Below are 71,647 nucleotides of genomic sequence, written 5' to 3' on the forward strand. Positions count from 1 at the left end.
GCGGGAGACAATGTGTTAAAGACTATGCAGGGCCAAATAGGTGGCCTAAATAGGAAGTTGGACAATTGGAGGAAAGCCAATGGGCCATTGAGAGCCCATTCCATTGCTCTAGGAGCTCAATGTTAGAGCATGACACTTTAGAAGGCATGCCTCTATTTGGGGAGGAAGTGAAAGAGAAGAAGCTCAAAGTAACTTCTGTGAAACATATAGGACTGGCAGAGGCAATGTTTGTTGCCAAGGTGAAATTTAGGTTGGATGAAAAGGAAGAAGCATCAAGGACAACAAAATTAGAGTATGAAAGTAAGAGAGACGCTCCACTTCGACTGGAAGGTGCTTCCAGCACAGCTACATTATTTGTGTTAGAGCTAAAAAGGTTGAAAAAATAGATGGCTGTAATACAAGCAACCCCAAGGGCTGACCTAGTGGAGTTTGGAAAGCTAAAAATGCAAATCCAATGTGTGAGAAGGGTCTTAGCTTTTGCCGGTTTGACCCACAGAGCTTCTCACCAATGAAAGAAAATCTGAAGTCATTTAGAGGTAACAACACTAGGACTTTAGTAATTTACTGCATAATCTTATTATTAAAAGTATTTTATAACTACTTTAAAATATTCTTTTAAGAATTGGAAAGCACTCCAAAGTGTTGGAAAGCACTCTTAGTGCTAAAAAGAACTTGAAAGAGCACTGAGGCACTTGAAAGTGCTTCCAAGAAAATGTATGGGATTCAAGCACTTCAAAGTTCTTTCAAGCACCTGAAAGTGCTTTCTAGTAGTTGAAAGTGCTTTCTAGTAGTTGAAAGTGCTTTAATATGTTTTCTAGCACGTTAAAGAACTTGAAAGGGCATTGAGGCACTTGAAAGTGCTTCCAAGAAAATGTATGGGATTCAAGCACTTCAAAGTTCTTTCAAGCACCTGAAAGTGCTTTCTAGTAGTTGAAAGTACTTTAATATGTTTTCTAGCACGTTAAAGTGCTTTATTGTTCTTTCTAGCATGTTAAAGTGCTGTAATGTTCTTTCTAGCATGTTAAAGTGCTTTAATGTGCTTTCTAGCAGCCAAAAGTGCTTTCTAGCATATTAAAGTGCTTCAAAATAAATTTCCAATAGGGAAACCTATTGTTTTTAGGTACCTCACGCAGTTTTGGCAGTGGTACACGTAGCTCAATGAATCCAACACTTTGTTGTTGGATGACTCTCTGTGTACCTACCAGTGCAACTGAAACATATATGATAGTACCAATGATAGAGGATCGGTTTGAAACATGGTTCATGATGAAAGAGCTTGGGCCATGGTTGTGGTTGTTATTAGTTGAACATGTGGAATGGGTGTTAGTGGACTCCTTTAATATGCGGGATAGGCCATCCTTGCGGGTTGAAGAAGAGTTTGTATAGGACTCTCTTCTCAATGGAGGAATGATTATGCCTTATAAGAATTGTGCAGCATGAAACAAGCTAGGCAGAGAAGAAAGAGAAGGAGGTGAAGAGAAATTTATGTACCCCTACTTATACCTTATGTACATATGTTCCCTTGACCATGTGAACACTTATAATGTAATTTGTTATAGTTTGCTGGTATCAATACAAGAAGTTGTTGGCATTAATGTAATTTCATGTGTAATTTCTTGGTGTCAATGGTTTTTTATTATGCGTAATGATGCTCCAAATTTGAGCTTTCATGATGTAGAAATATCTTAGATTTGAGGTTTCATGATGTAGACATTATCCAAGAAGGTATGGTGAAGCACTATGTGCGGAAGGATATAGAGTTGTTTTTGGCTATAACGAATATGTACACACCAATATATTTATCTGGAGCACTGGAATGCTTTGCAATGTAGAATGTAAGTTGAGAAAATGCTTTCCAGGAGAGCTATATGCTTGTTGTCTAGTTGGATGGGGCAAGAAACTTTCTTGGCTGTAAATTTTAAATTTCCAATAGGGAAACCTGTTGTTTTTAAGTACCTCACGCAGTTTTGGCAGTGGTACACGTAGATCAATGAGTCCAACACTTTTTGTTGGTGGATGACTCTCTGTGTACCAGTGCAGCCGAAACATATATGATAGTACCAGTGCAGCCGAAACATATATGATAGTACCAATGATAGAGGATCGGTCTGAAGCATGGGCCATGGTTGTGGTTGTTATTAGTTGATCATGTGGAATGGGTGTCAGTGGACTCCTTTAATATGCGGGATAGGCCATCCTTGCGGGTTGAAGAAGAGTTTGTATAGGACTCTCTTCTCAATGGAGGAATGATTATGCCTTGTAAATAATTGTGCAGCATGAAACAAGCTAGGAAGAGAAGAAAGAGAAGGAGGTGAAGAGAAATTTATGTACCCCTACTTATACCTTATGTACATATGTTCCCTTGACCATGTGAACACTTATAATGTAATTTGTTATAGTTTGTTGGTATCAATACAAGAAGTTGTTGGCATTTATGTACTTTCATGTGTAATTTCTTGGTGTCAATGGTTTTTTATGTGTAATTTGCTGTTATCAATATAAGTAATGCAAAGTACTTCACAATACCTTATATGTCATACTGTAAAGTACTGAAAAATACTTGAAAGTATGAAGAAACTATAAGTACTTCAAAAATACTTTACAGTACTATAAAAAAATTCTTGAAGTACTTTAAACCACTTTACAAAGCTTATAAAGTACTTTATAGTACTATAAAGTACTTTACAGATATAAAGAATACTTTACAAGTACTTCATAGAACTTCACAGTACTATACAAGTTCTTTACAAGTACTATGAAGCTTATAATGTACTTTACATAACTAAACTTATAAGTACTATAAAGTACTTATGAATTACTTACAAGTACTATAAAGAACTTTAATGTATTTTTCAGTACTATGTATAAGGCATAAAGTGGTTTAAAGTACTACAGAGTAATGTAAAGTGGTTTAAAGTACTTTAAAGTTTTGTAAAGTGGTTTAAAGTACTTATCCATTGGTATCCCAAAATCATACATTTTTCTAGACAACTTGTCAAAATATTTCAAAGCTTCACATGCTCAGACTAGTTGGACATTCATTCTTCCCAACGTCAAAGACACATCGTACTATAGCTATAAGTGTGGAACTTCTAATCTATGATGTTGCAAAATTGAAGAGGTTTTGTCTTGCTACAAGACACCTGCACAAATTTGCACTTAGCTAGTTGATGAAAGGTGTGCTGTTATATATATTTTCTTCAACCTTAGGTGATAACTTGAATATATTTTCCTCTCCCAGTATGGGCTCCATACGAAAGTTTATGGACTGTGATAGGTGTGAGTGCATGAGAACAGGAGGTTCATTGATAAGCAGTTCCCACACATCATCGTGGACTCTCTCATAGTAGTATCTCATAACTACTAGTGATGTGGCAGCAATAATGTTACCCAAATTATTTGGCATCACCCTAGGTATTCCTTCCTTTTCCACAGAACACTTAATAATGTAAAATTCTTCACCTTGCATTCCATTGCATGATGCATTAATAGTAATGTTATCTCCCACACACAATGCGTCACTCAGGTCATCTGGATGACTACCATACGTGGGGGTATCAGCACCCTCTTCATCACTCACTGGAGTTGTCATCTGATCCTTCACCATCACCCACCACCAGAGGGAAAATAGTACGATACTCCCAACTATCTATGTATGGCTTATTCTTATATCTTCTCCATTTTCCTTGTATACATGGATCACAAAAGTAAGAGAGCCTGAATATCCATTAACGGAATGCATAGAGAATCAACCTCCCACACGCTTGTATTCCCACTTATTATCTCTCTTCACTTCATCCTCTTTGATTTCCCAAAAAACTCTGTTCTCATCACACTGCCACAAAATCTGGCCCCTTAGAAAATTAACGACATCAGTCGCACACTTCAAAGTCCATCCATTTGGTTTTAGTTGTTCATGTGTAAGCTCTCTCTTAATGACAGCTTTAGCCCCATTGTGTTCTCCTTTCCCATGGCCTAAAGCAAGAAAGTTCCATAACATTTCTATATCAGTTAGGCTAAAGTACCTAGTAATGAAGTAGAAAGAGTGCTTGGCTTTGAATTGGGCTACACATTCGTCGAACCACACCCAATGATGTTTTAGTGCAAGACCTTGATGTTTAAGCCATTGACCATGTAAGAGAAAGCAATTATGCACAAAGTGGGTATCATGTGTCTTGTCATTTGAAATAAAGAAATGGAGAGTTTTCCTGACATCACCTGAATCAGTGTACACATGTTATGTGCACTAAGATGGTAGCCTAATTACAGTACCAGTGCACACATATGTTATGTGCACTAAGATGGTAACCTGATTATAGTACTAGTGCATGGACTGTATTTCATTCTACTCTTTAAAGGAATAATTCTTAGCAAAGTCAATCACTGAGACCACACATCATTTTGAGCTTCTCAATATAATGTCTGTATTGTTGAGCTTGCCACCTGCAAATGAAGTTGTGCTAAATGAAACTCTTGATCTACTGTGTAAACAAGGATAAAAAATCCTTGCATTTCATCTGTTGCACCACAAGATCCTTTCTCTTTTTCTTTCCACCACCTTTATCAAGTTTGTCTATCAATATCTTGAAAGACCGTCACACAGGTAGGAGCAAGTTATTATCTATTATCTCATTAGGACATAATACCATTCTTCTTGTGCCGCATTCACCACACAGTCCCATTATGCATTTATAACTATGGAACATTAAGTCTACCGGCTTTGGGCATAGTAAGGATTCCCCAATAGTTGTGACATTGTTGTAACCAAACTACGCAGCTTCATACATAAAATTACTCATGCTTGCAACACAAAAATAGTAAGCACATGTGCATGTTGTCCCCCATGAAGGGTTCTTCCACATGAAATTGAATGATTCCTTTAAAAACATCATTTGCACGTGTAAAATACAGTAGCAAGTGTATCGATCCTTCAACTTGCGCATGAAAAAGGGCTTGAGGCCCTCAAAACATCTTTGATAAATCTTGAGCTGCGAATAGCAGACCTTAAATCTTTTAAAGAACTCCACCTATAACAAAACAAGGTCTCTGTTAATGCACAAGTTGTTTTTAAGTCTTAAATACTTCTGCATTAATAGTACTTCCAAACCACTTAACAATACTTCTGGACCATTTAGTAGTACTTTAGGAGCACGTTTAGGAGCACGTAGTAGAATTTCAGGACCACTAAATAGTATTTCAAGACCACTTTAAAGTAGTTTAGGACCGGGAAAAAGTCCTTTAGGACCACCTAAAAATACTTTAGAGCTCTTAAAAGTACTTCGTGGCCTTTGTAAAAAACTTTAGGAATTTAAAGGTATTAAAATTACTTTAAGACCTTTGTAAAGTACTCTAGGATCATGTATAAGTTCTATAGGACCACTTGGAAGAAGTACTTTAGGATCACTTTAAAGTACTTATAAGTTCTTTTTGATATTAAAAACACTTTAGGACCACCTAAAAGTGCTTAAGAGCTATTAAAAGTACTTCATAGACTTTGCAAACTACTTTAGGATCTTGTATAAGTACTTATACATGGTCCTAAACTAATTTACACTGGCCCTAAAGTACTTTAGGACCATGTGTAAGTACTTATACATGGTCCTAAAGTAATTTACACTGGCCCTAAAGTACTTTTAATAGCTTTGAAACACGTTTAGGTGGTCCTATAGAAATTTAAATAGCACAAAAGAACTTATAAGGATTTTAAAGTGATACTAAAAGATTTCCAAGCATAACAGAACTTGTTAGTACCACTTGGAACTACTTAGTATCACTTTAAAATACTTGTAAGTATTTTTGTGCCATTGAAAGTTTTGTAGGACCACCTAAAAGTGCTTCAGAGCTATTAAAAGTACTTTAGGACTAGTGTAAAGTACTTTAGGACCACTTGGAAGTGTTTCAGTATCACTTTAAAATACTTACAAGTCCTTTTGTGCTATTGAAAGTTCTGTAGGACCACCTAAAAGTGCTTCAGATTTGTTAAAAGTGTTTTAGCGCTAGTGTAAAGTACTTTAACACTACTTTATACAAGCTTGCGAGTGTCTTAAGGTGCTATTTGGCTTTGATAAAAGTAGAGTACAAACCTAAGGCTCATTAGGTAAATGTATGGGATGCAACACATCTCCCTATCCTCTTGCTACATACATCTTTTTTGTTGGGGGAGACTCATTTGACATCCAAAATTCAAAAACAAGATCTTTAACCTCACGTGTGATGATGTTCCTTTGAGGTTGCTATCTTTGGCATGTTTACAGGGTAAAGACTCCATCCTCTTCTAATTGTAGGTAAGCATTAGCTACACAGAGGTTTCTCTTATGGATACCTAGAACCTTTGCTGCTTTGCTAAGTCGATAGATTTTCTGTTGCCACCATGTTCATTGAAACCATCACCATTAAGTACCATCATTAGAAGATGAAGTCTTCAAGAAAAGCTCATCTTTTGATCGGGGCACTTTGACTTGCGTCAAAGTATTGTGAATTTTGGCTAGCAGAGCTCTTTTTTAACCCATCTCTTCAGGTTGAACATCCCTAAAATTGGGATGGAGGAGTTCTTTAAGTAGCTTTGTCAAGGCCCTTTGTTTGCTTGTACCAAGAGCTAGCTACAACTCTACAAATCTTCTTTCTTTCCTTCTCATCGGCCTATTCTCTTCAACCCTTTTCTTCTCCTTGGCTTTTTGTTTGATGCTCCCTTTTCTTTACAGCCTAATACTACCTGATTTTCTCAGTGCCTTCCTAACTAAGAATAACCCTCCCTCCATTTTCTTGCACCTCTACATTGTGCAGAAACTAATCTTGTCCCATTGCATGCCCATGAATATTCATCCTGAAATGAGGTGAAAGTTCTATTGGACTATTTTGACCCTGACCAACCATACTTTATAAGTTTCTTTGACCTTAAAACATTGTTCAAAAAATAGGTATTCAGGTTCAATGGGTTTGGCAATGTGTTTTAGAGAGGGAAAAAGAAAGAGAGATATTTAGTGGTAGTGTGATTGAGAGAGAGAGAGAGAGAGAGAGAGAGAGAGAGAGAGAGAGAGAGAGAGAGAGAGTTTATTTTCAAGGCCTACTTGCCTTTGCGTATGTAAATGTGATACATTTTCCAATCATGAACTAGCTTGCTTCTCTCATGTAAGGCCTTTCGAGGATCATGGTGTATGACCCTCTTCTCATCCATCACTAGGAATGTGTGATGGAACTTAGTCCGAAGGCCTTCATATTTTGCATCTTGCAAGAAGCATAAGGTTTTTCTTATGTTTCCATCTTCAAGATTGATGATGAGGCTTGCCTATGAGTGGTCGGCATCCCCAAGCCTCCTGGCAATCCTTGGTAATTATATTAACACCAATAACACCAATAATTATGGAGTTGTCGCGTTGCTTTATACACAGCAGCAGGTAACACAACATTTATTTTGTCACCTTCAAAGTATTACCCCAGCTTATTCTGGGGTGATACTTTTGGCTATCCTTTGGTTATGGTTATGGACGGAGGATTTTCAATAGCAACACGACTCATCCTTCTCCTCTTCAGGTTATAGTTCAGCTGGTTGTGTGGAATCTTAAGTTTCTATTCATCTAAATGGATGTCTCTACAAAGTTATGAATTTCCTTTCAAAAGAGAATTTTTTGAGGCTCGGACTTCTGAGAATAATAAGGTTGTGAGGCCTGCTATGTCCTATAGGTGATATTCGCACTCGCTTGGTTCATGCTCACTCTAAGGTTGTGAGGCATGCTATGTCCTATAGGTGATATTCGCACTCGCTTGGTTCATGCTCACTCTAAGGTGGGCTAGGACCTGCCAATGTGTAAGGAGACAAAATGAAGTCATTGTTTCCAATCATCTCGACAAAAAATGTTACATTAATTATGATGACCCATGGAAGGCCAACTTCTACCTCCCACTAAGTCCTCCTTCATTACATCTAGCAATGTGGGGTATATGGGTAAATTGGTTCCAGAGGTAGGAGCTCCAAAACAGGCTCTTTTTGGAGCCTCTTAATAATGGTTATGGGTTTGCTTAAGGCCTTTAAAATGCTTTAAGTTTGCCTCCTAGTTTCTATGATTGGCTCTAGTATAAGTTTTGGATACACTCAATCAGTGTTAGTGGTTCATACTCTACATAATCCATGTACATAATTGCTTAAGGCTAGTAATAGAGATTAGATGATTTTAATGTTGGCTCTAGTATAAGTTTTGGATACACTCAATCAGTGTTAGTGGTTCATACTCTACATAATCCATGTACATAATTGCTTAAGGCTAGTAATAGAGATTAGATGATTTTAATGTTGGCTAGCCTAGTAGTGTGAAAATAAGTCATCTATATGTAAGACATTTTTGGCAATAAGCAATGGACAATAATTCCCTTACAATAGTTTACTTATGAGATCCCCTTCTTCCCTCTTCTTTCTTGCTTGCATGCTATTAGATTTTTACATGCTTAATGGATGCTTGTTTGAATAGGTTTGATTGTAGGCTTTTCTCTTCCATTAGCTTCTTTTTCCCTGCCTTTTGTGAGAGAGAACCATCTCAAGATAATCGTTGCTACCTCCATCTAGGCATAGAAAGCTCTCCCTTCACCCCTTTAGCAAAGGAGCATTCCGGTGTGACTGGAGTGAGGACACGATGGATGAGCTAGCATTCTGGTGTGTGACTGGAGTGAGGACACAATGGATGAGCTAGCACACCCACATAGGGAAGTTGTTATTTATGGCTCTAAGGCAAAGACCCAATGATACATACTTTGGCAAGGCTAAGATCTTGACTTGAACAATGGTACGGGCTTTATCAGAGTGGCTTTGGTAATCTTTTGCCATATAGACTTTATAATTCAAATGTTCATGTACCCAGCCTCTAGAAGATTTTGTTTGGTCATGCCCATCTCATTATCAACTTCCCTGGGTGTGGCCCCTGGGTGTGGCCCCATCTTGGAATTGAATAGCAACGCTACATCCCCTTCCTCAAAATATTTTAAATTTTGGGTTCTTGTCCACCTAAATCTTCCTTCATGTACCCTAGGTGTGGCCCCATCTTGGAATTGAATAGCAACGCTACATCCCCTTCCTCAAAATATTTTAAATTTTGGGTTCTTGTCCACCTAAATCTTCCTTCTCTTTTGAACCACTTTAGTTGTCCATGCACTAAATAGCCTCTTTCATCCATCTAATACTATATGCTATGCTTCTCAAATTCTTCTAGAGACAACCTTTCTCCTATAGCTAATGTGAGACTTACCACTAGGAACTCCATGGACACAACCACCTTCAACAACCCATACACCATACTAAAGGATATGTTAGTCTTTCTCCTATAGCTACTATGAGACATGACACTAGGAACTCCATGGACACGACCATCTCCAAGCCATACACGATACTAAAGGATATGTTAGCCTACTTGGCACTAGGAACTCCATTGGACACAACCACCTCCAACCCATACACTATACTAAAGGATATGTTAGTCCTCCGTGCTATTCTCGTAAGCTATTCTAAATGCCCATAGTGTAGAATGTAGCTTCTTGTCCCAATATGTTGAGCTCTCATTTGTAGTCTTGACTATTATTCCCTTCAAGATCCAATTTGTAGATTCTTCTTGATCATGTTATCTCTCCAAAAAGTGTCATCTCCACTGACTCCTAATGTGACTCTGAACACATTTGGCTGCTCATGCTCTAGGATGCACCTTCAGAGTATTTAATCAATGCTCATCTTGTAGAGTTGCCCAATCATTACCATGAATGACTTACTCCTATAAGGGTCAGCTTCTTTCTTTGGTCTCTTGACATATATACGTCAAAATTGTATAATTTCTTCGTACAAATTTAGTTTTTCACTATTCACTATGAGCATCTAGAAAGTCCCATCTTCAAACCTTGTTGGAGCTTCTCTAGACTCCCACCTAGACAAGAAATTAGCTACTACTGCATGTTGATGATTACCTGGGGTGTGCTTGATGATGCTGATTACCTGAGGTGTGCTTGATGGTCAAGTTGAACTCTCTTGAAGTAGCAACATCCATCATGCCAACTTTCTTGCAAGATCGGGTTTGTTCTCACCAAAAACAGATGTGTTTTATGATGCACATGGAACTCAAAAATATTGTTGCCATATATATAAGCAGTGATGTGTGTGAACACACTTAGGACCGTCGGGGCACTTTTTCCCTCTTTAGGAGGTTTTTTCCCCCGGCTTGTATATACGCCCATCATTCTAGGGCTAACTTATCTTTTGTACATTGACACAATCTAATACATTGTGTGTTGTGTGCATTCTTGCTTCTTCTTCTCCAAGCTTTGTGTGCTTTCCTGCAACCCTAATTCCAACAATTGGTATCAGAGCAGGCATCGGCTCCCAGGGCTACGCCACCGGCACCCTCCGACTCACGTTTTTCGATTGAGGTGAGCTTTCACGAGTGCTTGCAGGAGCTTTCACGAGTGCTTGCAGGTTCCTATACTCTGCAAATAAGCTCGTAGGCCTTTGCGTTCTCAGAAATCGAATCTGAGGTCGTTTCGGGCTCCGTTTTTGCATTGCAAGTTCTGCACAGGTGTTTTCGTGATTTTTTGCAAAAATTTCGACAGTGCAGTTTTCTGCAAAACAGGCATACGTATTCTATTGTGGACCGTGCTACATAGCACGAGTTGTTCTCTGTTCAGTCTTTGCTTCATTACAGGTAGCTTTTGCATCAGTTTGAGTCAGTGGCCATGGCTGATAACAGCAATGATATATTTCGCATGTTGTCTGCTGATGACAAATTGGATGGAGACAGCAACTACCCACTTTGGGCATACATGATGCAGCATGTTTTGGTTGCAAAAGGAGTGTGGAACATTGTGCAGGGTATGGATGTACGTCCAGGTCCTGTGGATGTAGGATCTGTGTTGAGGATGTTGCAGGTTCTAGCAGCTCTACTGTTGCTGCTGTTTTACCCACTGCTGAACAAGCTCGTTGGGATGGTAAAGATGCGCAGGCTCATGCCTTGATTGCACTTTCTGTCAAACGTAACATCACCCCACAAAAACAACAAAACAAGCTTGGGATATTCTAGCTGGTTTGTATGCAGGTCGTAACGAGGCAAAAATCTCTTACTTGCGTAAAGAGCTAGAATCGAAGATTATGCAGGAAGATGATGACATGAATGTTTTTCTTGCTGCTGTTGAGATTAAAGATCTTAAGGAACAGTTGATTTCTGCAGGTGAGATTATTCCTAATCATTCTCTTGTGCAGACTGTTCTTGATGCTTTACCTGAGTCATATCAGACTTTTGCTTCCACGTGGAGACTTGTTACTGAGGATAGACCTGATGTTGTCAAGTATGATACTTTAGTCAACAAGCTCTTGTAAGAAGCGCAGTCCAGGCAAAACAGGGCTAGGCAGCGTGCAATTGATCATGCATTTGTTGTTGCCCAGCAAAGAAGAAGTGGTAAGACAGTCCCTTCCACTGTTTCTTCTCCTATTAGTAGGTCTGCAACTTCTTCTCCTTCCACAGGTGTAGCAACAATAGGTCTCAGAAGGCTCTTGATAAAGGCAAGAAAAAAATGAGGTGCAACTATTGTAAGGCAACTGATCATGTCATTAAGAATTGCCCTAAGTTAAAGGCTAAAGAGGCAAAGAAGAAAGAGTCAAATGTAACCACAATAGTGGATGCTTCTACAAATGCAGATTCTGCAAATGTTGTGCAGGATACAGAATGGGCGTTTAGCGTGTATTGCTAGTATGACCCATCTGTACATGATGCATGTTTGGCAGTTTCTGTTGACTCTGATGTTTGGTATTTTGACAGTGGTGCTACAAAGCACATGACCTCGCATCGTGATATGTTTACTTGTCTTGAGGCTGTCCCTAATGGGAATACTGTCACATGTGCCAATAATGCTTCTTACCCAGTGAAGGGCATTGGTAAAATTATGCTTTTACTGCTGCAAATGGCAACGCTTTCACACTTTTAGATGCTTTGTATGTGCCAGGGATAAAGAAGAATCTATTGTCTGTCTCTGCGCTTGCTAGACTTGGACTTGTAGTCAAATTTGTGGATGACAGATGTACTGTTCATGATTTGACTTCTGGTGATACGATTATTGTATCTGGAACCTTGTTTCGTGGGCTGTATAGGCTTAATTCTTATGAAAAGTGTGTGGAAGATTCAACAAATGTAGTTTCTCATGAAAAGGTAGTTTCAGATGTAAAACTATGGCATGCTCGTTTTGGTCATCTGAACTTTGCTAGTTTGCTGCGTTTGCAGAAATTCGATATGGTTGCTTCATTGCCACCTCTTGAGGCACCATTGAAACATGTTTGTGAAGGCTGTATTTTGGGCAAAATGCAGCGTTCTGCGTTTCCAAAGGATGGTTCTGTGCGGGCCACTCGCAAATTGCAACTTGTACATAGTGATGTATGTGGGCCTATGCAAACTCCGTCATTTGGTAACACCGTAGTGTTGACCGATTTTGACCAAAGGCGTTCAAGCAGCTCTGTTGCAAAGAGCATGGAGCATGCCATATCCATGACGGTTCGGTTTTTACACTCGACCACTCCATTTTGTGAGGGGGAGTTGGTGGATGTGAGTTGGTATTGAATGCCCTGTTCTTGCAAGAACTCGGTAAATTGATGGGAGAGAAACTCACCACCATTGTCACTGCGAGCAATCCCAATTGAGATGCCCATTTGGTTAGTGACTAACCAAACCCACGTGGAAAAGTATTGGAAGGCATCTGATTTATGCTTCACGAAATACACCCACATGTACCTCGAATAGTCATCTAGAATCAGCATGTAGTAGAGAGACCCATTCAAGGAGGGGATTGGAAATTGCCCACTCAAGTCGAAGTGAATCAACTTGAGGATACCCTAAGCACGATGAGTAGCATGATGTGGGAACGGTGAACGATGTTGCTTACCCATTTGACATGGTTGACAGACATCCTTTGTCAGTTTGAGTCGAGGTATGCCTTCAGCCAACTGGTCTCTAGACAACTCATAGACTGTGTCATAGGGCAAGTGATCATAGTGATAGTACCATAGTCGTTCAGTGTCCGAAGGATGCATGGGTATATCCATTGAAGGCAAAGTCCGAAGTGTTTTTGTGCTTCAAACAGTTTATGCTTATGGTTGAAAATGTATCCAATTGTACTGTGGGCACCCTCCATTCTGATTGAGGGGGGGAGTACATGTCTAAAGAGTTTGATGCATTTCTGGCTAGTCGTGGGATAAAACACCAATGTACAGTGCCGTATACCCCTCAGCAAAATGGTGTTGCTGAGAGGAAAAACAGGTCACTTATGGAGATGGAACGATGTATGGTCAAGAGCCAAGCTTTGCCACATGCGTTTTGGCTTGAGGCTGTCATGTGTGCTGCATATGTACTCAACAGGTGTCCCACTAAGGCCTTGCAGTCTATTACTCCATACGAAGCTTGGCATGGCAGGAAGCCTTCTATTGGTCACGTGCGTGTCTTTGGTTGCTTGGCCTATGCTTTAGTGCTTGTGCAACAACGTAGAAAATTGGATGATAAGGCTGTCAAATGCATTTTTGTTGGTTACAGTGCTGAGAGCAAGGGTTACAGATTGTATCATCCGCAGTCAAAGCGTATCTTGATTAGTCGAGATGTTGTTTTTGTGGAAGACGTTGTGCAGCCTTTATTATCATGTACCAAAGAGACAGGTGTGAGCTCACGGGATGTATTTGATACGTTGTTGCCTCTATTTACAGGTGGGAATTTAAATGTAAGTCCTAATGAGGCAAATACTCAACCTATGTAGATTTCAAATGACATCATAGATCAGCCTATTTCTGATGCAGATTTACAGGATGTAATTCATGAGGATAGGGCTGAAAATCAGCAGGCTAGAGGTATGCCTAAATGGCTGGTGCAAACCTTGCATGATAGTAAAATTGATACACCTATATCTAGTCGTACTCGTTCAGGTTTTCAGCATGCATCAGATTGTTATGCTTTGGCTGTGTCTAGTATGTGTGAAGAGGAAGAACCTCTTTCATTTGATGAGGCACAAAAATCAGAAAATTGGTTAGCTACAATGCAAAGTGAATATGATGCTATAATGAAGAATGGTACATGGTCTTTGTGTGATTTGCCTATTGGTAAAAAGGCCATTGGATGTAAGTGGGTTTTTAAGTTGAAACGAAAGCCAGATGGCAGTGTTGATCGCTATAAAGCTAGACTTGTTGCAAAGGGTTATGCTCAAGAAAAGGGCATTGATTTTGATGAGACCTTTGCTCCCACTTGTCGTATGACTACCATTCTTAGCATTGGCAGCTCATAATGGTTGGAATGTACATCAGTAGGACATAAAGACTGCGTTCTTGAATGGAGATTTGCATGAGGAGGTGTATGTATCGCAGCCTTGTGGTTTTGTTCAAAGAGGGCAAGAAAACAAAGTGTGCAGGTTGAAAAAGGCTTTATATGGTTTAAAGCAAGCTCCACGAGCTTGGTATGAAAAGATACATGCATATTTGATTGCACATGGTTTTCAGAATAGTCCAACAGAAAGCACTTTTGTATGCTAAACGTGTGGATGATGTACATCTAATCATTGCTCTCTATGTCGATGACATGCTGCTCACAGGACCAAATGAGTCATATTGCTGATTTTAAGGCTGATTTGAATGCCTCTTTTGAGATGCATCTTTGAACCTTGTTGGAGCTTCTCTGGACTCAAACCTGGTACTGCATGTTACCTAGGATGTTCTTGATGATGCTGTGATTACCTGAGGTGTGCTTGATGGTCAAGTTGAACTCTCCTGAAGTAGTAACATCCATCATGCCAACTTTCTTGCAAAATCAGGTTCGTTCTCACCAAAAACAGATGTGTCTTATGATCCACATGGAACTAAAAAATATTCCTCAATAGCTGCATGAACTTTTTGATGGAATAGATTATCCCCAATGATTCCTTTTTTTGTGGTGGAATTTTTCCTCTCTACTTTAGATAGCCTTCTTCTAGCGTAGTACACAGGTCGGAACCATGGTCGGAACCATCCTTCTTATGCTTCTTGTAATCAGGGCACTTTTTATGGCCATATCTAAGGCATCCACAAAGACATGGAATGTGAGAAGGTCATAGTTAGGATGTTGAAGTGTGGGTGTGCAAGCCAACATTTTCTTAAAGTTCCTGAATGCCTCCTTACATCCTCTGGTGGTCCAGACATACTACTCTACATCCTTTCCTATCAAGGAATGCAGAGGTATAGCCGCATTAGCTACTAGAAACCTCTATGCCATTTGATCTTACCTACGAATCTAACTAATTTCTTTGAATTTCTTGGTGCTTGCAGCTTTATAATGACTTTGATCTTGGCTGGATCCACTGCTAATCTATATGTTGACACTATGTGTCCTATAGCAGGAATCCACTGGTATTTGCAAATGTATATTTTGTTAGGTTTTTAATCTGAGCCTTGTCTCTTTGCATTTTTCAATGCTTAGTGTGTAAGGCGATGTAGGTGATCTGCCTTTTTCCCAAAGACACTAAAATCATCCACAAAGACTCTCATAAAGGTGGTTAAGTACTCATAGAAGATCCATAATGCCCATAGCCAGTATTGAATGCTGTCTTTGGGATGTCCTCCTCCTTGATTTTGATCTGGTAGTACCCAGATTTGAGGTCCATCTTTGTGAACATTTGGGTCCCACTTAACCGATCCAGAAGTTCATCAATCCTAGGAATACTCACTTAGCCTTGGATCTTCATTAACATCTGCATACTCACTTAACCACTCTGGTTCTTTAGCCTTGCATTTTACGTCTACTAAGAAAAAATAATACTCATGTCGAGAAAACAACAAAACAGTAATTTTTGCCTGAATTGCCTCTTCTTCTTCTTACTTTTTTCATGCATACAATAGAGGCGACATGCCTTTTAATCAAAAAGTCACACGACGGTGGTCATGCCTTTTCATATCATAAAAGACCCTAAGGTTCAAAAACACTTTATACGAACATAATGACTAACCTAGGTTATGCATTTAACACTGACACACCCGGTGGATATTGTTTTTTGCCAAAAATAGTTGACTTGAATCCACAAAATCCTTGATTGACATTAGAACACTAGTTAGAATAAGATCCAAGTTTCAAGAACTAAACACAGTGCAGAGTGAAGTGGCTGGAATTTAATCCAACTTACACAAATACACTACATAAAGCCAATTAACTATACCCTATTCCATAAAAATCCTAACAAACATCATTCGGCTAAGAGGGTATGTGTGTGGACTATCGTGCACTTGATAGGATCACGGTTAAGAATAGGTTTCCAGTGCCACGTATTGATCATTTGTTTGATAAGCTACAAGGTTCTACTTATTTTAGTAGAATAGACCTTAAAAGTGGCTATCATCAAATCAGAATTGTGAATGAAGATGAAAGTTACTGGTGCATTTTTTAACTTGAATGTCATCACATTGGAAGCAAATGCTCCCCATTATGTCATGAAGGTTGCTTTTCCTTTGTCTTTGGGGGCATCTAGACCTGATTATACCCACTGAATCCATCTGAAAATGAGTATATTTCATGTCCTGCTAAACTACATCCACTAAGAAATCTATGGAAGGGATAGGGAATGGGTTAACAATTGTGGTGGCTGCACGGAGCTTCTTATAATCTATGCAGACCCTCATCTTTCCATTCTTCTTTGGGATGATGACTACTAGTGATAGCCATTTTGCTTTATGCATGGGATAGATGAATCCAACCTTCAATAACTTATCTATTTCCTCCTTGACTTGAGTTGAATTTCATACCTAGAGAGGATTAAGTTGTAGAAATGGATTAGCATCAACATCTTGACATAATAAGAATGCAAGAAGATAATAATTAAGACTAATGCTAAAACTAGAGCATAATGATAAATAAGAGATTTAATAAAAAGCTCATATGCTATTCCATTAGATAGAGGGCCTTTATATAGGCTTGAGTACATCTCCATTAGCTACTAATTGTGATTCCTAAGCTTGATTAGATAGAGATTTAGTAAAAAGCTCATATGCTATTCCATTAGATAGAGGGCCTTTATATAGGCTTGAGTACATCTCCATTAGCTACTAATTGTGATTCCTAAGCTTGATTAAGCCACGATCCTCAAAAATGGCACTTGGTATATTAGAAAATTTACCTTATAGGGTAAAAAGGCCATTCGTAGTACGGATTGGGTTTATAAGCTTAAGCAAAAAGGTAGAGTTGATGATAATCACAAGGAAAGTCTTGGTACAAAGGTTTATGCTTGGGAGGAGAAGGATCGAGGAGAAGGACATATATTATGATGAGACCTTTACCCCCATGTCTTGAATGACTACAATTGAGTGTATGATTACATTGGTATCACACCATGGATGAGTGTACATAAAGTGGATATCAAGTCTCCCTTCTTGAATGGTGATTTGGATAAGAAGGTTTATGTATCCTAGCCTCGTGGTCTTGTTCACAGGTGGAGTGTAGCAATATAGCTCTACATAATAGAGTGAAAACTTGAGGAAAATATAAGCAATTACATTTTACATACACATGAAAACCTTGAACTCAGGATGTGAGAATTGGGAGAAACTCAATGATGCACAATTGAAGCAATCTTCTTTTGGGATCTTTGAACAACTTGATTATAGATCCAGATTCCTTTGATCAATGTTACAAAGAAGCAATCTAGACACACACAACAGATTGGGTTCACAAGTGGAAGGGACTGTACTCGATTGATCTCATCCCCTTCAAATAAAGGGGTTTTTAATATAAAATTTTAAGGTAAATTTACAAAAGGGGGTTTTTAGTTGATTTTGAAAAAAACCCATAAGTCCATAAAGAAAATAGGTAAGGGGTTTTTCAAATACCCCTTGAACGCACGTGATACATAGGGTTTCTTAGATGTGCGTCCCTCGAGTATGTGTGATCGTCTACATTTCAGAGATCTTTAGGCCTTGCCTCCATAGTTTAAATGAGGAATATTTAATTTCATGATTATCCTCCATCCTATTGAGGGTTTGCATAGAATTGTTGTCTAAACCAAAGAGGAGGTGAACATGGCCCAAGCGAGTCATTTACAACCATTTCCATAGAGACCTCCAAGGTAATGGGAAAACATGATGGATCTATGATGCTGGTTGATTCACACAATTTTTGAGCAAGATGTGAAACCTTTGGAAACCCAAATTGTCCCACCAAGGTGCATGCATTGAACCTATGCTTAGTGGGAAAGGCCAGTTGATGGTTCATCACTTTGATAGCCGTGTGTAAGGAAAATTTCAAAACTCTAGAGACAACCTTCATCCATGGATTCTCTAAGCAAGGCCCTGCATGGAGTGTAGCAATATAAAGTTCTACACAATAGAATGAAAACCTGAGGAAACTATAAGTGATTTGAACACACGATGTGAGGATTGGGAGAAACTGAATGATGCATAATTGAAGCAATTTCCTCCTTGGATTGAAGAGAAACACTTTGCTTTACTTGATTATAGTCTTAAATCCATATTCTTTTGATTAATGTTACAAAGAAGCAATCCGTTTAGAGGACAACATGATGGAGGATAAATAAAGTTTGGGCATCTAGGGGTTGCAAGGGTTGTTGTTGAGTGTTGAGTCCCAACATCTGTAAGAGATTGAGACTTGTTGTGGCAAAGGACTAGTCATTGGGAGAATATGAGCCACCAGGGTGTAAACCCTGGTGGCAAACTTGGAAACATAAGATAGGTGATTGGGAGTTGTACGTGAGGCATGGACCTTAAGGGTTGGTAGATTTTGGCTGTTAGATTCAGTTCCATCAAGGGCATGTTTAATCCCCCTAGGTTGGTCGTGCCTTGCATTATGCTGAATACTCCTTTGATGAACTGGTGCACAATTCTTAAGTAGACACTATTTATATTTTCTAATTTGATTCAATTGTTAAAATTTAATAATTTATTTGGATATTTTTTGGTTTTGTAATTTGTTTAGATTTTTTAAGGTTCTAGATGTTTTTGTTTTTGTTTTTGTTTTTGTTCCTTTTTTCTTTTTTTTGGGCGTTCATATACCAGGAGGATAAGAGAGGCTGCAAAATAACCTCTAAAATGGAGTGTAAATGTTAAGCCAATCCAATTTAAGTCTTGAAGATGCCCAAAAGGAAGCACGTGCATAAGAAGGCACATAGTTTGAATTTGAGATAATTGTGTCTCTCTTTTGATTCTACATATGTATGCACTCAAAGAGGGATCTTGAGCTACTCTAAGAATTAAAAATAACTAAATAAACAGATTCACAATATACGACTAAATAAACAGATTCATAACAAATATAAGGCAAAAAAATAGAGAAAATAAAAAAACATATTTCTTTCTTTTTCTGTTCTTCTTTTTCACTCACCTTTCCAACCGTATACAGGAATTGAACACATCAGTCACCACACTGGGCTATAGAATGCTTTAGAGAATAAATAAAGAAGCAAGACTATAAAAGCACAATGGAGATCCCTCGGTAGTGGCACCAAAAATGTTATAGCCCGCTGCTGTGACTCTCCCACTAAAACTCTCTCTGTCTCTGTCTCATACATAGAGAAAACAAGAGGACAAGACACAACATGTCATGGGGAACTTACCAACGTGCCACAATGGATGAAACCCTCTCGTCTTTCAGAGAACTCTAGGTCGTCATACTCCTCCCCGATCCATTGTCATAGCGGCCTAGTTATTATTCACTAGGTAGTAGCCACACACTTAAACTGTGGAGATTGGGCACCCAAGGCTCATAAGTGGCCTATTTCTCATATAATGTTTAATCTCATAATACATATGTGAGGTACATTCACATGGGATTCATCCTAGCTTGCTAACACACACTTAAATTATGGTCGATCGGGTGCCCTAGGCTCATAAGTGGCCTATTTCTTATTCAATACTTTATCTCATAATAAATATGTGAAGTACATTCACATGTGATACATCCTAGCTTGCTACCACACTCTCTTGGAGCGGGCATCACGCTATACGTATTCCGTAGGACCATTATGAGCACCCATCCAAATTGTAGATTCGGACACTATTGCTTTATAGCTTGGTCATACATCCTTTTAGTGTGTCCATCTTTGGTCTTTGATGTAGACTATTAGTGGCAACATCTATTAATCCCAAAATGGGTTAACAAAGTCTATTATTAGCAATATCTGTTAATCCTAGAATGGGTTAGCAAGGTCACACATATGATGTGTTACATCTAGATACTCCATTCCTTTTTTTTTTCCATACAAGATGATAGTGAACTTAAGCGACCAAGCTTCATTTGGTTAGTGGGGTATGGGTGGGTTTTTTTTTCTTTTTTTTTTGGGGGGGGGGGGATGGAAGCAAGTATATATCTCAAACCCTAGACTTATAGATAAACTTTCTAAGTTTCAACCAAAAAATCAATCTCATAGATATATGTAGAAGCAATTATGTATACACAAAGCGTACATGAAGCACACTTATGTGCATGCACGTGTGCACCATACACATTCATTCATACTCACATGAGAGAGAGAGAGAGAGAGAGAGAGAGAGAGAGAGAGAGAGAGAGAGAGAGATTAATTTTATTTGTCCCAGAAAAGAATTGATTACTTTTACTGTGTATAATAACTATGTTTAAACACATGACCTCTAGAGTAACCTTTGAAATGACATAGAGTAGTCATGAAGATTTGCTACAACAAAAGGGAATCGACAATGCATGAGACCTTAATGCACAATGCTAACTACTTTGATAAGGGTTGAGACCTTCCCCTTAGATAGGGTAGTCGCAATGGCCTCCTCATGACAATAGAAGAGACACTGGTAGGTGTTATTGGCCTCACCACCAAAGAATGTCGTTTCATCTTGATGCTTGTATTAAACTTTGGTTTTTGCATAACCTAGTGACAAGAGAAATCATGTCATTTAAGTTATAGACTTTCAAAACTATAAGACTAGCAAGTGCCTACCTACACAAAAATGAAAAATTTATAAATGCACATATATAAGGAAGATCAAATTTTGAAGACCTTTACACATAAACCTCCACACGTTGGCTAGGACAAGAAATAGGCATTATATGCACCAACCTGGTCCCATCTATCTAATCCCTTTGCCACCATAGGTGGGCTTTGCAAAATAGCACCACCTCCTAGTAATCTTGAGGCACTCCTTGTGGGTGGTTGTTTTGGAATTGCCAAAACACTTGGAAATATTGATTCCTGTACATTATTAGTACAATTAAGAAACAATTCTAAGACAAAAAAATTAAGGAGCATATGAAATTAAGAAGTGTGATATGAACTTCAAAATGTGATTGTGGCTTATGTCTATGTAGCATACTCATTCTGACATTTGTTATGCTTCCGAAAGGAAAGCATGTTTTGTCATGGTTGCAAAAGGAAAACATCTTGTTCTATTAAGTTTTAGTATGCAATACTGGAAATTCCCATGTTATGCATGCAGTATGCCTAACCAACTCTATTCAAATATAATGATTGAAGTTTTTGAACATTTATATTTAATAAGAACAAATCGTAAACGAATCTTCAAGATGGACAGAGGATCAAATCTGTAGTGTTAATTTACACTTGTATTATATTAGTAAGTGTATCTACGATCAAATCTATGGTCTACTTCTACACTTGTATCTTTTTTTATTTTTAATCTTTAAATGCGAGAGTGGGTACATAATTTAGATGCCACTAGGGTAGATTCAAACCTATGGTCTACTTTTACACTTGTATATCTTTTTTTATTTTTAATCTTTAAACGCGAGAGTGGGTACAAAACGAAGATGCCACTAGGGTGGATTCAAACCGACTGGGTACAGAAGTTAGATGCCAGTGAGGTAGATAGATTCATACCCATTAAGTCCACGTCGAGAGACACACGTTGGGAGGCATGGGTGCTACCATTGGGCTAAGGCATTTTACCCCTTTTTTATTATTATTATTTTGAGGAGGTATATATTATCTTTTGGAATAGAGTTTTAAGTTTAGTTTCACTTAAGCGATAAGGGCTCTTGCCCTACACCACCGCATGCCTAAATGGCATGTGGTCGGTCCATTCGCTCGCTAAAAATAAATAAAAATATCCCTAGCAATTTTTTTAAAAAAAGTTTAGTTTCACTATAAATAGTAAAAGAGTACTCTCACCAATAATAATATGGTTGCACAATGCTTGAGCACTTCCACATTTAGACGCACATCAGCAAGGCTTCTGTTGCATTTTTGCAGCACAAGCAAGCAAGCAAGGCAAAAAGCTTTTTAGGAAAAATTCCAAGCAAAGTAAGGCAAAGGTTTTTAGGAAAAAACCCCAAGCAAAGCAAGGCAATGCTTTCAGAATTCCAAGCAAAGCTGTGTTTAATTAAGGTTATACCTGTGTTTTTGTCTGCCAAGGCCGCAATACCTAGCCAGAGAGGCCATCTGTAAAAGGCCAACTTAAGCCACTTAATTATGTGAGCCATGTTCACTGGTGTTTGTTTAAATCTCTAATCTTAAATCGTTGGTGTGCTTAATTAGAAGTTTAGGAGTTAATCTTGAGGTTTCCTGCAGCTGTCTGTAATCTGAAAATTGTTGTGTTTAATTTGAAGTTTAGGAGTTAACCTGCTGTCTGTAATCTGAAATTGGTGTGTTTACTTTGAAGATTAGGAGTTAACCTGCTATCTGTAATCTGAAATTGGTGTGTTTAATTTGAAGATTAGGAGCTAACCTTGAGGTTTCCTGCTCTGGGTCCAAAAGTCTGTCTGAGCAAGGGCAAGGTGTCGATCACAACCGTAGGCTCCGGTGCTGGGCGGCTTGCCGCCGCAAATGCATCCCGTATACACACCATATCAAACTTGATTATATTGTGACCCGCCCACACGCGACCTGTTGCCACCACCATTATCCATAAACCCATACCCACTATTATTCGTTTCACACCTAAATTTTGTCACACCAATAGTTAGACAGATATAGATGTGTGTGTGTTTGTGTGTGTATCCCTTGCATTAAGATGGGGAACATAGCCTAGCAGATTCAATCATCGTGCTTAAATGCGTGTTCATGCTCTATCCTGCAAGCATTCATAATGTGTGTGTGTGTGTGTATCCCTTGCATTAGGTTGCGACAGATAGCACCCCCATTGATAAAGTGTTCGTGCTTAAATGCGTGTTTGTGCTCGATCCAATAGGCGTGAGTTCAATACTCGCCCCCTCCCTTTCCCTAAGGCATGTTACACATACCCCACCGCGGTGGGCTATGTGGGGTATGTGTATGGGCGGGGATTGGGCGGGGGAGATTGCCTCCCCATGAATTATGGGCGGTGCATACCCCCACCACATCACCATGGGCATGCAGGGGTATGGCGATGTGTAATGGGCCTAAGCAAGGAAAGAGATTTACTATAAAATCCTCACAATTTTATTTTATTTTTTCATCCCCTTACATCCTGGAAGATTTCCATAGCTTGATATAATAACTAGCTAGGGTGTTTTATTTAAGCAATAATATTGACATCCAAGCATTTGTCTGAATTTTTCTGAAGAATCCAACTGCTTTTTAGCATCACATTTATTTTGATTGGGTGATTTTTTTGGGGTTTTTTTTAATTGTTTAATGGAGCACTGCACCTATCTTAGCACTGAATCCATAATCTTAACACTAAATACGGTTACTTTTGAGCATCAACTTGATTTTGATTGGGTGATTATTTTTTTAATAATTTGTAATGGAGCACTAGAGTGAGGGGACACTATCTTAAACCATGTGAAGTATTTATTTCCATTAAAAAAAATGTATTGACCATAAGAATTATGGGAAAAGCATGATTATCCATGAAAAATGTATTAACCATAGCATGATTATCCATGAAAAATGTATTAACCATAGCATGATTAAATCCATTAAAAATCCATTAGAATTATGGGAAAAGCATGATGATTAATAGAGGGATTAATTACCGTCGAGCATGTCGAAGACGTGATCGGCGATGTCGACGAATGAGGGCAACTCTGGGATGCGCTGCTGGGCGAGGTTGAACTTGGAGCTCATGGAGGAGACGCCCGGCTGACGGACAAGCGTGGAATAGACCTGCAGCTCCCGGAGGCCTTGGGCCGCCAGCACCACCGCCCCAAACTCCAGCAGCTTCGGCTTCTCTCCGCCTCCCGTCGCCACCGTCGTCTCCAAATCGAAGAACACGATCTGCGCGCTCCTCTCTCTGCTCAAATCATCGCTGCATGATGCTTCCATACGATCATGATCCTTCTTCTTCCCTCCTTGCTGCATCAAATTATGACCATAATTACTCCATGCAGTCCTATCTCCGACAGCCGCCATTGCTTGCTGTTGATTAATTTCAAATTACTGTGTTGATTAATTTCAAAATTAATGGTGGATGAGTGCGCGCCTGCAAATTGAGATGATTATGAAGCCTTAGTTTTGCTGCAAAAATCAGGCCTCACAATACTGTTGCAAAGTGATGATGAATCTAACCCTTGTTGCAAGATTATAATTACAAGGCTTCAATGATGATTGCATTCATTGATTTTGAGCGCTTCAGAGTGTTGTGAGGTGATGATTATGAGAGCCCAATGTAGCAAAACTAATGATGATTAGGGGTGGTGATTATGGAGGCCTTATTATATATTTGCAAGGTGATAAAATGAGGCCTTTTTGTTGCAAGGAGGGGGGCTTAATGGTGCTTACACTTGGGCGTTGGTGTTGCAATAGGATGATTATGAGAGATTTTGATGGTTACAAGGTGAGGATTATGGGAGCCAAGAATTCAATTTATGAGCTAACACTGTTTCCTGTTTCAATTGCCCTTACAAATTCCTCAAGAAAGCAACCCCTACACAAGCAAAGTTACTATTTGGGATCTAATCCAGAGGAATTTGAGTATCATTGCAAAAGAAAGGCATGCCGGATTAGAATATACAAGACAAGACATGAAGGATTTCAGGATACTCCAAAGTATCAATTCCTCCCTACTCAAAGGACAACTCAATTAATGTGTATACTTTAAGCTATATGTGCCCTCAAATCCCTTTCTCATGCTCGTTTTGAGCATCACAAGACCTTACGTTAATCAATTACTTGGCACTTGATCACCCTCGTTGCCAATTCAACTCCACACATAACAAGTACTTGGCTTGCTTTTGATCACCCTGATTTGTCATGGCTCTTATACATGGAAAATTTGCTCCAAAAAGAGAGAAAATTAATACTTGGCTTTTGATCACCCTGATTCTCATGGATCTAACCTCTTATACACGGAAAATTTGCTCCAAAAAGAGAGAAAATTAATACTTGGCTTTTGATCACCCTGATTTTCATGGATCTAACCTCTTCTACATGGCAAATCTACTCCAAAAACAGAAAAAAAGAAAAGTGTGTGTGTGTTTTTTTTATAAATATAGTGAGAGCATGTTCCATTACATATGACATAACCTCTGTTGTAGCAAGTAGGAGTCTAACTCATGACCATCCTCTGGGGCTTCGACCCCCTACCAACTCAACTACAAGATAAACTTATTAGGAAGATCATCTTTCAAGTTATTAGATTTAGCCCAAAGATGAAGCCTTACTCACACATCCTAGTAAAAGTCATCCACTACTAAAACTTCACTTTGCCAAAGTTGAGAGCTCTACTCAAAGACCTCACCATATGTTCTAGAACATTCTTAAACCAGAGAATTGTATAAGCTAGGTAGATATATTTCTTTTTTAGTTTGTACAAATAATAAACATGAAATACAATAGTAAACCCATCAAATAAATTTCACAAGAAAATTTGAACAACCCTCTCTCTTTTTCTTCTTTTTTCCCAACTGGCCTTTGGTCCAAGATCCTCTTGTAGTTACTGTTTTTTCATCGCTGGTAGGCGCTTAATTTCTGCCCGTAGGCCATACCGCCAAGGAAGCACCAAGGGGGGTTTTGAACCAAGGACCTCTTGGTCCTAGGCAAAACACCTTCACCACTTGAGCTATCACCTCATTGGCACCAACCTAACCCTTCTATGAATCATACCTCTCGATTGAGAGGCTAGACCAAAGAATGAACAACTTAAATCTTCTATATTTTTCTTCCAACTTTAGTTTTAAACTTGAGCTACAAAACTCGTGAACAATTCTATTTGTATGGTAGAGACATGCTAGACAAGAAGATTTTTTAAAGATATAAAGATACTTCTGAAATAAAATTAATGACTTGACCATTTATGTAGAGGCCAAAAAAAGGTTGCACATTTGCAAGGTAGGCCCAAAATTGGACCTTATATAATTTGAATACCATTGATACAGCACAAATCTATCAATTTTAGTTTCAGCTCTTGATTTTGAACCATGGTTATTTTAAAAATTGATATTCCAAATAGTGAGAAGCTACTTGCAAGTGATGAAGGTTGAATGTTAGCTAATTGAATGATGAATGTTAGCTAGCTAATTGAATGATGAAGGATGAATGTTAGCTAATTGAATGATGAATGTTGAATGTTACTTAGTCTGATGATGGATCTTGGATGTTAGTGATTTTATGCTTTGTTTTAGCTTCTTCAAAGTAATGTTACAAAAGAAAAGGGAGCTTTTCTTTCCATTTAGCAGGCTCCTATCAACCCTAACTTTCAGTGATCATAGTATAAAAATTTGGAACTCATTAAACTTGTACGAGACGTGATTCACATAACCTCACTCAAAAAATCCTGGCAACTATGTTTTCAACAAACTGTTTTCACACATAGGAATCAAAACCAGTTTGCATAATTTCCACCCAGATAGGCAAAGGCTTGGTGACATCTGTACTACTTTTCTTTGGACACCTTGCAAAACACGTCGAGGTGGCCACATGAACCAATGGAAAAAAGACCATCTTATGATACGAAATTTGGTGAAGGAAATGATGTTGTCAAAACTTGGCATTGGCAAGGTCCCAACACTGTTCTCACGTTTTTGACAAGGAGAAACCATTGCCAACCCCATTGAGACATTTTCAACCAGCCAACCTTTTCCAACCCTATGGAAAGAAACATTGGAAAACATTGATTGGCAAGTTGGGAAAGGCCACACAATTAAGGTTGGACTCATGAATATAATGTCCTAGCAAGTTGTCAGTGGAAAGATTGTGAGCGCCATCATAAGTGCAGCTGTGTCATTGCCATTGTGGTGCACCTTCAAATAACTTCTTCTCATGTTGTAACCTTGCATATAATCCTGCTTGTGCATGTAAAGCATGTTAATGGAATACAACACCCCTTCCTCCCTCTCAAAAAAAAAAACTGGCGTCGCATGATGACATGGAGTTGGGATCCACTTCCGTTTCCATTTTTCGCCGTTTTCAAAACACTTTCCTTTTTCCATTCCATTGGGACATTTTGAAAACTATGCCGTACACATCACCATAGGCAAAGGCAGGGCAGCTCCAGAGAACTCAGAGTTGATAAAAATCATCCTCGTGCAGTATGTAGAACTGATTTCTCTGTTAGCAGGCTGCTAAAACAAAGAAAGGAAGCTGCATCCATGTGCACACAGCCATAAATGCATGAATCTGCATCACACCCATACGCACACATAGGCGTACCAACACAGTAGGTCACAAAGTCCCACGCATTCATGCACGCACAACACCATGTAAGGCTTGTCCTCAGTTTGATCCTCCAATCGGCTGCACTTACGATCTCTTCAAAGTTGCATATATTTAGAAAACCAGTCTTTTAAGATCACACAGATTCTCCAAGTTATGTGTACATTACATACTCGAACTTGGGATATTTACAGACAGGTTCACCATGGACCAAGGAGATCCTATGCCCATCCCTCACAGACAATAAGATCTAACCTTCTCACAAGCAGTTATGTCTGTAAAAACCCTTATCATGCACTGTACAAGACTGAACAATAATGCACATCAAGCTCTCCAGCAAGTGAGAGGGTGGTGGAGACGATGATCATTACTGTAAACTCATACAAAGACAACATACTTGGCCTGTCACTTCAGCCTTGCATTGGTTGGCCTGTTCAGCGGTGTCTCAGTCATCTCTGCACTAAAGTACAATTTTGAGACCCAAGTCAATGGTGACTGAGTCACCGATGGAAACTCAGCTTTCATGCAGCCCGAGTCACCAGCTGTGCCCTAGTGCCAGCTTTTTGGGACACCTCTCTTGCATAAGCCCTGTAATCCTCAAGAAGCTTGCTGTTGACTTTCTCCTTCATGGACTCCAATAAACGTGTCAAGACCTGCATTTGAAATCATCAATATGTTAGAGTCACTGCTCATGGACTCCAACACACGTGTCAAGGCAGCCACACCTGGAGAGCGGAGGTGCTATCAATATGTGTAAGACAGCACCTGAGTTCAACATAGAGGACTTACCGCTTCTCCAACACTTTTGAAGGCTTCGTGTGGTATCATTGACAAGGATGGTGGGATGACAAATTTAACGCTCATTGTCAGATGTCCCTTTAGCCGTGATGAGGCGCCTCTTCTCTCAGAAAATAAAATCCCATTTACACTCAGGAAAAAATCGGAGGGCTTCAAAACATAGTCCAAGCCACGCAACTGCCATTTGGTCTGCAAAAAGTCACTTCAGCTTGAGAGTTTTGAACATAATGCTCTATCTGAATCTTCCTATGTCGCTGACTTGCTCTTGCGTACTGGTCATTCACGCTTAGTTTTTACTTACTGCTTCCAAGGTGAGCACCCTTTCAACATCATTGGGTATGGCAACAGGAAGTCCCAGGTTGGGCTGTTGAACTACTATTCGCATGTCCAAGACTGGATTCACAGACAGAAACAGAAACTCGAGAGGGAGCATGTAAATGCGCCAATCCTTCTACACAAGAACAATCAATCAGGATTCTTTCTGAATATGTCACCAATGTGTCAGAGTTTGGCATGGCTAATTTACATCGTTGAGCTTCTCACACCGCTTTTTGTCTGGAAACAGAGCTTCAAATACCCTCTCGCGATCTTGCAAATAAGTTTGAAAGGGAACCTATGCAAGGGGAGGCTTAGTTAAGAATCATATCACCATTATGCATGTAATTACCTAGAAAGATTAGCATGACCAAGGATGCAACTACATGGGAAGTATGGCAACCAATGTAATAACCTCATGTAAAAACCCATGCTGTGATTCCATGTGAACTACCTGTGGATGTTCACGCAGCGGGAGGTCAGTCCCAAGACTGGACGAAAAACTGGTGAGATTATCTAGATGATTAGTAATCACAGGCGGCTGCTTTGTAGCAGGGTTTACATTGATCCTCTGATGTACTGCATGTTAGATAAGCATCCAAGTAAGCAGCTTAATCCACTCCTATGTGAAAAATGTTTGTAGGTTTACAATTAAGCAAGTAAGCAAGCTTAATCTACTGCTTTATGACAAGATTAAAAGTAATCCTACACCGTGTTGCATATTAAGAGCGTAAAGATCAACATGTCCCTTTGAGATCTCCCCAACCTTTCCACACCACTTCCCCCCGCCACCCCCCCCCCCCCCGAACCCCCCCAAAATTAGTAGTAATAATCGTAGGACTAGTATTAGTGGTGGTGGTGGTCATTGTAGCGGTAGTGGTGGGTAGTTGTTGTAGTGATAGTCATGGTAGTGGTAGGCGTGGTAGTGTAGTAGTTGTGGTAATAGGAGTCATGGTAGTGGTGGTAGTGTTTTGGGGCAAGCCCAAACTTTGATCAGTGTTTTGGGGCAAGCCCAAACATAGAACTGAACCAAGGTGAGAACGGGATTTTCCACAGACCGAAGCTGAGGCATTCACTGGCAAGGATTGGCCTGAAAGATGGCTACACAGCATAAGTAACATGAGATTTTAATCATTCATATAACTTATATGGTTCATAAATCAATGTGTTCACACATTATTAAAGGTTGGCCAGACATATTATTGTTTGGGAATGGATCCCAGGATAGAAAGAGGCGCCTAGTTACAACCTTGGGAAGCAAGCTGGGAAAAAGCAAAAAGGGGGATATTTTTACCGAAGTAGACCACTTTTCGCCAAGAAGGAAAAGCATGGGGGATATAATAGGCTGGTCGACTCCATAAATAAGGAAGGAGAGCTGACAGGAGGTAGCTGCTGTTTTTCTCTCTTGGATGTGCTTGAGAGTACACAAGCGGGCAGCAGCTTTTTGACTCTTCCCTTCTCTACTCTGCGCTGGCCGTACAGTTCTGGGCTGGCTGACAGCAGAACTTGCCGTGTTCTTTGCTAGTCGACTGCAGCTGGTTCCTCTCCTCTCTTGTTCGACTGGATGCTACACAGGCACTGGCCATACAGCAGCACCCGCTTTCAAAAACTGGCCGTACAACAGCCGTACAGCCGCACGTGGGACAGAACTGGCCGTACAGCTGCTGGTTTCTCTTTCTCTCTCTCTCTTCTGGCCACCTTTAAGGTGGTGGTTGCAGCCCTAAAGTATCTATCTAAAGCTGGTCACCTACAGGGGTGTTTTGATACAGTTTTGGCTGATTTGAAGTCAGCTTTGGGCTGATTTTGGGACTGTTTCTGGGAAGAGAATGCTTTGTGGAAGGTTGCTCGGTATATTGTGGAAAATCCGGTGCATGACTGCACCCTCGCCTTGAGTTCTTGTAAAGCTTGTACTGAATAAAGAAGTTCCTACGGGGGGTGGCCGTTCTAGCTTAGTGTGTTGTCTAGTTATATTTTTGTGGCTTCTTGCTGTGTTTTTACTCTCTATACTCTCTCATTAAATATTTGAAGTGTTTATCTTCTGTTGTGGGTCCCCCATCCGTTACAGTGGTATCAAAGCATAGGCTTTCTTGGAAGCACAGGCTTCCTTCCAACAATGAGGAAGAGAGAAGATCAGAAGTGGGGACCACACTGACCAACAGTTTTGCTATTGAGCATGGACAACTTATTCACTTATGGAAGCAGTCATGTGTCAAGAGCCACCTTGGTCTAAGGATTTCTGAATTCATAGAATTTATCCTCAAAGTATGGAGTTGGCTTTATGTGCCCATGTTCAACACTCTTTCCATATGGATTATTGTGGACTATAAATCAAGCTTACAAGTAAGCTAGATGGAGCTATATCTCAAGATATCTTATGGATATGGTGAGGAGATATTTCTTTTGGCTTCATGTCGAACCTAGCAAAGAAAAGCTAAGTATACTTTGAATTTTGCAAAGTTGATGCTTTTTGGCAATTTATTGTGAGTGTTTTTGGACACTTAACCCTTGTATGCCCGTACAAGGAGAATTGTGTGTTGCCTTGATTTGTTTGAGGTAAACAATATTAATGTGTCACGATTTGGCCACCCAATTGGTCCACCCGTGCTTTCTCATCATGTATGTATATTGGACTGGTGTCCATGGCAGTTGTATATGCTGGGGATTAATGCCACTCATGTGATACTGTGGACTTGGCTTTCCGTTGGGACTTGTGCCTCCGTGTACATGACCGGAAATGCTTGGTGGATTGGTGTTCCATTGGGTCTGGTACCTTGTGTACTTGCCTGGAACATGTCTATTTTGGTATAGTCTCATGATACAAATTGATATTCAGAATGAAGATTCATAAATTGGTAATTGGGTCTTCGCAATCGTATGGAATCCCTTACTTGCTTGAGGCCTAGATATGATGGTATTTACCTTATAACTCCAAGGACCGTGACTACCCGTATATGCCGTGGATATATCTGCAGCTCTTTACTGACAATATATACGAGTAAATCTAAGACCTTGAAATTATAAGCAAAAATGCTATCCAAATGATGAATTCGAATGCTAGTTGATATGATTTTAGAATTCTGTTTGAGAATTGATGAGTTGATTTGAATTCTGATTGAAAGATGATGATTCTTGAATTCTCGTTGAAAGGAGATAAGTTGAACAAAGCCACAATGAGGATGAATGGGACAAATCCCAGTGATGATATTGATAACTGGAATGACGATTATGACTTCAGCAAATCATTATGAGATTAGTGGATTGTGCTGACAAATTGCTACTGTTAACCCTTGACCCAGTGACTCTAATTAAGGGATGATAAATTGAGAACCTGCATAACTGAAATTCCCGTAGAGGAATTATCAGATGAAATTCTCAGTTTGATGGCTCGTGCTCCACGCGTCGCATGGCTTCATCTTCACGTTGTCGGATCTCCAATGCACGCATCTGCAACTCAAGCAAAGAGCTCGGCTGCGGCTGGGACAATGTGAGAGGGTCCCTGTGTCGAGGATTTGGAATCTAGGATACGGAAGGAGAGGGAGGAGGAGATGGAAAACGCGACGCTGGAGAACAGGTACGCTCTTCCAGAGCCAAGATCTGCGCCTTCTGCTCGTCCAACTTGGTTGTCTGGTCTGCGATTGCTTGCAACATCTGCTGGAACATATCTGTAACACTCAAGCCTGGTGCCCTAGCTGGGCTGCATGGTGCACTCTGGTCCCATGGTTCTTGGTCTCTCTCGTCGTCGAAGCTCACCATAGCAGGAAAATGCACTTCCTTTCCGGAATGCAATCTGACCATCCACTATCTGTGTGGGAGACGTCCGGAGGCTTCCGGAGGCTGAAAACCAACCGTCCTTCGAGAGACAGGAGTCACTCCGAAAGGGGTAGTCCACTGGCGTCTGAAAACCAGCCACACGAGCGAGAAAAAATTCTGGTTTCTTTGCTGAATCTTTGCACTTGAAGTAGGCTCTGATACCACTGTAACATGCGGAAGCTTCGGAGAAGATCGGTAACTTCAATGCTCAGAAATCAGCACTCTTTTCGCGACGGAATTAACACACAAACTGAATGAAGATGTGCAGAAAATAGAGAGAGAGAGAGGGAGAGATGGAGAGGACACAGTATTGGGTCCCAAATACCCTCTGTAGGGCCCCCACCACAGATGGTGTATTTGCTTTATTAGAATGATTGAAATCTGAAAAGAAAATACAAAAATCTTGACCTTTCTTGGCTGAGAAAACTCTGCCCTTGACCTGCAGTCCTTCACCTCTTTGCTTAGCAACTTCTTGGCTGTCCTAACCCTTGTATGCTTGAGCTCTTGGTGAAATATGAGATGAAACAATGGGATTGTGGGCTCCTCTATTTATACTACTCCAGAATGAGCAGTCGGCCAACTTAAGTCCAGTCAGCTAGCACTAAATTGTCCCACGACTGATGTATAGCATTAAATGCTGAATAAAATCAGTAAAAATGTTGCGCTTTTCTTCATGGTTGGCTGGGCATCAGGCGCATGAAGACCAAGGGACTGGACACTGTTTTGCAAACAGTTTGGGGACTGGGCAGCCTGTATGGGCTGCCCCATACTTGCCCTATATTCTAGGAACATGCGGATGCGTGTCAGACCTAGAAACATGCGGATGCATGTATGTATTATACCTGGGCATGTGTATGGATATTATGAGTGGATGCATATGAGTCCAAGGACATGGCAGGACATTTGTGGACTTTCGGGCGGTGCCCGTGTGGATTCCGGCCATGCACACATGGTGTGTTATGATGGCAGGCGGAATATTTTCAAGTACAAGAATGATGATAGGTGGTTCTCCAAGTTTACATGTGCACAATGCATAAATGATGCATGCCATAACTTTATTTTACTTTGTGTGACATTGTCTTGCTGCCTGGACAATGCTTGTTATTTTGGCTTGTGAAGTCCGAGGGACCGGGGACGCCCGGGCACCTTGTGGACACGTGTGTGCACTCCTGTTTGGGCCTAAAACTGTGGGCTTATGGGTTTTGCAGGTGGTAAGTGCGTCCACACTCAATTTATAGCTTATTTCATTTACTACTAAAGTTTATTGGTTTGCAGGTACACACTCATTAATAAGTGGCCGGACAACTTATAATGCGTTCACATTTGGTTGGACCAAAATTAATGAAGTCCGGACAGCTTATGGCCATTTCCCATTTGGTTGGACCTAAACTTATACAAACAGGACAAATGGAGCACTATGGGCTGGACACCTACCTGGACATCTTATGGGGACACTTGTCAGCCTGAATGTGTACCCACCAAGCCCATTAGGTGGCACTGGAGAAAGGCGCCTCCTTCAAGAGGCCTTTTGGGCTGTTTTATTCATTATTCAACACATTGGAGAGCTGGTTGGAGCTTTGGGAGTTGCTACAGGGCTGGTTGCTTGCTTCCCGGACTCACACAAGCTTGGATATCGATCCCCACACTCTTCTAAAGGGCTGGTTGGTAAATTTCAGACCTGTAATTTCTGGTTATTGCGAGTTTTGGGCTGGTTACAAGTGTCCAAAGTCAACTTGGATAGTACAGGACTGCTCTAGGGACCTCCACAGGGCTGTAGGACCCTTTACAGGTGGAATTCTCGCGATAGAAAGTTGCTGTTTTGGACTGGTTATTGCACAAAACAGCCCGGACAGCAATGAAATATGTGAGCATGGATGTGTCTCAAGGTTTCCTGGTATAACAGGTGCTTAGGGAAAGCATTGGGGACACTTGCTCGCGGAGAACACAGGTTTCTGGATCAGTTTCTCGCGTGGAAACAGGGCCTAAAGATCCATTTACATCCTGTGCAGGGCGGAGTACCTGTGAGAATTGTGATACTCTTGTGCAGGGCGGATGTACCTGTGAAGAGGCTTGTGCAGGGCCGATGTACCTGTGTGTAGGGCGGATGTACCTACAAATTCTCTTGTTTGAAATGTATTCATTCATGATGTATTTGGAAGAATCAAGTGCAGGCTGGTGGTGAATCCCCAGGCACCCGTAATCTTGTACTTTGCAGACTCTTTTGGTAATATAACCTAAAGGGGGGGGGGTCAGCCTATCATCGGCCCCTTTATGTGGTGTACTGTCATTTTCAGCTTTGTGGTTGAAATACTCAAGTGTTAAGTGCTCAGAATCTTGTTCACATTTATACGATTTCAATAAACGCGTCCGCCCTGAAACCGATCCCGTCAAGTGGGAAAGACTCCGTTGGACATCCACACGCTTAATAGCACAACTTTAAAACCACAAATTTGAAATGGACAACTTTAAAACAACTTGAATTTAAATGAACAGAAATGGAAAGATGGACACCAGCACTGGGGCCGGAACGGGCCGACCCCCCCCTCAATATATGATATATTTATTGGGAGTATTTAATGAATACAATGCTCCATGGGTTCCAAGAACCAGATAATGTCCATGTACATATGAAAACAGTACCAAACAAGTAGGCTCGAATTTCGATGAAGAAGCTCGAAGCAGAACGACCACTAGTGTGGCCCAATCGCTACGGTCCTGTGCTTTCACTGGACTCCGCGGAGAGCGCCTCACTGGTGTTCCGAGACCACGCACAAACAGGCGCTCTCGTACTAACGCCTGGCTCTCCCGATCTCAGCACCTTTGGACCGAGGTTCGCCAATACAGCTTGGACAACCCGGCACCGAACGGGTGTGGCCGTAGAGGGATGAATCCCTTATCAGATTTAAACATAAAATACTTTATTCAAATCTGAAAATCACTTACTTGTAGATGGTTGATAGAAAAACCATACTCGTAGTATGATGAAATCACCCAGGTGATGCGAAGTCTCCTTGTAAAACACCAGTGGAGAGGATGTACCACCACTTTCAAGGTAGAAAAACCAAGAGATAGCTGTAGACAGCCGCCTGCTGGAGCACAGCCTGATGGTGATGGATACACAGCCGCCTGGGGAAACAGTAGAGTTGAGACGTAGCCTTCATGTGATGGCAGCCATCTCTGTGTAGGCAGAGCAGCCTGCTGGAAAACAGGCGCAGCCACCTGTATGGAGGAAGTAGCCGCCTGGAAGAGAGAGTAGTGTGGAGTTAACAGCCGCCTGCAACAGCACTCGACCACCTGTAGAGAGGCAGGTGCAGCCAGCAGAAGAGGGTCGCCTTCAGGAAGAGCATGCGCAGCAGTGCCTTGTGAAGATGGCCCACGTCTGAGAGCAGTAGCAGCCGCCTGAAGGAGTAACAATACATCAGCCGCCTGGTAGGGTAGTAGGCGCAGCCAGCAAAACAAAGGGTACTGCAGTCGCTTGAGGCGTGTACAGCCACCAGCCACGATGGAAGAGAGGTTGATGAATCGTAAGAAGGAAGCGATGGATTCTACGCTTGAAGGGAGCCCTTTTTTTTAATAAAATTAAAGTGAAGATACAACTACAGATTTCCCACGCATGCATGAAGGGGGACTAGTGGGGGTTGGTGACCATGCCCACCCCCACACTCACTTAAAAGTGGGGCTCCCCACCTTGGCCCCTAAGTGGGTGCCCAAAGGGGGTGCCCACTTTTAAATAAATGTGAACACCTAACCTTATAAATTAAAGGGTTAGAATTTAAAGCATTAAAACAACAAGTGCGACATACTTACCACCTGTTCACATGCACTAAAACTCGTCAGAATACAGAGCAGACTTCACGACTCACTGGCAGGCGTCCCCGCTCAGTAAGTAACACGTCAAGCAGGCAAACACACAAATACATGTCATGCGAAAACAGTTTCAAACATGCAAAATATGTGTGCATGTGCAAAAAGTAACATGGACATATCTCCCGTTCATGGAACAAGTACAAAATATCTGTCGGCACAAAACTGGCACGACATAAAAACATAAAAACCTGGTCTTCCTATGGAGTGACAGTCCCATAGGTAAGACACAGTTCCAGGCACGAGTTTCCCTATGGTGTGACAGTCCCATAGGCAAAACACGGCACGAATACTCGCTCTTCCATGGCGTGACAGTCCCATGGGTCGAACACAGTCCAGGTCATACACGGGTGGCACTGGTCTGGCTCCCGTCCATACGACACCATCCTGCTAACACACGGGTGGCACCAGTCTGGCTCCCGTCCATGTCAGCAAAATACTGGCCTCTTCACATGATACACCGGCCTGGCCTCAAGTGAACGAGACGCAAAAACTGGAGATGGACCAAATGGTCGGCCAATTGGTGACATCCCCCCGGGCTTCTAAAGAGTTGACCTCAACTGAAAAGCCTCAAGATATGCCTGCAATAACTGCGGATAATCTGCAAAATAATCCTCATTTACCCATTTGGCATCAATAGGCAAATAATTCTTAAACTTCACAAGGTATCTCCTGGAAAGCTTTCCTGCAGGTAGCTTTCTCTCCTTGTGAAAAACAATCTGTTCTGGCTGGAGGATCTCCTCAAGCTCTTCAATTTCTGGCGGATCTTCTGTGACAGGCTCATCTGGATCTGGCCCCACATATTTCCGAAATAGACTCACATGAAAAGCATTGTGAATCTTCCAATGACTAGGTAAAGCAAGCCTGTAGGACACTTCATTGATCTTGTGAATCACCTTGAAGGGTCCATAATAGCGAGGAGAAAGCTTAGGATATGATCCTTCTCGTCTTGGCCTCTTCCGAAGCCTAGCCTTCTCAAATTTCAGCAATACCCAATCACCTTCTTTGACTTCCATGTCCCTTCTATGCTTGTCAGCAGCCGTTTTATGCTTATCCTGAGATCTTGCAATGGCTGTCCGCACCTGACCAAAGGCAACATCTAAGTCACGAACATATTCATCAGCGGCAAAAATTTCATCCTTTGTACGAAGGATGGGTGGCAAGACCACTCTGCCATAAATAATCTCAAACGGAGCCTTTCCTGTGGAAGCATGGATCGTATTGTTGTAGGCAAACTCAACAAGTGGAAGATACTTCTCCCATGCACTCTTTTGATCTGCCACATAACATTTCAACAAATCCAACACGGCTGAATTTGCAGCTTCACTTTGGCCATCCGTTTGGGGATGATAAGCTGATGAAAACTCAAGCTTAGTACCCATATTATCAAACAAAGCCCTCCAAAATAGGCTTGTAGTCCTGGGATCTCTATCCCCAACAATGGATTTAGGCATACCATGATGCTTGAAAATATTAGCAAGAAAAAGCTTTACCATATGATCAGCTTTGATGGTTTTCTTGACGGGCAAGAAATGAGCTTGCTTGCTAAACCTGTCCACAATAGTCCAAATAGCATCATTCCCATGCTGGGATCTAGGCAAATCCATAATAAAATCCATTGTGATACTTTCCCAAGGTTGCGAGGGAATAGGCAATGGCTGAAGCAAACCTGGAGGCTTTTGGCAAGTAATACATGCACGCACATAAGCCTCAATGTCTTTACGCATGCTTGGCCAAAAGAAGTACCTCTGAATCATGCGAGTAGTAGGCATAATACCTCTATGACCAGCATAAGGTGGAGCGTGACATTCGTCCATAACCTTTGGACGCAAATCGTTCACCACACATAGGCAATTATCCTTCAAGAGATAACCCTCGTTGATAACATAAGAGGCATGTGAATGACCAGCCATCAAATCAGTCCATATATGGCAAAAATCAGCATCCAAATGATACAAATCTCTCATAGCAGATAGATCTCCATGAGAGGCCACTGAGACTGCAACAACATAAGGCCTCCTAGATAGTGCATCGGCCACCACATTTTTCTTTCCTGGAGTATGCACAATCTGAAAATGAAACATGGAAAGAAAGTTTGCCATTCTCATCTGCTTCTCTGAAAGCTTGGTTTGAGATAGAAAGTATCTCAAGCTTTGATGATCTGTCTTGACTACAAATTCAGCCCCAAGAAGGTAATGTTTCCATATCTTTAAGGCGTGAATTACAGCCAAGAGCTCTTTCTCATAGATATCCATATGAAGCTCAGCATCATGCAAACGACGGCTCTCGTATGCAACTGCATGCCCTTCTTGATTTAGGACAGCTCCTATGCAATCACCACAAGCATCACATTCAACCACGAATGACTTGTGCAAGTCAGGAACAATCAATACTGGACCACATATGATCGCATGCTTGAGTTGCAAGAAAGCATCCTGTTCCTTTGAAGTCCATTTGAAAGCAGTTTTCTTCTTTGTGAGATCATGTAGAGGAGTGGCAATCATGGCGAAATGCCTTATAAAACGCCTGTAATACGAACATAATCCCAGAAAACTACGTACTTGATGTACGTTTTGCAATTCGGGCCAATTCCGAATAGTCTCTATCTTTGCAGGATCCATTGTAACTCCATCCTTGGATACAATATGTCCCAGATAATGAATCTCTGAAAGGAAAAACTCACTTTTCTTGGCATTGACGAAAAGTTTATGCTTCCGCAACTCTTCGAACACTGTGACCAAATGAGTTCTGTGTTCCTGTTCATTCTTGGAGAAAACCAAGATATCATCAAAAAAGACTCCTGTAAACTTGCGATGGGATCGGAATATCCTATCCATCATACGATTAAAAGTAGCAAGAGCATTGGTGAGACCAAAAGGCATTACCAAGAATTCATATAATCCAAAGGCTGTCCTGAATGCAGTCTTATGGACATCTTGTGGCACCACGCGTATCTGGTGATAACCACTCTTCAAATCAAGTCTGCTAAAGCAAGCTGAGCCATCAAGCTTATCCAAGATATCATCAATACGTGGAATTGGGAATCTGTTCTTGATGGTAAGCTTGTTCAAAGCTCTATAGTCTACACATACGGAATGATCCGTCCTTCTTTTGAACAAGAAGCACAGGAGAGCAGTAAGGTGAGGAACTGGGTTGAACCAAACCTTTCTCTAAAAGCTCGTTTACCTGCTTCATAATTTCTTCTTGTGGTGCAGCACTCACTCGGTATGCGGGTTTGTTAGGAGGAGAACTACCTGGCACAAGATCTATGCGGTGATCTTCGGGCCTTTGGGGAGGTAATTCACCTGGCAACGAGTCAGCAAAACAGTCGTTGAATGCATTAAGAAAATTCAGCCTATCATTAGACATAGCATCCACATTTTGATGATTTGGCACAAGATTATCACGCACAAAAACCAAGTACGCTGAAATACTCTTTTTCATTGCTTTATTAATTTGGATGTGTGATACAACTGGGATGGAATCCCCTTCTTTGCCAGCATCAATAAAATGCATGCGGCCTTTATGCATAAAGGAAATCATATTGGACTTGTAATCTTTGCGGGGCTCAAGCCTATGGTGCCACGGCTTGCCCAACAATACATCACATCCATTCAGTGGAGCAACTAGGAAATGCTCATTATCAAGGTAGCCCTGGATATGGATACGCAACTTCCCAATCAAAGGGGTAACCTGCACCTCTTTACCAATATATGCAGCTTCGGCTTCAATCTGAGGTCCCATGTTTTCAACCTCAATACCCAATGCAGCTGCTATTTGCATAGAGATGAAATTGTCAGTTGCACAGTCATCAAACATAAAGAGTGCGGGCTGATCCTTGATTTGCCCCCAAGCCTTGCAAACCATGCGCTCTTTTGCATCATGACCTGTATTACCTTGCACATCAGGAACTGCATGAACATTTGCTTTGGTGTGCTTGTCCTCGTGCTTTGGTTTGCGATCTGGGCATTGTCGGAACATGTGGTCTTTGCTACCACAAGAAAAGCATTTTCCATCCTTGGCATATTGCTCTCTTTGCTCCGGAGTTAATCCAAATTTGTTCTTTCTTGGGCCCTGTTCTTTAAATGTGTTATTTTCAGCTTTACCACCCTTGTAAGGCTCCCGGAAGTTCTTTTTAGGTGGCTGTCCACCCTTTTGCTGATTTGGGACAGCCTTGTCCTTCCCCTTGGAACCTCCTTGATCTTGCTTAATCTTGAGCACCAATTGCTCTGTAGCAAGGGCAGAAGCTGTGAGTTGTTGCAACGTATGTTTTGGGTGCAATTCAATACCCGATCTATATGCAGGTTGCAATCCAGAACGAAACTTCCTCTTTCTTTCATCCTCTGTGATTTGCATGAAGGGAGTCACTTCCAGCAACACTTTCCAAAATTTGTTAACATACTGTTGCACACTCTCATTATCTTTTTGTTCCAGCCTATCCCACTTTTGAGTGAGAGTTTGCTCTGCATTGGGTGGCAAGAACTAAGCATAAAATCTGTCTTTGAATTCCTTCCAAGTAGAGATGGGATCCTTGGTGATCTTTTCGGTGATCCACCAATGGGCAGCAGTGCCTTTCAGAAACATGCTAGCATGGCGCACCTTTGACTTTTCTGTAAAGTCCTCATCGCTAAAAGCAATGTCGAACTGTGCCACAAACGCTAACACCTTAGAAGCATCATGTTCACCATGAAAGACATCAAATTTGACAGATTTATCACCTGCTTTGAATTCCTTGAGCTTCCTGGCATGAGGCTCATGGTCTTCTCTTTTTCTTTTCCCCTTATCCAACGGGGTAGCCCTGTCTGCATGGGCTCCATGGGCCATCATAGAAGCTTCATGGGGCACGGTGGCATGTGCTCCACGAACTCGAAGCTCAGATGCATGTGACTTACCTGCATATGGCATGGTCTCTCCATGAGACAACTCAGAAGGCAAAATTTTTCTGGAAGCAGACCTGTCACCATGAGATACATATCTTGCATGCATGTGACTTTCGTGCCCTCCATGAGCACTGGCATACATATATCTATCAGGCTTAGTGCCTTGGGGAGAGGATGCATGTCGAGAGGTGACAGTCACCTCTTCCTTTTGCATAAAAGATTTCAGCCTTTGGGATGCAGGATCTCCATGCTTCAAACGAGGTGGATTTCTGAATTTCAGCTCTCCGTCATCCCCCTCTTTGATATCACCTTTACGAAGGAGATAGGCAAGTGCCAACTCCCTTGGTTTCTTGCCTACTTCACGAGCCATTGATTCAAAAGTTACATCAACCATAGCATCAGCCTTCCTGGCTTCAATAGCACTTTGCAAATGTGGATCTTCATACAAGAACTTTAATTCTTGCTCTTGAGCCTGCAAAAGTTTTCTCATATGTTCCATTTCAGCCCTCATAGCTTCAGGCTCTTGTTCAAGCATAACTGTCTTTCCTGGAGACAGTTGACCCTTGGATTCACTATCAAGAACCCTTTCAAGAGGCTTGTGCCTACCACGCAGGGCAACAGACCCACGAGAAGCACTAGATGGACCCCTCGAATTTGGCACTTCCAAAGGGTTGCCTTGGCTGTCCATTGTGTTTTAAGTTTGCTAAAAGCGGGATGTCCAATACACAGGTTCGTTTCCCCACTAGGAAGAGGGAAACAACCGTGCTCTGATACCAATGAAACCGATCCCGTCAAGTGGGAAAGACTCCGTTGGACATCCACACGCTTAATAGCACAACTTTAAAACCACAAATTTGAAATGGACAACTTTAAAACAACTTGAATTTAAATGAACAGAAATGGAAAGATGGACACCAGCACTGGGGCCGGAACGGGCCGACCCCCCCCCCTCAATATATGATATATTTATTGGGAGTATTTAATGAATACAATGCTCCATGGGTTCCAAGAACCAGATAATGTCCATGTACATATGAAAACAGTACCAAACAAGTAGGCTCGAATTTCGATGAAGAAGCTCGAAGCAGAACGACCACTAGTGTGGCCCAATCGCTACGGTCCTGTGCTTTCACTGGACTCCGCGGAGAGCGCCTCACTGGTGTTCCGAGACCACGCACAAACAGGCGCTCTCGTACTAACGCCTGGCTCTCCCGATCTCAGCACCTTTGGACCGAGGTTCGCCAATACAGCTTGGACAACCCGGCACCGAACGGGTGTGGCCGTAGAGGGATGAATCCCTTATCAGATTTAAACATAAAATACTTTATTCAAATCTGAAAATCACTTACTTGTAGATGGTTGATAGAAAAACCATACTCGTAGTATGATGAAATCACCCAGGTGATGCGAAGTCTCCTTGTAAAACACCAGTGGAGAGGATGTACCACCACTTTCAAGGTAGAAAAACCAAGAGATAGCTGTAGACAGCCGCCTGCTGGAGCACAGCCTGATGGTGATGGATACACAGCCGCCTGGGGAAACAGTAGAGTTGAGACGTAGCCTTCATGTGATGGCAGCCATCTCTGTGTAGGCAGAGCAGCCTGCTGGAAAACAGGCGCAGCCACTTGTATGGAGGAAGTAGCCGCCTGGAAGAGAGAGTAGTGTGGAGTTAACAGCCGCCTGCAACAGCACTCGACCACCTGTAGAGAGGCAGGCGCAGCCAGCAGAAGAGGGTCGCCTTCAGGAAGAGCATGCGCAGCAGTGCCTTGTGAAGATGGCCCACGTCTGAGAGCAGTAGCAGCCGCCTGAAGGAGTAACAATACATCAGCCGCCTGGTAGGGTAGTAGGCGCAGCCAGCAAAACAAAGGGTACTGCAGTCGCTTGAGGCGTGTACAGCCACCAGCCACGATGGAAGAGAGGTTGATGAATCGTAAGAAGGAAGCGATGGATTCTACGCTTGAAGGGAGCCCTTTTTTTTAATAAAATTAAAGTGAAGATACAACTACAGATTTCCCACGCATGCATGAAGGGGGACTAGTGGGGGTTGGTGACCATGCCCACCCCCACACTCACTTAAAAGTGGGGCTCCCCACCTTGGCCCCTAAGTGGGTGCCCAAAGGGGGTGCCCACTTTTAAATAAATGTGAACACCTAACCTTATAAATTAAAGGGTTAGAATTTAAAGCATTAAAACAACAAGTGCGACATACTTACCACCTGTTCACATGCACTAAAACTCGTCAGAATACAGAGCAGACTTCACGACTCACTGGCAGGCGTCCCCGCTCAGTAAGTAACACGTCAAGCAGGCAAACACACAAATACATGTCATGCGAAAACAGTTTCAAACATGCAAAATATGTGTGCATGTGCAAAAAGTAACATGGACATATCTCCCGTTCATGGAACAAGTACAAAATATCTGTCGGCACAAAACTGGCACGACATAAAAACATAAAAACCTGGTCTTCCTATGGAGTGACAGTCCCATAGGTAAGACACAGTTCCAGGCACGAGTTTCCCTATGGTGTGACAGTCCCATAGGCAAAACACGGCACGAATACTCGCTCTTCCATGGCGTGACAGTCCCATGGGTCGAACACAGTCCAGGTCATACACGGGTGGCACTGGTCTGGCTCCCGTCCATACGACACCATCCTGCTAACACACGGGTGGCACCAGTCTGGCTCCCGTCCATGTCAGCAAAATACTGGCCTCTTCACATGATACACCGGCCTGGCCTCAAGTGAACGAGACGCAAAAACTGGAGATGGACCAAATGGTCGGCCAATTGGTGACACGCCCTCCCGTTACATTGGTATTAGAGCTCAGTTTTTTCCCCTCATTGGAAAACGGTCTGAGGCTTGGAATCATAAGTGGTGACTTGATTTGAGTGTCATGGACAGCCACATTTCTGACAGTGTGGAGAACACACAGGACCGTGAATTTCATGGTACAAAGGATGCAAGAGATGCTGCAGGCAATGATGTCTATGGAGATGCAGGTACTCATGACACTATGCATTCTGATTTGGAATCTTTGAGGCGTCAAGTGCGACGCTATATGGCTGAAACCGAAGAGCTTAGGTCATTGAAAAATGACCCGGATGTACAAAGGGTGTTGGCTGTGAAGGCAAAGGCTTCGGTCCATGAAGTCACTTTTGAAGCAATTGCAAAGGAAATGGATGTTGAGAAACCCCGAGAGCTTGCACTTGCATATCTAATGGTTAAGGGTGATGTATACACTGAAGCAGATGGTAGTTTGGCTTTCAAGAAGCCACCCCTCATGGCTGCCCGTGGTGATGCACTGGATGCACAACAAGCAGAAAGAGCACAGCAAGTGCCAAATGCTGAAAGGACAAGAGTCCCTGGTGCTAGGCTTGATGCAGGTCAAGAGAAGAGTAAGGATGAGGGATCCTCTACTCATTCCCGCTTTGCTCCAAGAAGACATATACGTTCTCGTGTTGAGCTTTCCACTCATTTGGAGAGTGTGACTCAAGAGAGAACGAAGAGGGATCGTGAATCTTCATCGCGGCATCATCATCATGCAGATGAACAGGATGTACATAGGGATGCTTATAGAAGGAAGAAGCCTCGAGAGTTCAAGTCCGGTGACAAGGATGTAAAGTTTGAAAACTTTCAGGGACGGATGGACTCTACCAAAGCACTTGCTTTCATTAGACAGTTTGAGATAGCTTTTTGCAATGAAGACTTTTCGGAAAAGTCTATGCTCAGGCATGTGGGAATGCATCTCAAGGATACGGCAAGTGATTGGTGGCTTGCAAAAATACTTGATGGAAGTGCTGCATCAACTTGGTCTTCTTTCAAAATTCAGTTTTATGATCAATTCTTACCACCAAACTTTGCAAAGGATGTACGCAAGGAGTGGGATTGGCTGTCCCAAGATGAGGGAGAGTCCGTTGCTTCTTACATAGCAAAGTTTTGGAAAGTCCTTCTCAAGGTTACTCCCTTCATGAAGATTGGAGAGGACGAGAAGAAGAGAAAGTTTGAATCGGGGCTCCATCACATCATCCAACAAAGCTTGGGAGTGTACCCAAATAAGACCATACAAGAGCTTATACACTCAGCCATGATTGCGGAGAACTTGCACATAAAAGCACCCACAAATAAGCCATTTGCAGGTCAAAACAAGAGCAAATTCAGGGCTGGTTATGACCAGAAAAAGAGTGGACAGCCACCTAAGAATGCTCCCAAAGATGGCCGAGATGCAAAGGATGACTCCGAAAAGAAGCCGGGGGGTAAACGCCACAATTTTGGGCTCTCAAAACAGCAATTGGAAGAGTACAGGAAGGCTGGAAAATGCTTTAAGTGTGGCAATAAAGATCATATATATCCTAAATGCCCACAGAATCCTAAGAATGCTGAGCCTAATGTGGAAAAGCCTCTTGTGAATGTTGTACCCGATGTGCAGGGTAATACAGGGCATGAGCCCAAGAGTAGAGTCATATGCAAGGCTTGGGGCAAATTGAAGGATCGGCCCGCTTTGTTTCTTTTTGATGATGCTTCCACAGATAACTTTATATCCGTACAGATGGCTGCCGCCATAGGTCTCAATGTGGATGACATGGGAATGCAAATGAATGCAGATGCCGCCTTTGAGGGCAAACAGGTTGATGTAACTCCGGTCATTGGTAAGCTCCGTGTACATATACAGGACTACCTCGACTATGAGAGCTTTTTAGTGGCTCCTCTTACAGGTTGTGATGTTTTGTTGGGGATGCCCTGGCATCACCGTTTAGAGCCTATTAAGGCTTACAAAGAGAAGAAAATCAGCTTTGTACATAGAGGCCGTGAGCACTCTATAGATGCTGGTACTACTGGAAGTACCATACCTCTTGTAAGCCATGTACAAATTAATAAGGCAATAAAGAAATCAGCTTGTTCTTACTTGGTTTTTGTACGTGATACCATTGAACATTCTAGTGTTGATGTTAGTGCATTAGATCAAGACAAGCTTAACTTTTTGAATGAGTTCAAAGATTGTTTTGCAAATGCTTTGCCAGCAAGGTTGCCACCAGAGAGGCCGGAAGATCATTGCATAGATCTAATTCCCGGTAGCTCTCCACCTAATAGGCCACCATACAGGGTGAGTGCTAGTCAACAAGAAGAGATTATGGCTCAGGTGAATGAACTTTTGGAAAAGGGTTTGATTCGGCCTAGTTCCTCGCCATATTGCTCGCCGGTACTTCTTGTTCAAAAGAAGGATGGTACTTACAGGATGTGTGTTGATTACCGTGCCCTCAATAAGATAACCATCAAGAATCGGTTTTCGATTCCGCGCATTGATGACATCTTGGACAAGCTTGAAGGTTCGGCATGTTTCCGCCGAATAGACCTCAAGAGTGGGTATCATCAAGTGAGAGTGGCACCTCAAGATGTTCACAAGACTGCATTTAGAACAGCCTTTGGCCTTTATGAGTTTTTGGTGGTGCCTTTTGGTCTTACAAATGCACCCGCTACCTTCAACAGGATGATGGACAGGGTGTTCAGAAAGCATAGAAAGTTCACAGGTATATTCTTTGATGACATTATTGTATTCTCAAAGAATGAAGCCCAACATCGTGAGCACCTGGCTATTGTGTTTAAAGAGCTTAAGGAAAATCAGCTCTACATAAATGCAAAAAAGAGTGAATTCTTTCTCCCAGAGATTCACTATCTTGGTCACATTGTATCAAAGGATGGTGTGCGTATGGATCCCGCAAAGATACAAGCCATGCAAGAATGGCCAGAGCTGAAATCAGTCCATGAAGTGAGGAGCTTCCTTGGTTTATGTGCTTACTATAGGAGGTTCGTCAAGCATTTCGCTTTCATTGCCGCTCCGTTACATGACTTACAAAGAAGAAAGCAATCTTTAAATGGACACAAGAAGAGAGAGATGCCTTTCAAAAGTTGAAGAGTGCAATCATCTCGGGACCGGTACTCATTATTCCGGATTTGCACAAACCTTTTGTGGTGGAATGTGATGCATGTGGGGACTGCATAGGGGCTGTTTTGAACCAAGAAGGACATGCCATTGCCTATGAGAGCAGACGCTTGCAACATGCAAAGCTTCACTTACAGGTTTATGAAAAGGAGTTGTTGGCTGTAATCCATGCCCTTACTATTTGGAAACACTATCTTTTAGGGGCTGATTTTATGGTCAAAACTGATCATCAAAGTTTGAGATACTTTTTGACTCAAAGTAAGCTCTCAGAGAAGCATATGAGATGGGCAAATTTCCTCTCAATGTTTCATTTTCAGATTTTACATACTCCAGGGAAAAAGAATGTGGTGGCGGATGCCTTATCTAGACGACCACAGGTTCATGCTATTACAGTTGCATACCATGAGGACTTATCGGATATGCGTAATACTTATCATTTGGATGAGGATTTTGCACATGTATGGGCTGATTTGCAAGAGGGTATTGCTGTCCCATCTTATGTCATAAGAGATGGATATCTCATGATGCAAAATCGTATGTGTGTGGTAAAGAACCTTCGCCATAAGGTTATGGATGAGTGCCATGCTCCTCCATATGCAGGTCATAGAGGCATTTTGGCCACAGCACAAGCTTTGGAGAGGTATTTCTTTTGGCCACATATTCGCAAGGATATTGAAGCATATGTGCGTGAATGTATGGTGTGTCAAAAGGTCAAGTTTGACAGACATAAAGCACCTGGATTGCTTCAGCCTTTGCCTATACCAAATGAACCATGGGAAAGCATTGCTATGGATTTCATTATGGATTTGCCAAGGACGCCACAGGGAAATGATGCTATTTGGACCATCATTGACAGGTTTAGCAAGCAGGCACATTTCATTCCCGTGCGCAAGACAATAAAGCCAGATCATATGGCTAGGATGTTTTTGGCACAGATATTCAAACACCATGGCATGCCTAAATCTATTGTGGGGGATAGAGATCCTAGAACCACAAGCTTATTTTGGCGCGCATTGTTTGACAATATGGGTACAAAGCTGAACTTCTCATCAGCTTACCATCCACAGACAGATGGGCAAAGTGAAATAGCAAATTCAGCCATCCTCGACTTGCTGAAATCTTATGTATCCGACCGCAAATCGGATTGGGAGAAGTATTTACCACTTGTGGAGTTTGCCTACAACAACACGGTACATACTTCTACGGGCAAGGTGCCCTTTGAGATTATCTATGGCAAGGTGGTACTACCACCCATCCTTCGTACAAAGGATGAGATTTTTGCAGCAGATGAGTACGTCAGAGACTTGGATACTGCATTTGCACAGGTACGGATAGCCATAGAGAGGTCTCAAACCAAGAATAAAAAGGCAGCTGATAAGCATAGAAGGGATGTACAATTCAAACAAGGTGATTGGGTCTTGCTGAAATTCGAAAAGGCACGCCTTCGGAAGAGGCCAGGGAAAGAGGGAAAGTACCCTAAGCTTTCCAACAGGTACTATGGACCTTTTCAGATCTTGGAGAAGATCAATGATGTTGCATTTCGGCTTGTACTCCCAGATCATTGGAACATGCATAATGCTTTTCATGTGAGCCTATTGAGGCCTTATGTGGGACCGACACCGTTTGAGCCGGTTTTGGAAGACCCACCCGAGGTGGATGAGCTGGAAGAGATTCTTCAACCTGAACAGATTGTTTTTCACAAGGAACGAAAGCTTGCGGGAGGCAAACTTGTTCGTAGGTACCTTGTGAAGTTCAAGAATTATTCAGCTTTGGATGCGAAATGGATGGATGAGGCCTACTTCGAGGATTACCCAGGTCTTTTGAAGGCCTATCTGGAGGCTTTTCAGTTGCGGTCAACTGATTAGAAGCCGGGGGGATGTCACAAATCCCTATATTCTAGGGACATGCGGATGCGTGTCAGGCCTAGAAACATGCGGATGCATGTATGTATTATACCTGGGCATGTGTATGGATCATATGAGTGGATGCATATGAGTCCAAGGACATGGCAGGACATTTGTGGACTTTCGGGCGATGCCCGTGTGAATTCCGGCCATGCACACATGGTGTGTTATGATGGCAGGCGGAATATTTTCAAGTACAAGAATGATGATAGGTGGTTCTCCAAGTTTACATGTGCACAATGCATAAATGATGCATGCCATAACTTTATTTTACTTTGTGTGACATTGTCTTGCTGCCAAGACAATGCTTGTTATTTTGGCTTGTGAAGTTCGAGGGACCGGGGACGCCCGGGCACCTTGTGGACACGTGTGTGCACTCCTGTTTGGGCCTAAAACTGTGGGCTTATGGGTTTTGCAGGTGGTAAGTGCATCCACACTCAATTTACAGCTTATTTCATTTACTACTAAAGTTTATTGATTTGCAGGTACACACTCATTAATAAGTGGCCGGACAACTTATAATGCGTTCGCATTTGGTTGGACCAAAATTAATGAAGTCCGGACAACTTATGGCCATTTCCCATTTGGTTGGACCTAAACTTATACAAACAGGACAAATGGAGCACTATGGGCTGGACACCTACCTGGACACCTTATGGGGACACTTGTCAGCCTGAATGTGTACCCACCAAGCCCATTAGGTGGCACTGGAGAAAGGCGCCTCCTTCAAGAGGCCTTTTGGGCTGTTTTATTCATTATTCAACACATTGGAGAGCTGGTTGGAGCTTTGGGAGTTGCTACAGGGCTGGTTGCTTGCTTCCCGGACTCACACAAGCTTGGATATCGATCCCCACACTCTTCTAAAGGGCTGGTTGGTAAATTTCAGACCTGTAATTTCTGGTTATTGTGAGTTTTTGTACACAAAGGCACAAGTCCCAGCGGAAAGCCAAGTCCTCCAGATATTCCGGGCATGCTAACATCAAGTCCCAGCGGAAAATCATATCCAACTATACAGCATGACACGTGTCAATCACCTGCATAGGCATATTCCATAAGCCATGGACACCAATCCAATATGTACATAGTGTGAAAGCAAGAGTGAACCATTTGGGTGGCCAAATGGTGACAAACCAACTGCAGTCGACTGGCAAAGAACAAGGCGAGTTCTGCTGTAGGCCAGCCCAGAACTGTACAGCCAGTGCAGAGTAGAGAAGGAGAGAGTCAAAAAGCTGTTCCCGCCTGTTTACTCTCAAGCGCATCCAAGAGAGAAAAATAGCAGCTGCCGCCTATGCTCCCTCTTGCACATATCTTCAAGGACAGCCCTCCTTCCTTATGTATGGAGTCGACCAGCCTATTATATCCGCCATGGTCAGCAGAGCATAAGGGGATGCTTAGAGTGTTTCTGGGGGTTGAGAGATTGATGCTAGATCGACCAGGAGGACAATACGGGAGCAAGGAGGACAAATATTGGGGTTGGATTCTGCGTCAGGCATCCGAGCCAGTTTACAAGCACCTAGGGAAAAATAGTGTCAATAGGGTGTCAACAGAAGGGAGCTGACAAGTTCTACGAAGTTTAGGACCAGAAGACAGGTGGACGTGTTTCTGTCTGGAATCTACTGCAAACAATTGTTCTAAGCTATGGTCAGGTTTTGGCCATTCCTGCGTCAGATATCTGAGGCAGTTTTTTGTCAGCTTTTCTGTCAGCAGGGGATAAGTGTCAGAATGCGCAGCGGAAGACCAACGCACGTAGGAGACGCATCGCCATCGAGCTCCACGAACACCCCCAACGGGCACTGCAGCATCCCTCCACCGGGCTCCCATCTCCCGATGAGCTGCCTCCCAAAACACCGGCCGGAGGAGATGACTATGACAAGGTGCCACTCTAGCCTATATATGGCTCTTCAACTTCCCATGCTTCCACTTATGGGATAATCCAAGGCACCTTCTAGCCATAGATTACACGCTCGAAATTGCCAACCTTCCAACACCCTCCCTCGATTCGAGCTCCGCAAGCCACCGAGGCGCGAGGGGGTCGCCCAGGACCACACACGCCCGAGCTCTGATACCATGTATATGGCTCTTCAACTTCCCATGCTTCCACTTATGGGATAATCCAAGGCACCTTCTAGCCATAGATTACACGCTCGAAATCGCCAACCTTCCAACACCCTCCCTCGATTCAAGCTCCGCAAGCCACCGAGGCGCGAGGGGGTCGCCCAGGACCACACACGCCCGAGCTCTGATACCATGTCAGAATGCGCAGTGGAAGACTAACGCACATAGGAGACGCATCACCATCGAGCTCCACGAACACCCCCAACGGGCACTGCAGCATCCCTCCACCGGGCTCCCATCTCCCGGTGAGCTGCCTACCAAAACACCGGCCGGAGGAGATGACTATGACAAGGTGCCACTCTAGCCTATATATGGCTCTTCAACTTCCCATGCTTCCACTTAAGGGATAATCCAATGCACCTTCTAGCCATAGATCACACGCTCGAAATCGCCAACCTTCCAACAATAAGAAGGGGGTCGGCCAAGAGTTTGGTAAGCTTCTGGGGTAGTAGCTATAGGGTTAGCTAATGCGAAGAAGATCCAAGAGGGCTCATTTTGGACTGGAAACATAAAGAGGATTTCAGAGGCGGTTTTCTTTTTTTTCCGAGAAAATATCCTTTCATTAGTTATGTAAAAACGCCCGTAGGGCTACAAAAGATCCTCTCCTACTCACAAGGAAACAGAGCAGAGAACAAAACAAGGCAGCCAAGGAGACTCTCCCCAGGTGCTGAAAAGTACAAGTATCAGTACAAAGAAGCCGAGGGGCTATATCATACAATAGGAGGGGGGAAAAGCCAAACAGGTGGCCTATAGTGCCAACGGGGGGACCCCGCGTGTAGGGTATAGAAGGGGCCGCTGCACCAAGTGGTATGAAAAGCCTCGCGCCGCAAGATCGCCTCATCCGAGTCTCCCCGGATGCGGTCATACTGTCCTCGCAGGGTGTGAATCAACTCCTGTCAAATCCCCCGAACAGTCTCTGCTGGTGGCTCCAGTCTCCCCTCAAAGGCCCTGAAACACCGGGCCCTCCAGGTGAACCAGATGGTGAGGCTGCTGAGGAGCTCCCATCGTAGATCCCTCTCCTGAGTCCAGCTGGCGTACGAGAAATCCGCCGGTGCAGGAACAAGGCGAGGCTAGCCCCTAATGAATCTGATGGCCTGGCTGTCCTGCTCCGTCTCATAGCCCATAGCAGGCCCTGACGAAGTCGACCAAGCAGCGGCACCCCACGTATACATACCCTCTGGAGAGAGGGGGGCCAGAATACGCAGCATCCGCAGCCAAATCTGCTGCGCCTGAGGGCAGTCCCATAGGCAATGTCTCTGTGTCTCCATAGGGTGGCCGCATCGGACGCAGGCCGCCGGAAGACCGCTGTAGACAAGCCAGGTGCCAACTGCTGAGCCCCTGTGGGCGACCAGCCACTGGAAAGTCGAGATCCTGCGGGCCTGTCGACTAGCCCAAAGCCGGGTCCAGAAATCCTCCAGGAACTCCTGTGAGAGTCCCTGTAGCCGCCAGTGCCCCGCTGCAGCTAGAGAGACCATCCTCCTCGCCGTCAATATATGCCGTCCCAACCGAACTGTATACTGGAAAAAGGTGATCTCTGTGGCCTCAAGGGATGCATAAGGATCATGCCACTCGTACTCACCAGGGTCCCACTGGAGCCGGGCCAAGGGGCGCGCTGCATATGCCCATATGCGCCAATCCGGGAGCACATCTGCAGGGTCTGGGTCAATATGCCACTTCTGAGAAGTGGCGGCCACTACCCGTATCCTCTGAAAGATGCACTCTACAACCAAAGGCGACTCCACCTCCACTCTCTGAAGTCTGCCCTCATCCTGAATCTCATAGTAGAGGCATCTGCCATCCTCAGTGCAAGCTCTGACAGCAATCAGGATCTCCAACTGTGTAAAGGCTCCCATCCACCGTGGGGCCACTAGCTCGAGAGGCGTGAACCACTCCTCTGTGAGTGCCTCCTGAATGTCGTCCCTCATAATCAAACCCCCTCTGAAGTGACTCAGCCTCTCCACTTGGATCTCCTCTGGGAGACTGCAGAAGGCCTGCCAGTCTCCAAAACTACGTGCTGGGCCTGCCGCCAAAGGTCCCCAGGCTAGACGAGGCCGAGAACCCAGCATATGACCCTGCTCTGTGCGAACCGCTGGGCTCCAGATGAGCGGCTGTCTGGCCCGCTCCTCAACACAAGGTCTCTGAGAGAGCCCTGGTCTCAGCAACTCCCAAGCTCTCAGGATGCTCAAGGCAAATCTGTCCTCCCATCCTCTACTGAGGCCTGTCCTCCTCATCTCTATGAAGATCCATCGTATCTCTGGTGCCCAAGTGCCCCCTGTTGGGGGAGCCCGAGCCTGCAGCCGCTGCAAAAGCTCTTTCCAAGGCTCAGCGCGCCTGGAAGCAGCCCCCGAACAATAAGCTTCCCCAATAAGGCTCTACTCTGATCGACTGGATCTATAATGCCCAATAAGGCTCTACTCTGATCGACTGGATCTATAATGCCCAAGCCTCCCTGGGCCAGCGGAAGTGTGATAACTGCCCAAGCAACCTTTGCCCGGGCTGGCTGACCGTCCCGCCCAGACCAAAGAAAGTTCCTGATCAGCCTCTGTACCTAGCTGATGCAAGAGCTCAAGAAGATCCAGCAAGACGTAATGTACCACATGGTCACTAAAAGCACCTGATTTGCCACCACCACCCTCCCAGCCAAGGATAGCCGAGCTGTACTCCAATATAAAAGCTTCTTCCGAATGCTCAGAAGAAGCGTAGCAATCTGCTGCTCAGGTGACAAATCTAGTCCAATCTGGCATCCCAAATATCACACTGTTGTGCCAGGAGGAATCCATCTAAAACCCGGGTCTGGGCTCCATGCCGGAGTGGGAGCGCTACTGATCCAAAAGGCCACTGTCTTGCGCCAATTGATCAATGCTCCCGAAGCTGCACTAAAAACCTGGAGCGACTGCTCTGCCCGAAGAAGATTGGCCTCCTGGCCATGCAAAAATAAGCCCGTGTCGTCAGCAAACTCAGCATCGAGCAGGTCCTCCCCCCGGACTCGGAGCTGGAGTCCCCTCAAACCAACCTCCTCTGCCGTCAAATACATGCTCATAGCCTCAGCAAAGAAGAGAAAAAGAAACGGGGCGAGAGGACACCCCTGACGGACTGATCTGGTCAGCTCAAAACTCGGCCCCCGTCCTCCTGCAATCAACACCTGGCTACGAGCTGTGGAATACAGAGCCGCCACCCCTCTGATCCAACCTGGCTCAAAGCCCAGGCGAAGCATAGTGCCCTCTAAGAAACCCCAATCGACTCTATCGTATGCCTTCTCAAAATCGAGAAGCATCACGACCAAGTCCTCACCAAGAAATCTAGCTCGGGCCGTCGCCTCCCAGAAGGTGAAAATGTTGTCAAGGATACTACGCTCCTTGACGAATCCTGCCTGGGTAGCATGAATCAACTCCCCCAGGAAGGGCTGGATCCTCAAACTCAAGGCCTTTGCTAAGACCTTGTAGACAGTGTTGAGGATCGTAATAGGTCTCCAATGCCGAATATCATCTGATACTCCCTCCCCCTTGGGGATAAGAAAGATCAAGCCCTCTGAAAAGCTAAGCAAGGCTGCGTCTCAGCCGATGCTCCCGCTCGCGAGTCTCTCCCAACCGTGTCAAGGCTGCAGCGTGCAGAAAAGAGCTAAGCTCGATGAGTCCCTGGACACACTGTCCTGCTGCATCCTGGTCAGAGAACTGACTATCATGCCAGATCCTCTCAATGTCCTCAGCGAGACTAGGATCTGTAAGTACCCTCTCTGGGATCCTCAACTGCAAGCTGGTCTCCCGTGTCCTCTCCTCAAGTGTCAAAATAACTGGCGCATGGTCTGAAAATGAGGTGCCAGCGAGAATGCCAACGGAGCCCCCTCACTCCCCTAACCAGTCGCCCACATAAAAGCGATCAATCCGTGATAGATTAGTCCCTCCCTGCCGGCGATCCGACCGAGAGAAACTAAGACTGTCCTGAGAGCGGGAGAAGGCCCCATGTTGCCATGCATCAGTGATCCTCAGTGACATGCAAAATCGCTCCCAAGCTGCAAGCTCCGTGCCGTGCACTGTAACATGACTGCCTCCCACCCTATCGGCCGGGTCCTCAAGCATGTTGAAGTCTCCTCCAACACACCAATGTGCGGCCTCTGGCAATGCATCCGTAACCTGGGTCCAGAACTCTGCTCTGGGACTAGCATGGTTGGGCGCATAGACGTTGAGCACGCCCAAGAGCTCATCATGCGTCCTCAGAATGACATACTGTGCTCTACCAGGCACAATGATCCCTCGATCCACAATGGCCTGCCGCCATACATCTGCAATGACCATACATACTCCTCCCTGTCCACCCAAAGGGCCAAACCCTGCAGACCAAAAGGTGTCCCATCTACCAGGCATCACCGAACCATATCTCCGGATCCTGCTCTCACCCAAGTGGTGCTCCTGCATCATCAAAATATCAATACTGCCACCAACCAGGCATCTCTGAAGCTCCTGTCTCAAGCAACCACGATAACGTATATAATGTGCTCCGCCAAGGCCCTGTACATTCCATGAGATGATCCTCATGGATGACCTGCTAAGGTGGATGCTGTCTCAGCCGTACGGCGGGCCTTCGCAAGCGGCTTGGATGGAGAATAGTCCCCATCCGAGCGGCTACGAATCTGCCCACCCGGTGTGCTGCAAGAATCACGGATCAGGCGCCAGTGGTGGCTGTGTCCCATGGCGACTCCCTCCCGCTCAGACAAAGCAACCTCGTGTATGCATACATATCCAGGGTCGCATGCTAAGTCTGCCACTATGCGAACGACCAAATGATGAATCCCTAAGGCATCCACACTCCAGGGATCCAAGAAAAAATGAGCCAACTCCCATAGTCGGCCTATCACATCTGTCACCTCCAGATCGCTCACATGGTGAGAAAACTCAACTGCCTGAGTCTTCAAAGTGCTAAGAGCGAGCTCCAGAGTCCACTCCCGATCGCATGGGCCACAGAGAGGGAACGAGAAGGCCACCGCTAAATCAAGTGCCTCCTCCCCGCGGGCCGGCGGTATCACTACATGAACTCTGATGGGTACTGGCTCATGGGGGCCCTCTGCTCCAAAAAGCCGTGTGAAGGAGTAATCAAAAGCCTCCGAGCGCTGTCTAGTGCCGAGGTGACTCAGCCGACTGCGGATAGATGATATCCGTGAAGCCCGAATCGGCATGGTAAGTCTCCTCTGTGGTGCTCGAGCAAGGTCGGTGCTCAGAGCCCTCCGGACTGCAGGTGAACGCCAAGGGACTGCCAGGGCCTCCCGGGGAGCTAAGGTGGGCGGGGGGGGAGGAGGGGGGAGGTGGAGAAGGAGCCGCTGCCGAAACCGGAGCGGGGACGGGAGGAGGCGAAGGTGGAAGCGAGGCGGTAGGGGGGGACGGGGGAGGGGGGGGTGAAGGAGGGGGTGCTGGCATCTCCTGGTCCTCAGTCGGCGCAGGGGTCTCCTCCTGGAGGGGAGCAAAGCTGTTCCTCACGAGAACCCAGTGATGCTGAGACTGTGGCTGCTGCTGCATCGGTCTCTGGGCGTGCTGCTGTGGCTGTCTCCCTCGACAGCGCCCCTGTCCAGGCTGCCACTCCGAGGTCTCTGTGGCCTGAGCAGGTGTCCCGGAGGCTGCCTGCCGAGCCACATCTGTGGGCGGGCCATCAGGGGCCTGCTGCTGCAGTGAAGGTCGGGATCTCCTGCGAGGGCAGGCCTTGGCCAGATGGCCGACCTGCCTGCAAATAAAGCACTGGTTCAGGAGCCCCGAGAACTCCACTCTCTGATCAATCCATCCCCCCCCTATGCTAGGTAGCTGAATGACCTTCGGAAGTGAGGAGATGTCAGGAGCCAAAACTCTGAAGGTAGCCCAACTGCTCTGGCCACCACTGAAGCTGCTGTGGGGCCAGTCTCTAGCACCGAACCCACCAATGCTCCTAGTCTAGAAAGGAGCGGAAGGTACTCACGGCGGAGTCTAGGCAAGCAAACTGTAACATGGAAAAGGCGCTCTCCCTGCTCGGCCGCTGCTGGGTCAAAGCCATGCTGCCAAGGTCTGAAGAATGCCCGAGCACCCCTGATGTCAAGGGGACTCATGGCTAGGACCTTGGCCACACTTTGGGTTGTCTCGAACTCGATCTGGTAGTGTCCACGGCCCAGTAGCTGAACGTCTAGGATCTTGCCCACATCTGCAAGAAGGCGGGCCTGGAGAAGATCCCGGATCTCCCCTCTGCTGGGGCGAGTGCCGACTATACGGCAGATGGTGGAATGTGCCTGGAGGCGTTCCACCTCTACGGCGAGGCTCACTTCCTCTTTTGGCGAAAGAGAAAGCCTGATGGGGGTATCCTCAGGGGCGGGCGAGGAGGCTACGGGAGAGTGCGGAGAGTCCTGCAAGAACCGAGCTGCACACAAAGGACGGAGGGGGAAGGCGGAAGGCAAAGAGAAAACCCCAGGGGACGGAAAAAACAGAAAAAAGAGGGGGGAGTAAGGCGGCGAAGACAAAAAAGCCCCCGGGGGGAGGCGGAAGCAGCGCGAAAAAGGGGGTGGAGGGGAAGAAAGGGCGACGGTGGCGAAAGGGGGAGCGGGGCGCTGAAGAAGGACGGGAGGGCGCGAAGGAGAGGAGCAGGGGCAGGGGGCGGCGGGCGCTACAGCGCTGGGACGCGCAGGACAACCACGCGGGGGAGGGGGGGCAAACGTGAGGGCAGGCTGGGGGGGGAGCAGACGCGAGGGCGGGAATGGGGGGAGGGCTTGCAGTCAGCGCGAGCAGGGGGGGAGCGAGAGCTTCAGCGAGCAGTAGTTTCTGTCTTCAGAGGCGGTTTTCTATCATTTCTGTATCAATTGAAGTGAATTCTGGTCAGCAGAAGGATAATGAGTGCTATGGAGTTCTGAAACAAGTTTTTGAAGTGTTCTGATATCGACGGATAGTTTTTGGCTTGGGATCATCAGCTAGTGTCTGTTTCAGGGTAGCAATCAATATATAATCTGTCTGGGGCAGCCGGGAGAGATTTAGGTCAGCTACTCGTCAACTGGGGTGTCAGCTAAGGCTTTTGGGTTAAAGATTTGAAGTCTTGGAGGTTTGGTCTGACCGTGGAGGACAGTAGCAAGTAATAGCCCACTCGGATTGAAGGTATAGAGGTGACCATTTGTGTCAGCCAGATGACAAGGGATAGAGTCTGAGCTGATTGGTGCCATTTGAGCTCAGATCCTAGTATCCCCAAGTTCTGATCCTCTTACATATTCTTCTTGTATGTCTGCTGGTGGTGTTATAGAGGTCATCACCAAGCCACCACACAACGTCATGACCCATTGTGAGCCCTAATCTAGGGACATGTCAAGCACGGGCTACGTAGGTCATAGCTGAAGCCTTAGGTGTCAGTAAGTGTAACTTAACCCACTTGGAGCACATAGCTCCCACAAGAGCTAGCAACAAGTAGTAGTAGAAGTAGTAGAAGAAGAAGAAGAAGAAGAAACCAAGTCTATAAATAAAACTAGTTAGTGGCCCACACCCTGTTGTTCCCCTCATGCTGAGCACGAGGAGCTGTCACAGCCACGTGGCAGCAGCTCCTAAAATAGTGTGCACGTGGCCGGGCTCCCAAAATAGTGTGGATATAGTAATAATAAATTATAGTAGTAGCAGCAGCGGAGTGCTTAAGCACATGATCTCTAAAGTTAATGATGATCTTATAGTAGCCGGGCTAAACATTGAAGCTAATCATGATGTTTCAGTGCTTAAGCACATGACCTCTGAAGTTAATGATGACTTACAATTTTGCTGCAAAATTTGCTCAATAATTGGGGAAATTCAAAAGCAAAAATTAGTGAAATTAAAAATGGGATAACCTGGCGGTAGCAAAGCGGGCGAAGTGGAGAAGAAGGTGGAGGAAAAGTTGGCAACGACGCAGGGCCCGGCGGCCATGGCGATCATTTTCTTCTCTCTTTCTGCCTTCTGTTCGTTTTCCCGTCTTTAAAAGGCACTTTTCTTCTGTTTGATCAGAAGCTCGGCCACGCGGCGCGTGAACACCCGCTTCACGACAAGCGCTTCATTTTTTTGAATGTGTCCGGACGGAGTGGGCCAGCTCATTTCACAAGGTGGGCACCCCGTTCGTGAACCCTTGGAGCCCACTGTGAACCACCTATTGGTGTATTTTTTGCATCTAACAAAACCAAGCTTTCATGCATACTAGTCGGCTGACCCGTGCTCTGCCAACCTCCAAATTCAAATTCTATCCCGACCTGCTCGAACCTCCTCCTCCTCTTCCCAAACCTTCAAATCCGTGCCATGTGGGAGCTTTGTGAAACTCTCCCTTAAGATAATATAGTGATATAGTGATGGAACATTCTAGCATTTGTGTTATTGTTTGTTGTGCAGAGGCCAGAAACGGGGAAAAGATCGTAGTCCAAAGAAAAAAATAGAAAATGTAGGTGATCTACCATCCACACATCTAATACCACATCACTTTTTGGAGGTGAAAACTCTTTTTCTTATGCATGCACGATGGCCTTCATGCACAACACTTAGAGCCAACCCTTTGGGTGCTCCTATTAATTATTAACAACTCCCAATCAAAACAAACAAAAAAAATGATGCGAAAGTAGACACTAATACCTCCTTCTTGGGCTCGTCCTTGGGGGAGGCAAGTATATTCGAAGGTTATTCCTCCTCCTTGGGAGGCATGGGCGCTACCACTAGGCTATAGCCCAAGAGGCAACTCCCAATCAAAATTGTGTAGTAATGGGTAATGGTCTAGAAATACCTTAGACTTTTCTTGCATCATGGTAAGGCCCTATAGCCCAAGAGGCAACTTCCAATCAAAATTGTGTAGTAATGGTTAATGGTCTAGAAATACCTTAGCCTTTTCTTGCTCCATGGTAAGGCCCTTTGTGTCATGGTAAAGTTTATCATGGTAATTATTTCATATTATTTTTAAAATTTTGTAATGCTTTTCAATACTTTCTTGTATTATGAACGGTTGAAACTTTCTATCAAAGTCTTTCATTTTCTTCCAATATTTTGTGCTAAATAAATGCACTAAGCCTTTTAATTTTATTACAGACAAGTTACAACATAAAAATCATGAAAATTAAACATTTGTATGATTGGGAAAATGAAACATTTACATAGCCTTCAGGAGGCATTTTAAATAGTTTGCTGTTTTGCTATGTTTTTTTAAAAAAGTTTCAATAAAAGTGTTTATTTTACAAGATAATACATTTCATGAGAGTTAAAAAGCTGATACATTCCATGAGAATTCAAATGAAAAAATCAACCAAAAAAAACAGTGTAATTTAGTATCTAATGCATGACAACATTCCCAAAATATATCAACAAGGCATTAACACATAAAAAGCATTCGAACACTTTTGAAATAGTTACTCCTTTTATAGTCACAATCAATGAAAAGAATAACACACATAATCCATAAAAATATTTTTTTATCTAGTATAGTTATGTGAGACATTTAAAGCCAAAATACCTCCATCTAAAGCCTAGTATAGTTTGTGAGACATCAAAAGAAAAAATACCTCCATTAGACCAAGCTTGGTCTTTTTGTACAATAATGTCATTAATTATTTGGCTTGAAGGGAACAAAAGTGGATTGATTAATACATTTCTCATGGTGTAACATGGCTACAAACAAATGCAGACATTATAGATGTTAAAATATGTGATCTCACATTTGTGTGTTGTAATTAATCTTTATGGTTCAAATGTAGACATTATAGATGTTAAAATATGTGATCTCACATTCGTCTGAGTTGCAATTAATCTTTTTGTGTGGAACCATAGGTGATGGTTTGAAGAGAGAAAAGGTGTGTAAAACGTTAGAGGTTAAAGTTATTAGTTTATTTGTTGGTGGCATGGATCATGTGAGGTGCTAGATGTAATTCAAAAATCATATAAGAGGTAGATTCAGTTTAAGAATCCATGGAGAAATTATAGCGCTTAGACTTTCTTCAAAGATATAAACATGTAACATTATAATGAGAAGCATTTTTTGAGTCTTCAACCAAGGGGCATGGCTATATGCATTACTTTAGAAATATTTTATCATCTCCACTATGTATTGTGGTGACTTAAGTAAGAACTAGGTTTACTTTAGAAATATTTTATCATCTCCACTATGTATTGTGGTGACTTGAGTAAGAACTAGGTTTACTTTTCCTTCACTAAAGGTAATAGGAGTTGCTTTTTCAAATATTGTGTGATGGTTCCATGGTTGTTGCATACATGGAAGGGTAGGTTGCAACTTTATTTAAGAGATAAAGTGTTTTGTTAGAACCTTTAAGACACTTGGAGAAGAAATTCTAATTCTCAAGCACAAAAATTTGGGTAATAGAACTGCCCAAATTAAAAGCATAAACCTTAATAAGCAAAATAAACAAGAGAGCCAGAGAGTAGGAAAGAGATCACCATCGACACAAGATTGAGTTGAATCTCCCCTGAATAAGTGTGGCCCTTGTACCACTCGCCCATATTTATATGTATTAGAAAGCTTGGTTTTCAAAAAGATAACTCCAAAAACAAAGCACAAGTGCTTTTGAGTTTTTGAGCATAAAAGCTCTACAAAAAATATAGCAAGCTACAAATATAAAGTCTTGGGCCTACCAAAAGTATAAAATACTAGTTGGTATGGTTAAAGGTTTAAGTCCTTAGCTGCACAAAATATTAATGCCAAAAAATGAAACCATAAAGTCTTGGGCCTACCAAAAATATAAAATACTAATTGGTATGTATAAAGGTTTAAGGCCTTAGTCATACAAATATAAAGTCTTGGGCCTACCAAAAGTATAAAATACTAATTGGCATGTATAAAGGTTCAAGGCATTAGCCATACAAAAATATTAATGCCAAAATATAAAACCATAAAAGGTGTTCACATGTCTTCCAAAATATCTCATAGTGGTCCCAACATATGTTCCACTTGCGATTAACAAATAATCCGCCACTCAGTCTCATCGCTTATATCCAAAATAATATTAATTAGTGCACACAACTGATTAAACACACTAATCTTGGTAAATGATATAAATAAAAGGCGCATCCAAAAAAAATATCCCCAAGATAAAATAATGGGCATCCCCATAGAGGTTATGACTAACATGTTTATTATGAAGAGATGCCCATCTTACCCACTCGAACACGGGCACGCATCCGACAGGGTACTTAACCCTCCTAGACCTGCCTACACCTAGATCATTGCTGCCAGATGTCCTCGAAACAGCCCTGGTTCTCCTTACACTAGTAGTAACCACAGACGTAATGCCAAGCTCCTCCCTCATCAAGGCTCTTCTCAGAGCCACTAGAATCACCATCCACATATGAGTGACCTACTCACAGATCAGGCACAAAAGGTTGATCTATCTTTTCCTTCCCTTTGTGTGATACATATGTACCTACATCTGTCCTCAACCTGCCTGACCATAGACTGATATTGGATCCACTACTAGAGGACTTGCTAGGTCCACTAAGCACCTGTAATTGTTGCTGCTCTACATGTGGTGCAACATCAACATTTCTTACATCTACATCTTCTGTTGTCTTCATCGTCTCGCTGGCGTATACCAGCAGCCACTCATCTCGTCAAAGACATCTCTGCTTACTCGTATCTCATGAGTGGTAGGGTTATAACATCTATAACCTTTCTACTCCATAACATAACTAATAAAGATGAATTTCTTTGCCTTTAGATCCAACTTTGTTCTTACTTCATCAGGAACATGCACATATGCAATACACCCAAACACTTTCAAATGAGACATATCTGGTCTTATACCTGTAAACTTATGTTCAAGCATCATACCATGAATAGCTGCAGTGGGGGTGTCTTGTTCATAATGTACACAATAATTGCTACTGCTTTTACCCAAAAATAATGTGGCATATTCTTTACATTCCCATCAAGGCACATGCCACTTCTGCAATGTGCCTATTTTCTTCTTTCTGCAACACCTTGGCAGAGTGTACATGCATGTAAACTGTCTCTTGATTCCCTGATTTCTCAAAAAATCATTGAACTCATTGGAGAAATATTCTCCCCCACCATCTGATCTCATTGGAGAAATATTCTCCCCCACCATCTGATCTCGGGCACTTTATTTGTATGTCTTTTTCCTTCTCAACCAAAGCTTTAAATCTCTAAAAGTGAGCAAACACCTCACTTCTCTCCTTCATGAATTAACCCACACTTTCCTAATGTGGTCTCCAATGAATATAACATGATACAAGCAACCTGCAATTGTTGCAGTCTTGGTCGGTCTCTTTACACCTGAAAGTATAACGTCTAATGGCCTTGCACTCACATGCTTTTCATGTGGGAGAGCATGTTTTGCCTGCTTACCAAGCTGGCATGTTTCACATACTTTATGCATATCATCAACCTTAAACTTTGGCAAACTTGAACAATATTTTGGGCCTACATAGATTTCAGTCTCTGTATATTCACATGATCAATGTGCTTGTTCCATGCGCAAACATGGCTACCTTTACCTAAGGCATATTCACATCCAAAGTAAACATCTTGCTATTTATGTTACCCTTTACAACTAAGCAACACTGATTTTGTCTTCCACAAAACATCCTTGAGGATTAAACCTCACTTGTAGAACCTACTTAACCATATGTCCAATAGAAACCAGATTCTTTGTAATATTTGGAACATGAAGTACATATGCCAAGTACTTCATTTTGCCATCAAGCATAGACAATAGTAGTTTACCAGCATGCACAATGGGATGCGCATTATCATCACCTGTTTCTACATAACCTAGTTTTTCCATTTTCTGCATGTCTCTAAACCACTCGTTGTGATTGGTGAGCTATTTTCACTCTAATTTCTTTGCCAACCACCTCGGCCTCTTTGGCTCCCTCTGCCTCTAGACTGGCCTCTTCCACTTGTGTATGATTTGCTGTTGTTGTGAATCATTGGATTGTTGTTATCTAGAATTCTGGTTTCCTTGTTGGCACCACCTTGGCCTCGACCATGACCTCTACCTCTACCTCTACCTGAATTAGAGTAGAAGGCTTGTTTTGATGTGTTCTTACTTTTTGTGAAGAAAAATCCTCACCTAGAGACTTTTCTTCTATGATCAGCATATAGACACCAAGTCTCAAAAGTTAGGAATATTCTCTCTGGCTTGCAAAGGAGGTCTTGAATGTACTCTTTGCCAAGCCCATTCAAACAAACACTCACCAAATCATCATCTTCCATCGATACATTAATAGACCCAAAGGACTTGATCTTTAAAGAATACTCATTGATAGACATGATTTTTTTCCATTGTATGCAACTCTTGTGTTAGCTGCAGTTTCCTTGCCTTTGTATTAGTTTGGAACATCTGCATCAAGTTAACCCTTTCTGTTGTTGCAGTGTTGGCATCCTATATGTGTCCTATAATTGTGTATATGACACTGATCGAAAGCCAATACATGACTTTCCTTGCATCTTGATTCCAATCCTTGAATGCCTTTATATCTGTTGGAGTGGCATTCTCATCAGACAACTCTAGAGGCTCCTCATTGTCTCCTTCGACATTGTCCCAAAATCCTTTACCCATCCACTAGGAAATTGGTCATTCTAAACTTCGAGGCATGGAAGTTGTTCTTGTCCAACTTCTCACTAACAATATGATTGAGTCCATTAGACATTTCTACATGTAACAATTAGAAACCTATAAACATACAATTTTTGTATGCAATCTGCAACACAACAGTGTCTTCTGTAAAACTGTTGTATAGCGGTACTTCAGCACAACGTGTATGTCACCAGATCTAACCAGAGTACATGTACATACACTCATTATCAACAATACATGTGAAAACATTGTCTGCACTCCCAAAATGCACTTTTGCACTACAATAACTAAATTTCAACCAGAAACAGTTCTCCAAAACTTTCAAAACTATTGAAAATACCTTGCAGTGTGACCGAATGGAGACCGAAACATGATTCTAGACACAAAATAAGACTACATAGTACTGTGTACCTCGCATGCACCTCCAAGCCTTTGAAGACAGCTTCTCGATCGTCAGAGATGTGTAGCTCTCGAAGCTACCAAGGGGGTGTTATACCTAAACTAAGAAAGGGAAGACATAATGATGCTCTTACCTGTGTACCTCTGATTGCCTTCTTAGCTTTCACATGAACATGAGCTCTGATACCATAAAGGTAATGTAGGGGAGAGGGAGAGTTTGAGTTCCTTGCAAGTAAAACACACACACACAAGAGAGTGCAAAACACAAGAGAGAGATGGATGGCTAAATTTTCTTCTGACTTCTTCTCTTCCCTACAACCATATAACTAAAAGATAAGAGTATATACATAAAGGGAAAGTATTCTCCTACAACAACATATAATATTTGGTCTATAATGTGAACCCGACTATATATAAGCTAGAAATATAGCTATGCCATAACTCTAGTACTCTAAAGTGGCTATCACATAGCCTGTCATCCCCACTGGCAGCATATCAACCATAATCTCACCAACCATGCCAGTGGCATAATTGCAGAAGCTATCACTTAGGCAGGTCATCAATGCCCATCATAGCACTAGTTAAAGGTCTTGCCTTAGAGCCACAGTTGCAACTTCCCTACATGGGTACGCTAACTCTTCGTCTGTGTTGTGTCCTCACTCTATTGTCACATTAGAATTCTCCTTATTTACTGATGGGGTGAAGGGAGAGCTCTCTTTGCCTAGATGGAGGAAAATAGAGATTGGCCTTCCTGATGGTTATCTCTTACAAAAGGTGAGGGAAGAAGAGGAAGCTAAGGCAAGCCGAAAACCTATTATCAATCCTATCTAGCAAGCATCCATCAAGCATGCAAGGTTCAATAAACCACAAGCAAAAAAGAGTAGAGGGGAGAAGAACTCACAAATATTATATTATAAGGTAATTATTGAAAAGATGCAAGGGAAAAGAGAACTTGAGCTCTTGCAAGCAAGCACACACACACTCACATAAACCCTAGAAGAGAACACACAAGGTAAGAAGCTGAAAATTCTTCTTTTTTTTCACACAACAAAAGAGGTCTACAAAGAAGATAAAGTGACTACTACTAGCACACATAATAGAGTATATACAAGTGGTCCATAATATGAACACGCTAATAGGAGTGGGTAGATGTGGACTAGTCAGTGTAGTCCAGTTGTCGAATCTTTGGCGAAGATAAATCGGTGCCAGTTACCAAACCCGCCAGTGATACAAATGTCGAACAGTCATGCAAGCGTCTCGTGAGTGTTAGCTCATGTTAAGCTTGACATCTCAACACTCCCCCTCAAGCTCAACTCCAACTTATGAACTCCAAGCATATCTCAAAATCTGCGGAGCTTCTCAGCTCCCAAGGCCTTCGTGAAGATCTCAACTACCTAATCATGTGTGCTGACGTAGACCAAGTCTATGTCGCCTGCCAAGACTCTCTCTGTCATGAAGTGGTAATGCACCTCAATGTGTTTCGTCCGCGCATGAAAAATTGGGTTCTTGGCCAACTGTATACTGCTAAGATTGTCACAATATATGATAATCTTTCTCTCCACATGCAACCCCAAATCAGCACAAGAAGCTTGTGTAACCAAGCTACCTCACATGCTGCCACACAATAGCTCCTCTGTACTCGCGACTGCGACTACGGGTTGCTTCTTGTTGCTCCATGTCATAGCAGCACTTCCCAATGAAAACATAAATCCACTAGTAGATCTCTTTGTTTGAGATGCTACCTGCCCAATCTGTATCTGTGTACCCATATAGCTCTAATGGTACACCTACTCTGCATAAAACAATGCATAATCAACAGTGGTCCTTAAGTACCGAAGTGTGTGTCGCACACTGTTAAGATGTGGCTTGCATAAACTGGCTCTCTAAGCCAACAGTGTAGCTCAAATTTGGCGTGTTGATAGTGACATAGATCAAACTCCCCACAATGTTCTTGTACGTATTAGGATCCTCCAACACATAACCTGCATCCGTACTAAGCTTTCCATTTTGATCTAATGGCATCGAGATTAGCTTACAATCAGCCATCCTATACTTGGATAGCATGTCCAATGCATAATGTCTCTGTGAGACAGCCAAATACCCTCATGTGTGCGAATGACCTCGATTCCCAAAAAATAGCGCAGATCTCCCAAATCCTTCATCTCAAATACCCTTATCACTCTTGCGCACATACAAAGAGTGATCTGCATCTGCCATATGAAAACCAATAGTAACAAGATACTCAACATCTTGTCATGCCATGCTCGTGGAGCTTGCTTCATCCCATATAAGGCCTTATGAAGCTTACATGGCACATGCACATGCAATACATCTAAAAAAATTCAAGTGAGACAAATCAAGTTTCCTGCCAGTAAACCTCTCCTCTGGCGTTACATCATGTATGGTTGCAGTAGGACTCCTATTCATGATATAAAGTGCTGTAGACATAGCCTCAACCCAATAGCTATGCGGCATATTCTTATCTGCCATCAATGCTTATGCTATCTCTGCAATGTGCCTGTTTTTCGCTCAGCAACCCCATTTTGCTGCTGTTGTGAAGTGTATCTACATGTAAATTCGCTCTCTGAATGCCATTCTTTCGCAAGAATTCAAAGAACTCATTGGAGAAGTATTATCCCCCTCCATCTGACCTTGGGCACTTCACATACTTTCCTATCTATTTTTCAGCCATAACTCTGAAATTCTGAAAATGAGTGAACACTTCACTCTTCTCCTTCATGAAGTACACCCACACTTTCCTTGTGTGGTCATCAATGAATGTTACGTAGTACCTGCAGCCACCCATAGACATAGTCTATCAGAGGACTCCATACATCTGAATGCACAACATCTAGCACATTCCTGCTTACATTACTGTCATGTGGAAATACATGTTTTGTTTGCTTTCCAAATTAATATGCTTCACAAACTTTTTGCATACCTTCAACTTTAAACTTAGGCAGCCCTGTCACAATTTCTTTAGTCTACATAGACTTCATTCTTTGCACATTTACATGCCCAATTCTTTTATGCCAAATGTCTGTATCTACAACAACTCTTGAACTATTTGCAAACATTGCAGCACTCACTTCAGGCATATTTACATTCAATGTAAACATTCTGCCCACTCTCTTGCCTTTTGCAACCAACCTACACTTTCTTTAAAGTCTTCTACATAACAGCCATCAGGGTTAAACCAAACTTGCAAACCCTCCTCAATCATTTGGCCACCAACAGAAACCAGATTCTTTGTAATGTTCGAAACATGAAGTATATCTACAAGGTACTTCACTTTACCATCCTGCATAGACAATGACACATCTCCAACATGGTCAATCGGATGAGCAGTGTCATCCCCTGTTTCAACAAAACTTGGTCTTTCAAGACTCTTCATTTCCTTGAACCACTCACCATGACTTGTCATGTGGTTCGAAGCACCTGAATCAACATACCATACTCATCCTTACATGCTGCTACGTCATTTCAAACACAACATTAACCACATGTTGCATAACAAACAACCTCTCGTTATGCTCATTATTTCTGCTACTAGAGGATGCATAGTTGTTTTTTGTTGCACTTTTTCATTTCGCATGTCACTTTGCTTTTTATAGTATTGATCTGCCTGCACATGCCCAGGATCACCACAGTAAAAACACCCTCGTGTATCATTATGGTGCCTTTGCCAATTACCATGACCTCTTTGGCTCCATGCGCCTTTAAACTGGCCTCTTCCACCTGTATGTTGTGTTGTGAATCCTGGGATTGTTGCTGCTGCTGACCATAATTCTAATTACTTGTTCGGCATCGCCTTGGCCACATCCACGACCTCTACCTAAACTTGTGTAAAAGGCTTGCTGCTCTGAATTATTTTTATTTTGTGAAGACTGTTGATCTTTACCCAAGTTATTCTCTTCAACGATCAGCATATTGACACCAAATCTATGAAGTTGGGAATGTTCTCCTGAGTCTGAATAGACATCTTGAACGCCTTGTATTGTGGCCCGAGACCACGCAAACACTTCCACCTTATTATCATCATCCCATAGAAACACCAATTGATGCAAGGGATTCCACAATGCCCTTAATCTTCAAAGCATAATCATTCACAGACATATTCTTCTTCTCCACAGTATGAAACTCATTCTTCAAAATTGAATCTTTCGTGGCTTGGTGTTGGTTTCATACAGCTTCACCAAGGTGTCCCATGTCTCCTTAGGTGACGGCATCCTGTATATGCCCAATCATAGTGTCTTGTATGCTGATAGAAAGCCAATACATAACTCTCCTTTCTCCTTGATTCCAATCCTTGAACTCTTTGATATCTGCAGTAGTTGGATTAATCTCCGGTTTATTACCTTCAATGTAATCTCAGTAACCTTTTCCCATCAGGAAATTTGTCAATCTAAACCTCCAAGCATGGAAGTTATTCTTGTCAAGCTTCTCAGCAACAATCTAGTTTATTCCATCATTTGACATCTTTTCTGCAACATAAATTTACCAACAACAACACTCTTGCTTACAAACTGTTGTATTCTCTGCAGTGGTACTATACTGCACCCAAACTGTCACAACTAGTGACCTTACTTTGCATACATACACCCAATGGCAACTATAAGACCTCTTTGCAGCACACACAGTGTCTGCACAACCAATCGCCCTTCCTGCAGTTCCAAAAATAGAGTTTTGCAGAGAATCAAAACTTACCCGCAGTGCTTGTGAACGCCTACGAACTGAAAAAAGGAGGTCTGGACGCGTCGCCGCCTGAAATACATTTTTAGCCCGAAAATTATGGCCCCGTAGCTCTCCTTCCACGAAGAAAGCTCCTCAATCAGAGTTCGTTTGCTAGTGCCTCTCCCGAAGAGCTCCCGACAAGGGTGTAGTAGCCAAACACAAAGGGGGAAGAGTAGATGAAGCTCTTACCCTCGTACCGCTCCTTGTGCTTCTCTTGTTTGCTGCTCAGCCCTTCGCACGAACCAGACTCTGATACCATGAAAATATGCAGGGGAGAAGAGAGCTTGAGCTCTTACAAGCACACACACACTCACATAAACCCTAGAAGAGAACACACAAGGTGAGAGGCTGAAAATTCTTCTTCTTCTTCATACAACAAAAGAGGTCTACAATGAAGATAAAGTGACTAACACACATAATAGAGTATATACAAGCGGTCCATAATGTGAACATGCTAAGAGGAGTGGGTGGATGTGGATTAGTCAGTGTAGTCCAGATGTCGAATCTCTAGCAAAGATATGTCAATGCTAGCTACCAAACCTTCTAGTGATATAAATGTCAAACAGTCATGCATGCCCCTCGTGAGTGTGAGCTCATGTTGAGATTGGCATCTCAACAATTATTATATATTGCTTATATAAGTGACTAGTTTTCACACTAGGCGACCCATAACTAATCCTATCTAACAAGCATCCATCAAGCATGCAAGCTTCAATATGATGGATATACAACCCATCATTATGCTTACATAGTTAAAGAAATACACGAGTTGGAGCCCACTTGTTTTGAGCAAGCACTTGGAAATAAGAAATGGGAAGATGCCATGAATGAGGAGATGGTAGCATTGGATGCAAATGCAACATGGTAGTTCATGTCTTTGCCTAAGGAAAAGAAGACAATTGGATGTAAGTGGGTGTGTAAGGTCAAGCATAATGCTAATGGTTCAGTGGAGTAGGTATAAGGTAAGATTGGTTGAAGGGCTATGCGCAGACTTATGGCATTGACTATGAGGAAACAATTAACCCGATTGCAAGAATGGAAAGCGTGAGAGTTGTCACTACTATCGCTGTAGTAAAGGGTTGGTCTTTGCAACAACAGATGGATGTAAAGAATGCCTTCTTGCATGGTGATTTGCAAGAAGAAGTATACATGATGCAACCACCAGGTTATGAGAGTGATACACACCCAGATTTTGTGTGTAGGTTACGCAAAGCCTTGTATAGCTTGAAGCAGGAATCCAGAGCATGGTCAAACAAGACCAAGGAGTATCTTGTTACCATTGGATTTCAGATATCCAATGCAGACTTTTCACTTTATATGAAAAAGACGGATAGAGGGATCATGCTATAAGTCATCTATGCAGATGACTTAATTATCATTGGTGAGACAGTGATGCTGACATACATGATGTCAAGAGGCTTTTGGGTGAGCTGCAATATTTCTTAGGCATAGAGATGGTGAGATCACCTCAGGACATTTTGTTATTGTAGAGGCAGTATGGCTTGGACATGTTGTCCAAGTATGATTTGACAGGCTGTAAGCTCATTTCAGTGCCATTGGAGTAGAACACAAAGCTTTCCATAGATAAAGGTGAGATTTCGGAGGACCCCTATAAGGACCACCATAGCCAGACAACCTCCATCCAAAGGAACGGGACTGTGAGCCCTCTGCGTTTTCTCCACCCAACCTTAGAGAATCTTCCACATGGCTAGGCTCACATTTGTAAGCTCGCACATGTTCAGGCTCGCATCTACAAGCTCACATCTTTTCTATATGAACTAGGCTCATGTACTTTCCTTTAATGAAATAAGCCTCCTTGAGGCATGG

At 43.0% G+C, this 71,647-nt stretch overlaps 2 protein-coding genes across 3 annotated transcripts; both read right to left on the bottom strand.

The window, feature by feature from the left end:
• Positions 1 to 20,531: 20,531 nt before the first annotated feature.
• LOC147610564 (protein NEN4-like) lies at positions 20,532 to 24,322 on the bottom strand. Its single transcript, XM_086786450.1, has 6 exons — positions 23,904 to 24,322; positions 22,673 to 22,830; positions 22,340 to 22,386; positions 22,117 to 22,180; positions 21,049 to 21,180; positions 20,532 to 20,859 (listed from the first exon to the last, which is right to left on the bottom strand). The coding sequence occupies exons 1-6, from the start codon at positions 24,277 to 24,279 to the stop codon at positions 20,704 to 20,706; spliced, it is 933 nt and encodes a 310-aa protein (XP_086642576.1). The 5' UTR covers positions 24,280 to 24,322; the 3' UTR covers positions 20,532 to 20,703.
• Positions 24,323 to 27,664: 3,342 nt separating this feature from the next.
• Positions 27,665 to 59,112, bottom strand: LOC147610565 (uncharacterized). Of its 2 annotated transcripts, none has more exons than XM_086786116.1 (6): positions 58,955 to 59,112; positions 29,087 to 29,211; positions 28,844 to 28,930; positions 28,619 to 28,765; positions 28,309 to 28,506; positions 27,665 to 28,172 (listed from the first exon to the last, which is right to left on the bottom strand). In XM_086786116.1, exons 1-6 carry the CDS (start codon positions 59,037 to 59,039, stop codon positions 28,041 to 28,043), a joined length of 774 nt encoding a protein of 257 aa, XP_086642242.1. In that variant the 5' UTR covers positions 59,040 to 59,112; the 3' UTR covers positions 27,665 to 28,040. The 2 variants fall into 2 exon arrangements, with proteins under 2 accessions (XP_086642242.1, XP_086642241.1); XM_086786115.1 differs by having other exon boundaries at positions 28,619 to 28,768.
• Positions 59,113 to 71,647: the final 12,535 nt, after the last annotated feature.

The sequence above is a fragment of the Cibotium barometz genome, chromosome 49 (assembly GCF_041138505.1).
Source record: "Cibotium barometz isolate CiBa-2024 chromosome 49, ASM4113850v1, whole genome shotgun sequence".
Lineage (NCBI taxonomy): Eukaryota > Viridiplantae > Streptophyta > Polypodiopsida > Cyatheales > Cibotiaceae > Cibotium > Cibotium barometz.

What these genes read in the sequence shown, in the direction of transcription:
- LOC147610565 (XM_086786115.1), bottom strand. Translation starts at nt 59,039, where the DNA reads ATGATCGCCATGGCCGCCGGGCCCTGCGTCGTTGCCAACTTTTCCTCC. An exon ending in GCCCGCTTTGCTACCGCCAG is followed by an intron (nt 29,212 to 58,954) that starts GTTATCCCATTT and finishes TCTAACATGCAG; the next exon opens with TACATCAGAGGATCAATGTA. An exon ending in TCAAAAGTGTTGGAGAAGCG is followed by an intron (nt 28,173 to 28,308) that starts GTAAGTCCTCTA and finishes TTTCAAATGCAG; the next exon opens with GTCTTGACACGTTTATTGGA.
- LOC147610564 (XM_086786450.1), bottom strand. Translation starts at nt 24,279, where the DNA reads ATGGCGGCTGTCGGAGATAGGACTGCATGGAGTAATTATGGTCATAAT. An exon ending in CGTCTTCGACATGCTCGACG is followed by an intron (nt 22,831 to 23,903) that starts GTAATTAATCCC and finishes TGGTGGCAACAG; the next exon opens with GTCGCGTGTGGGCGGGTCAC. An exon ending in CTTGGCAGACAAAAACACAG is followed by an intron (nt 22,181 to 22,339) that starts GTATAACCTTAA and finishes AAAATGCAACAG; the next exon opens with AAGCCTTGCTGATGTGCGTC.